The sequence below is a fragment of the Bos taurus genome, chromosome 3 (genome assembly GCF_002263795.3).
Source record: "Bos taurus isolate L1 Dominette 01449 registration number 42190680 breed Hereford chromosome 3, ARS-UCD2.0, whole genome shotgun sequence".
Lineage (NCBI taxonomy): Eukaryota > Metazoa > Chordata > Mammalia > Artiodactyla > Bovidae > Bos > Bos taurus.
Genome location: NC_037330.1, coordinates 71,270,548 through 71,342,636, shown reverse-complemented (window position 1 = coordinate 71,342,636; position 72,089 = coordinate 71,270,548).

Here is a 72,089-nt window from a genome sequence, read left to right as displayed (position 1 = left end):
CTTTCTTATCTCTCCTTGCTATTCTCAACATCAAATGGGAATATCTTTTTTTTTTTTCTCCTTTGCTTTTTGCTTCCCTTCTTTTCACAGCTATTTGTAAGGCCTCCCCAGACAGCATTTTGCTTTATTGCATTTCTTTTCCACAGGGATGGTTTTGATCCCTGTCTCCTGTACAATGTCATGAACCTCCGTCCATAGTTCATCAGGTACTCTATCTGATCTAGTCCCTTAAATCTGTTTCTCACTTCCACTCTATAATTATAACAGATTTCATTTAGGTCATACCTGAATGGTCTAGTGGTTTTCACTACTTTCTTCAATTTAATTCTGAATTTGACAATAAGGAGTTCATGATCTGAGCCACAGTCAGCCCCCGGTCTTGTTTTTGCTTTTGTATAGAGCTTCTCCATTTTTGGCTGCAAAGAATATAATCAATCTGATTTTGGTGTTGACCATCTGGTGATGTCCATGTGTAGAGTCTTTTCTTGTGTTGTTGAAGAGGGTGTTTGCTATGACCAGTGCGTTCTCTTGGCAAAACTCTATTATCCTTTGCCTGGTATTAGTTTATTGATTCCTAAAATGTTGATCTTTACTCTTTCCATCTTCTGTTGACCACTTCCAATTTCCCTTGATTCATGGACCTAACTTTCAGGTTCCTAATGCGAATACTAAGTAACATATGTGAAAATTTCACTATAGTGTGTGTACCATCCAAACATAAATCCTGTACTTTTAAAGACAGCCCCAGGAGCATGTACAGCTGATGTGAATATATTAAGATAATAATTTAAGTGTTACTTAGAAGTATAAAGAGAACACAAAAATTAAATTTAAATTATCAGAACCATAGCTAAGAATAATAACAGTATATAAAATATTTACCCTTTCATATTCAGACTAAATTGTCTAAATGAAAGTACTTTCCCTCTTATATGAGTGAATATCAATACATTTTAAAAGATACTGTGCTTTTGTTATTGGAAAGACAGACAGGAGGCAGCATGCTATAATAAAGATTCTGCTGTCATTTTGGAGAACATAAACATTCTAAAATCTCACTCTTTGTGTCAGTGGAAAGTGATAGTCCCTCAGTCATGTCCGTCTTTTTGTGACCACATGGACTATAGCCTACCAGGCTCCTCTGTTCATGGGGTTCTCCAGACAAAAATACTGGACTGGGTAACCATTTCTTTCTAGGGGATCTTATCAACCCAGGGATCAAACCTGGGTCTCCTGCATTGCAGGCAGATTCTTTACTGTCTGAGTCACCAGGAAAGCCCTAAGATCAATAAAAGGGCTATTGCAAATTCTCATGTGCCATGATGTTTCTATAGCATTTGACATCATTAACAGTTTCCATAAATAATCTTTTCACATTTTAATCCCTTTCTGAATTGCCCCTACAAAAACTGTAATCCTTTATCATACCAACTGCCTGTCTTCTTTCTTTCTTTATCTAGCATAAGGAACAGTGAGGGGGTGAAAAAAGCCAACTGAATGGATTGTCACTGCTGTGGGACTGTAGTTCCCAACTTCACTTGGGACCTTGACTATGACTATTAATCCAGGGATGCACCTCTGTTTGGGCTTCCTCTTTAATTCCTGCTGAAGTCATTCCAAACTCCTCCTGGTCTCATTAAGACACTCATATCTCACTTTCACTTTTAGCAAATACCTCTAACTTTTACTTCAGAAGAAAAGGTGACTTTTCTGTCATATAAGAGGACAATAATCTCATCAACTTTCTTACTCTGCCACCCACAAACATACACACACACACACACATCAAAAATCACACTAGTTTATTTTTTCTGTTTCAGTAAAGTGAGGTGAAGTCGCTCAGTCGTGTCCAACTCTTTGTGACTCCATGAATGGTAGCCTACCAGGCTCCACTGTCCATGGGATTTTCCAGGCAAGAATACTGGAGTGGGCTACCATTTCCTTCTCCAGGGGATCTTCTCAACCCAGGGACTGAACCCGGGTCTCCTGCACTGCAGAGAGACGCTTTACCATCTGAGCCACCAGGGAAATCCATTTCAGTAAAAGAGGGCTTAATTCTTTACTCTGGATGTACCTCTTCAGAGACCTGACTTCCTATTTCCTTACATTCTTCCCCTCTACTGATTCTTCAAGACATAAACACTTTTAAGTTATCTTTGATCTTAAAATTAACAATAATTTAAAAAGCAGCAAAAAGCCATTACCTAATTAATAGTGAAGCGAGATGACAAAGGTGTCTATAGTCTTTGTTACCCTTTTTATTACCACTCATTTAGTTTTCAATTCACAGCAATCTGGATGTTTTTTTTCCTACCCATCACTGAAACTGCTGTGGCAGGGGTTAAAGGTGACATGCTAATTATAAATTACAATTGAAACTTTTAGGTTTTTATCATATTTGATTCCTTTGAAGTACTGACATTGTTAACTGTTTTCTTTCTTAGTTTTTAAAGTATAATTGATCACAATGCTATGTTAGTTTCTGTTATACAGTACACTGATTTGATATTTCTGTATATTTTGAAATGATCACTACTATAAATCAAGTTATAATATGTCATCCTACAAAGAAACTACATAGTTGTTGCCTGCATTCCCCACACTGTACCTTTTATATTCATAGCTCATTTATTTTGCAACTGAAAGTTTGTAGCTCTTATCTCCTTTACCTATTTCTTTCTTTTTTCAACTCTGTCCCATCTGGAAACCACCTGTTTGTTCTCTGTGTGTATAACTGTTTCCTCTTATTTCTCCGATTAACCTTTATTCTGTAATAGAGTATTTAAAAACCTTTTATGATAGAGATTTGCAATTTTCTGGTTCTCTCTACTTATCACCTCATTCACAGTTTTGTGTATAGTAGCTTTATTGTTTCTAGTAGAAGAGCTCTTTTCAACATTTCTGTAATACAGGTCTAGTGTTGATTAACTCTCAGCTTTGGTTTTCTTGTCCTTACAACCTTTGCCTCACTTCATTACTGAACTCTAAATTTCCTATATAGTGTTATATTCCTCCACTTAACTATTGAAAATCGGTGTCCTGCAGGATTTCATTCATGGTCCTCTTCTTAAAGTCTGTGACTTTAAAGAAACCTAGATTTTGATGACATTAAAACCTTTATTGTTGAATCAAGTGATTCTCTTCAATGCCATTTTCTGAACATTTCCATTTAATTATCCCACAGTCACACTAAACGAGTAAGGAAAAGAGAGATGGGGGAAGTATCATAAGTGAGTGATGACTAAACTGAATTAGTGTAGTCTCCTAGCAGTTTCTCACAGGCTTTTCATATGCATAGCCATAGTCGTGGAGTTCTCTTGGCACAAGTGACTCCATATGAGGCTCACATATTTATAAGTATCCAAACCTCATTATAAATTTAGTGACCTTGATTATATTTTTTATATCACAGATACTCTCAGTCCTATCCCATGTCAGTATACTGAACCTGGAGCCCCTTCAGATCAGATCAGTTGCTCAGTCATGTCCGAATCTTTGCGACCCCATGAATCACAGCACAAAAGGCCTCCCTGTCCATCACCAACTCCTGGAGTTCACCCAGACTCATGTCCATGGAGTCAGTGATGCCATCCAGCCATCTCATCCTCTGTCATCCCCTTCTCCTCCTGCCCCCAATCCCTCCCAGCATCAGAGTCTTTTCCAATGAGTCAACTCTTCACATCAGGTGGCCAAGTACTGGAGTTTCAGCTTTAGCATCATTCCTTTCAAAGAAATCCCAGGGCTGATCTCCTTCAGAATGGACTGGTTGGATCTCCTTGCAGTCTAAGGGACTCTCAAGAGTCTTCTCCAATACCACAGTTGAAAAGCATCAATTCTTGGGCGCTCAGCCTTCTTCACAGTCCAACTCTCACATCCATACATGACCACAAGAAAAACCATAGCCTTGATTAGATGAACCTTTGTTGGCAAAGTAATGTCTCTGCTTTTGAATATGCTATCTAGGTTGGTAATAACCTTCCTTCCAAGGAGTAAACGTCTTTTAATTTCATGGCTGCAGTCACGATCTGTAGTCATTTTGGAGCCCACAAAAATAAAGTCTGACACTGTTTCCACTGTTTCCTCATCTATTTGCCCTGAAGTAATGGGATCAGATGCCATGATCTTTGTTTTCTGAATGTTGAGCTTTAAGCCAACTTTTTCACTCTCCACTTTCACTTTCATCAAGAGGCTTTTGAGTTCCTCTTCACTTTCTGCCATAAGGGTGGTGTCATCTGCATATCTGAGGTGATTGCTATTTCTCCCGGCAATCTTGATTCCAGCTTGTGCTTCTTCCAGCCCAGCGTTTCTCATGATGTACTCTGCATAGAAGTTAAATAAACAGGGTGACAGTATACAGCCTTGACGAGCTCCTTTTCCTATTTGGAACCAGTCTGTTGTTCCATGTCCAGTTCTAACTGTTGCTTCCTGACCTGCATACAAATTTCTCAGAGGCAGATCACGTGGTCTGGTATTCCCATCTCTTGAAGAATTTTCCACAGTTTATTGTGATCCACACAGTCAAAGGCTTTGGCATAGTCAATAAAGCAGAAATAGATGTTTTTCTGGAACTCTCTTGCTTTTTCTATGATCCAGCAGATGTTGGCAATTTGATCACTGGTTCCTCTGCCTTTTCTAAAACCACCTTGAACATCTGGAAGTTCACGGTTCACATATTGCTGAAGCCTGGCTTGGAGAATTTGAGCATTAATTTACTAGCGTGTGAGATGAGTGTAATTGTGTGGTAGTTCGAGCATTCTTTGGCATTGCCTTTCTTTGGGATTGGAATGAAAACTGACCTTTTCCAGTCCTGTGGCCACTGCTGAGTTTTACAAATTTGCTGGCATATTGAGTGCAGCACTTTCACAGCATCATCTTTCAGGATTTGGAATAGTTCAACTGGAATTCCATCACCTCCACTAGCTTTGTTCATAGTGATGCTTTCTAAGGCCCACTTGACTTCACATTCCAGGATGTCTGGTCTAGGTCAGTGATCACACCATTGTGATTATCTGGGTCTTGAAGATCTTTTTTGTACAGTTCTTCTGTGTATTCTTGCCATCTCTTCTTAATATCTTCTGCTTCTGTTAGGTCCATATCATTTCTGTCCTTTATTGAGCTCATCTTTGCATGAAATGTTCCTTTGGTATCTCTGATTTTCTTGAAGAGATCCCTAGTCTTTCCCATTCTGTTGTTTTCCTCTATTTCTTTGCATTGATCGCTGAAGAAGGCTTTCTTATCTCTTCTTACTATTCTTTGGAACCCTGCATTCAGATGTTTATATCTTTCCTTTTCTCCTTTTCTTTTCATTTCTCTTCTTTTCACAGCTATTTGTAAGGCCTCCCCAGACAGCCATTTTGCTTTTTTGCATTTCTTTTCTATGGGAATGGTCTTGATCCCTGTCTCCTGTACAATGTCATGAACCTCATTCCATAGTTCATCAGGCACTGTATCTATCATATCTAGGCTCTGAAATCTATTTCTCACTTCCACTGTATAATCATAAGGGATTCAATTTAGGTCATACCTGAATGGTCTAGTGGTTTTCCCCACTTTCTTCAATTTAAGTCTGAATTTGGCAATAAGGACTTCATGATCTGAGCCACAGTCAGCTCCTGGTCTTGTTTTTGCTGACTGTATAGAGCTTCTCCATCTTTGGCTGCAAAGAATATAATCAATCTGATTTCGGTGTTGACCATCTGGTGATGTCCATGTATAGAGTCTTCTCTTGTGTTGTTGGAAGACGGTGTTTGTTATGACCAGTGCATTTTCTTGCACTTGGAGCCCCTTGGGACTATCCAATTACCCTATTTACCCTTTGTCCCTTTAGTCTTATCCCAAGGCCCAACCATTTCCTCAATAAAGTATATGTGCATGCTCAGTCACTCAGTCATGTCTGACTCTGGGACCCTATGAACTGCAGCCTGCCAGGCTCCTCTGCCCACAGGATTCTCCTCTCCGGGGAAGAATACTGGAGTGGATTGCCATGCCCTCCTCCAGGGAACCTTTCTGACCTGGGTATCCAGCCCATGTCTCCCACGTCTCCTGCATTGGCAGGTGGATTCTCTACCACCGAGCCAAGTGGGAAGCCCCAGTAAAGGATATAAGGAGGCAAACATATAATACTACATATGTGTGCTAATACATAGTCTTCCATTGCCCAGAAAGCTTTCCAGACAATGCATTATCCTCCCATATAAATATGGTCTTAAATGTCTTCATGCTTATCTGTAACTTTAAGATATTAAGTATAGTCTTTACAAAGCATACAAATTGTTTTTGTTTATTTTTGCCTAAATTTCTAGCAAAATCTCTTGCTATTTTCTGAAACTCAGTAGGGAGATGGATATAATTCAGTTATTCTTCATTATATCTCCATCACATGAAATATTGATGGGCCATGCCTCATACCCAATAAATATTCTTAAATAAAGAAATTTCTTATTCTTAAATAAGAAGTTACTAAGATGTTTAAGATGTCTAATTACTAAGATGTCTGGAACAAATATGTTTGTAAAGATCGGCTTCCATATTCCTTTTTAGGAAACAATTATAAAACAAAATAAATTAAAAGCTAAGTTACAGCCTCCAGAATAGGGCCATCTTTTGGTTCTGGTCTGGGTGAATTAATAGACACCTAACTTATCGTCTCTCATAAGCAGCTAAACTCAGTACAAAATACATGAAACTATTTTGTTCAGGAAATTAACAAAAAACAGTGCACAGTTGCTATCTCATAAACTTTGAAAGAAGAAAACACATTAGTTTAGCCTCACAAGTGTAATAACTTTCTGCCTGGCAGCCCTTTCCAACCTATACATAGAGAAATGGAGCTCAAGGTTATAGATCTTGCTATTTAGAAAAAACAACATTTAGATCTCAGTGATATGGAGGTGGCAATGTTTTTTCAGGGCAGGGAACTAAAAAAAAGAGAGAGATGTAGAAAAGGAGACCCAGAAATATGTATAGCTTCAATTAACTGAACTTTCAGTTCAGTTCAGTTCAGTACCTCAATAGTGTTTGACTCTTTGTGACCCCATGAACTACAACATGCCAGGCTTCCCAGTCCATCACCAACTCCTGAAGCTTACTCAAACTCATGTCCATCAAGTCAGTGATGCCATCCCACCATCTCATCCTCTGTTGTCCCGTTCTCCTCCCACTGTCAATCTTTCCCAGCATCAGGGTCTTTTCCAATGAGTCAGTTCTTCGCATCAGGTGGCCAAAGTATTGGAGTTTCAGCTTCAGCATCAGTCCTTTTAATGAATATTCAGGGTTGATTTCCCTTGGGATTGACTGGTTGGATCTCCTTGCAGTCCAAGGGACTCTCAAGAGTCTTCTCCAACACCACAGTTCAAAAGCATCAATTCTTCAACACTCAGCTTTATTTATGATCTAACTCTCACAGCCATACATGACTAATGGAAAAGCTATAGCATTGACTAGATGGACCTTTGTTGGCAAAGTAATGTCCCTGTTTTTTAATATGCTGTCTAGGTTGGTCTGCACTTTCACTTTTCACTTTCATACATTGGAGAAGGAAATGGCAACCCACTCTGGTGTTCTTGCATGGAGAATCCCAGGGACGGGGGAGCCTGGTAGGCGGCCATCTATGGGGTCGCACAGAGTCAGACACGACTGAAGTGACTTAGCAGCAGTAGCAGCAGGTTGGTCATCACTTTTCTTCCAAGGAGGAAGTATATTTTAATTTCATGGCTACAGTCACCACCTGCTTTGATTTTGGAACTTTAGAAAATAAAGTCTGCCACTGTTTCTACTGTTTCCCCATCTATTTGCCATGAAGTGATGGGACCTGATGCCATGATCTTAGTTTTTTGAATTTTGAGTTTAACTTTTTCACTCTTCTCTTTCACTTCCATTGAGAGGCTCTTCAGTTCCTCTTCACTTTCTGCCGTGTCATCTGGATATCTGAGATTATTGATATTTCTTCTGGCAATCTTGATTCCAGCTTTTCCTTCATTCATCCCAACATTTCTCATGATGTACTCTGCATATAAGTTAAATAAGCAGGGTGACAATATACAACCTTCTTGTACTCTTTTCCTGATTTGGGACCAGTCTGTTGTTCCATGTCTGGTTCTAACTGTTGTTTCTTGACCTCCATACAGATATCTTAGGAAGAAGGTAAAGTGGTCTAGTATTCCCATCTCTTTAAGAATTTTCCAGTTTATTGTGACCTACACAGTCAAAGGTTTTAGAGCAATCAATAAAGCAGAAGTAGATGTCTTTCTGGAATTCTCTTGCTTTTTCTATGATCCAACAGATGTTGGCAATTTGATCTCTGGTTCCTCTGCCTTTTTGAACATCTGGAATTTCAAGGTTCATGTACTGTTGAAGCCTGGCTTGGAGAATTTTGAGCATTACTTTGCTAGCATTTGAGATGAGTGCAATTGTGCAGTAATTTGAACATTCTTTGGCATTGCGTTTCTTTGGGATTGAAATGAAACTGACCTTTTCCAGTCCTGTGGCCACTGCTGAGTTTTCCAAATTGGCTGACAATGGCGCGCTTTCACAGCATCATCTTTTAGAATTTGAAATAGCTCAACTGGAATTCCATCACCTCCACTAGCTTTGTTTGTAGTGATGCCTCTTAAGGCCAACTTGACTTCACATTCTGGGATGTCTGGCTCTAAGTGAATGGCTTTAACCATTGTAATCATCTGGGTTATGAAGATCTTTTTTGTATAGTTCTTCTGTGTATTCTTGCCACCTCTTAATATCTTCTGCTTCTCTTAGGTCCATAACATTTCTGTCCTTTATTGTACACATCTTTGAATGAAATATTCCTTTGGTATCTCTCATTTTGTTGAAGAGATCTCTAGTCTTTCCTGTTGTATTATTTTCCTGTATTTCTTTGCAATGATCACTGAGGAAGATGTTCTTATCTCTCCCTGCTGTTCTTTGGAACTTTGCATCCAAATGAGTATATCTTTCATTTTTTTCCTTTGCCTTGAGCTTCTCTTCTTTTCTCAGCTACTTGCAAGGCCTCATCAGACAATCATTTTGCCTTTTTGAATTTCTTTTTCTTGGGGATGGCCTTGAACACTGCTTCCTGTACAATGTCACGAACCTCTCTCCACAGATCTTCAGGTACTCTATCAGATATAATCCCTTGAATCTATTTCTCACTTCCACTGTATAATTGTAAGGAATTTGATCTAGGTGATACCAGAATGGTCTAGTGGTTTTCCCTACTTTCTTCAATTTCAGTCTGAATTTGGCAATAAGGAGTTCATGATCTGAGCCACAGTCAGCTCCTGGTTTTTGCTGACTGTATAGAGCTTCTTCATCTTTGGCTACAAAGAATGTAATCAATCTATTTTCGGTATTGACCATCTTCTGATGTCCTTGTGTAGATGTACATCTAAATTTATGACTAAATTGAGTCATAAATCTAAATATCCACATATCTGAATGAAATAGAACTGGATCAACACAAAGAACAGCACACATAAGTATATCATAGTCAATTACTAAAACCAAATTTAAAAAGAAAATTTTAAAAAGAGATGGAGAATAAAAAAGAAACAAATAATATTAAAGAGAGTAATAAGAATTTCCATTAACTTTTGATTAAAAACTATACAAATCTTAAAATAATGGAATGAGTCCTTCACATAAGTGATGAAAGAATAATAACAATATCCCTCTGTTGTTGTTGTTTAGTTGAAAAGTAATATCCAATTCTTTTGCAATCCCATTGATAGTAGCCCACCAGGTTTCTCTGTCCATTGGATTTCCCAGGCAAGAATACTAGAGTGGGTTGCCATTTCCTTCTCCAGGGGATCTTCCTGACTCAGTGATGGAACCCACATCTCTTGTACTGGCAAGTGGATTCTTTACCACTAAGCCAATAGGGAAGCTGCAAAATTCCTTATCTGATAACAATACTTTTCATGTATAAAGGCAAAATAAAGACATTTTCAGATTTAAAAAAAAAAATTGAGAGAATTTATCACTATCAAAACAGCACAACAAGAAAAGTATAACAAAGTTCCTTAGGGACATGTTACCAGACAGATGACTATACAACTCAGACATACACAAAAGTAATCTTTGTTTCAGAAATAATAAATATACATGGAGGTGGAACCAAGATGGCACTGTACTCATCTCCTCCCATAGAGCACAAAATTACAACTACGTAGAGACCAACTGTCTATGAGAATGACTTGAAAACTAGCAGACAAGATGTTATACAACTAAAGATTTAAAGAAGGAGCCATAATGAAAACAGTAGGAGGGGTGAAGACACAGTCTACTCAGGACACATACTCCCAAGTCTGCACCCCACAAATGTTAGGAATATCACAACAGTAGTGGCCCTCCCCAGGGAGCAAGGAGTCTGAGCTCCACATCAGGCTTCCCAGCCTTCAGGCCCTGTTCCAGGAAGTTGGGCCCCCAGAATGTCTAACTTTGAAAACAAGTTGAGCTTAAGTTCAGGAGAACAAGAGGGTTATAGGAAATAGAGCCTCTGCTGTAAAACATGCATGCAAAATCTTACACACCGTAACTCCAGTTCAGAGGCAGTTATATCATAAATAAGTCATGGGGGTGTAATATACAGCATACGGAATATATGGTCAATAATATTGTAATATCTTTGCATGGGGACAAATGGTAACAAGACTTATTATGGTGATTTCTGTAATGTATTTAAATGCTGAATCACTATGTTGTACACCTGAAATTAACATGATACTCTGTATCAAATATAGTTCAATAAAAAAAAATAAAATTAATTAGATTTCTTAATGATTTAAAAAATTGATGTTATATAAAGAAGATGTGGTAGGCATACTTTTCTTTATTCACTGAAAACAACTAAAATTTTGGATAAAATTTATAAAACAAACATAAGATGTCTCTGAAAGTTAAAGAGAAGGTAAATAAGCTATTATCTTGAGACCCAAGGAATGACATAATGGTGATTTTCTTGGGTTTTCCCTTTGCTTCAAAGATTTTAGAGCAGGAGTAGGCTTTCTTTTCAATTGTTTATATAGAAGTTATTAAAATTTTTCATTTACTAACTATCAAAGACAACCTTCCAAGGTAGAAACAACAACAAACACAATATTATCTAAACAAAATGGAATAAAACTAGAAAGTAATGGTTAAACCATAAAACAAAAGTATTTTCCAATTGGAAATGTAAAACTCTTTCTTAAATATCTCTTTTTTCAAAGAGTGAAACCAAACAAAGGTTACAGAGTATCTAGAAAATAATGTGAACAGACATACTACACATGAGCATGAGCATCGATGTAATGAAAGACAAATCTGGCTAGACAAATTCTGAAATTCAGAAAGACAAGTTCTGTCTGAAATATACCTCTTACTTCTGTTTGAGGGATAGCTTAGCAAAGAACTGACAACAGCTGAAATGAGTCCATCTGAAGAGAGGCATCAGCATCTTTCTGTGAAGTCATCATTTCTAACAAATAAGGCAGCTCTCAGGACCCTCTGTATGCTGTCTTTGGCCTTTAGTTTGAATTGTTTCTAATGATGTCCATGGATGCAGAATTATCTTGTTCAATTTTTTGCTATTCAGAGGATGATGATGAGGATGGGGTTCCCTAGACCCTGTAATAATCATCTGTAAATACAAATCAGCACAATGCAGGGCTTGTTCTTGGTCTTGAGGTGCTTCTGATTCTGTTCCTGCCTTCCAGAGAAGGCAAACACTGCTCTGTAGTTAAGCTGGCCATAATGAATGCAGAAAATTTATGTTGAGAAACAATGAGAGTTCAGGAGTATTTTGTGCTCTGCTAATTCTTTAGCCATATATATATATTTTTTTCTTTTCTCTTGAACAATACCTTTGTTATATCTGCATGAGAGTTGGTGGATAAAGTAGGGTTTTTTGTTTACAGAGTTTTAGACTAACTGGACCACCCTAGGGTTTGAAAGCAAGAGACACCTAGGAACAACAAACAAATGTTCACCAGTAAGCCAAATGACCCAAGAGTGCACAGTATGGCCACAGTGTCCATAGCCCAGAATCTTCTAGAGTGGCTACTGGGGTATCATTGGCTTAGATCTCAGAAGAAGATAGAGTGCCCATGGTTGTCCATTAATCCAGGATGCAGCAAGACTTTGGAGGTATATGATTCACAACCCAGAGGAGATGGAACCACAGCTGGAAACTTTAATGGGACTAAAACTCTCCCACAAGCAGTTTATCTAAAAGATATGAGGATATATACACCACAAGGGAAAACTCCCAGATGGTGATACTTTTGACAGGTAGAAAATAGGAGGCAAAGTTCTTTGAGGAGAGGCTAAAACATATATGAAATTATTTCTGAAAGCTGGAAAACTGATAAAATTACAAACACTAGTGAGTCTAGCTGAAATTCTCTTAGTAGCAATACAAAAGATGAAGTAAACAAAGTGAACGTGTTAGTCACCCAGTTTGTGTCTGACTCTTTGCAAACAACCCATGCGTGGACTGTAGGCTCCTCTGTTCATGAAATTCACCAGGCAAGAATACTGGAGTGGATAGCCATTCCCTTCTCCAGTGCATCTTCCCGACCCAGGGATTGAACCCTAGTCTTCTACATTGCAGGCGATTCTTTACTTTCTGAGCCACCAGGGGAGCCCATGTGAAATATATTTGTTAGCTTTTTGCCTACCATCCTGTTCTTCCATTTTGATAAGGATACTCTGAGAGCTTGAGTGCTATATTATTTTCTAATGTGCATAAAAATTGCTATAAACATAGAAGCTTGAATTGAAACTCACTTATAAGCTTCAAGTTCTACAAGTCAAAAGTCCAGGCACAAGCTTGGCTGGGCTCTCCTCTGAGTGTCTCACAAGACTGAAATCAAGGTGTCTGCAAGTTATGTTCTCATCTGGAGTTCTGAGCCTCTTCCAAGCTCTTTCAGTCTGTGGACAGAATTCAGTTCTTTACAGGTATAGGATCAAATCTGTTTCTCTCATCTACTGTCAGGAAAGGACTGCTCTCAGATCTTATAGAGTACTCAGTCTCTTTCCACGTGGTCCCTTCCAACTTCCAAGTGAGCAAAGAGAATTACCTTATTTAAAATTTTCTTTATACTTCAAATTTCTGATTTCTTCTTCTACCAGTAGATAGGAAAAAATTCCCTGCTTTTTAAAGGCTCACATGGTTAGCTCAGACCCACCCAGATAGTCTCTCTATCTTAATATCAACTGAATAGGCACCTTTATTACATGTTCAAAATCCCTCCAGAGAGGTACCAAGATTAGTGTTTGACTGAATAATTGAGAAAAGGTAGTAGTACACAAAAGTTTAGGAATCTTCGGGGCATCTTAGTGTTCTGTTTACCACATGCATGAACAAGCTGGTTATGGTTATTCCTTAGATTCACTGGAATGCGTGGCCAACAATGACATGTATCATGCCCAGGTTTTACAGCTGAAATAATAACTCAAACTAAAAGGAAAAAAACTACTTGCTTTTCTCAGAGGATAGCTAGCTCATGAAGTTGTGTTACTCAAAGTCATTTCTAAATTTAATATCCTGACTGACTAGTGGAAGACATTGTTATTGTGGGCCATACAGACTCAAATAAGAAAATTGTTTTTTTTGTTTTCTTTGACATCTTAACAGTGACTAGGGCTTCCCTTATGGCTTAGGCAGTAAAGCATCTGCCCGCAATGAGGGAGACCTGGGCTTGATCTCTAGGCTGGGAAGATTCCCCTGGAGAAGGAAATAGCAACACACTCCAGTACTCTTGCCTGGAAAAACCCATGGACAGAGGAGCCTGGTAGGCTACACACCATGGGGTTACAAAGAGTTGGACATGACTGAGCAATTTCACTTTAACAGTGACTAAATGTGCTACCACTTCAGGCATTTAGTATTGGTGCTCAGACTCAGTGAGAGGAAAAGGGACTTTCTCGGTGATTCAGTGGTAAACAATCTGCCTGTCAAGCAGGAGACATGGATTCTATCCTTGGGTTGGAAAGATCCCCTGGAGATGGAAATGGCAACCCTCTCTATTCTTGCCTGGAAATCCCATGGACAAAAGAGCCTGGTGGGCTACAGTCCATGAGGTTGCAAAAGAGTCCGACATGACTTAGTGACTAAATGACAACAATGATGGAGAGGAAAACAAAATCATTTTGCCTTTATCTCACTGAGTGAGATAAACTCTAGTACAAATGTAAACTGTTGGTGGATATACAACCCATATGAAAATGACTTTTTGACAATAGCCTCTGCTGAGAAAACTGCTTGCATTGCATTGAATGTTATCTAAACACAACTAAAAAAGACGAATGGGCTTTGATGAAGGACATAATCTAAGACACCACCACCCAAGTGCTCACTATAGGAGCTATCTAAAGTATAACCCAAGAACGTTAAAGGCAAGCTGTTAAAAACTACTCAGGAGGTCCAACACCTGATTAGTCACTCTGAGTACTAGAGACAGCACATCTACTCCCTGGAATTCTATAACAACCTTTATATCAAGTCAACAGACATATGGTCAAATTTAAGTGGAAGTCCTTATAGCAAGAAACTTTGAAAACAGCACAGAAAATAACAAAATAAGCTCAGTCCTGGATTCCTCTGTGTTGTGTTTTACCACTGTATCCAGAGCTAACTACAACTCTATTCCAAATTAGCTCTCACCCAGATTATTGCAGATACAGCTTCCTAAATGTCTCCCTGCTTTTTTTTTTTTTCTTTACAATCTATTCTCTCATAAGCAACCAGTGTAATCTTTTAAAATATAAGTCAGATCATCCCACTTATCTGTGCAACCCCCTCTCTGACTTCCCATCTCATTCAGTAAAATGTAAGATTCCTACATAGAACTCTCACAACCTGGTACCCAATCAAGGGTCAGACCTTATTTCCTGCTGTTCTCCCCTTGCTTATTCTGTTTCAGTCATGTAGATCTTCTAGTTTTAAAGAGAATGTACCAGGTGAGAGCCAGGTTCAGAGATTCATGCTGACTGTTTCTCCCTCCTAGATTTCTCTTAACCTTTATATTCAAAAAACCTCACTTCTTCACTCCTTGAAGCTTTTTTCTTTTCTCTTCTTTTTTTCCCCCTCAAATTCCACCTTTGCCAAAAATATTTCACCCTATTTAAAAATGACACCAGAACTTCTCCCTCAGAAATTTAACCTATTTACTTATTTTATTTTCTCCTTAGCATTTAAGTGGGCTTAGTGGGCTTCCCTGATATTGGTAAAAAATCTGCCCATAATGCAGGAGACCCCAGTTCAAGTCCTGGGTCTGGAAGATCCGCTGGAGAAGGGATAGGCTACCCACTCCAGTATTCTTGGGCTTCCCTTGTGGTTCAGCTGGTAAAGAATCTGCCTGCAATGCGGGAGACCTGGGCTCAACCCCTGGATTGGGAAGATCCCCTAGAGAAGAGAAAGGCTATCCACTCCAGTATTCTGGCCTAGAGAATTCCATGAACTGTATAGTCCATAGGGTCGCAAAGAGTTGGACAGGACTGTGGGACTTTCACTTTCACTTTACTTTAGCCTTTAAGAGTATTCATAATATATGTTACTTTCCAATTTGGTGTTCTGTCTCCTTCTTTAAAACATAAACTCTCTGAGGATAGATTTTTGCATATTTTATGCCCTGGTGAATTACCAGTTTCTAGAGCAATGTCTCTTGCCTGGAAAATCCCATGGACGGAGGAGCCTGGTAGGCTGCAGTCCATGGGGTCGCGAAGAGTCAGACATAACTGAGCAACTTCATTTTCACTTTTCACTTTCATGCATTGGAGAAAGAAATGGGAACCCACTCCAGAGTTCTTGCCTTGAGAATCCCAGGGACAGCGGAGCCTGGTGGGCTGCCATCTATGGGGTCACACAGAGTCAGACACGACTGAAGTGACTTAGCAGCAGCAGCAGCAGAGCAATGTCTGACATGCAGTCAGTTTGATAACCATTTGTTGAATGAACTGAGTTAATAAGCAAAAGATAGCATCTCAAATCACAGAGAAATCTAATTGTCTGCCAAATAAGTGATATTGAAACAGCACCATAGCCATTTCAGAAAAATAAAACTGGATCTATAATTTATATCTTTATAAATTGATTATCTTCAAAAGTCAAAGATATAAATTTGAAACAAAAAACACATAATACTAGAAGAAAATTTAGGGATATTATTTTGTATTTCAGAATCAAGAAGCTTTTTAAACTACAACACAACTCCTCCAAGAGATTCAAATAAAAGAGATTTATACAATTATATCACAAAATCTAAATTCAACCATACGGCAAAGACTGTGATTTAAAAAAAAAAAGAAACTCAAAAGGCAAGTTAAAAGTGTGGAAATATTAAAATTAACATAGTAGAAAAATTCTGTTTTTTCTAACATAGTAGAAAAATGATTAATCTCCCTGATAATATGTGCCTTTAAATGAATACAAAAATGACCACTAGAAATTATGGGCAAAGGATGTAAACAATCAATTCATTGTAAAGGAGATACAAAGGGGTTTTAAATGTGAAAAGATGCTCAATAATGGAATAACAAAATCCAAATATATAGTTGTGTATATAGTCAAGTTATGGATTTTCCAGTAGTCATGCACAGATATGACAGTTGAACAATAAAGAAGGATGAGCACCAAAGAACTGATACTTTCAAACTGTGTTGCTGGAGAAGACTCTTCAGAGTTCCGTGGACAGCACAGAAATCAAACCAGTCACTCCGAAGGGAAATCAACCCTGAATACTCATTGGAAGGACTGATGCTGAAGCTGAATCTCCAATACTTTCACCACCTTATGTGAAGAGTGGACTCATTGGAGAGGATCTTGATGCTGGGAAGGATTGAAGGCAAAAGGAGAAGAGAGTGACAGAAGATGAGATGATTAGATAGCATCACCAACTCAATGGACATGAGTTGGAGCAAACTCTGAAAGATAGTGAAGGACAGGAAAGCCTAGTGTGCTGCAGTCCATGGGGTTGCAAAGAGCTGGACACGATTTAGTGACTGAACAACAGCAATAAAGAAGACAGTGTGACAAAAACTTTATTGTCAAGAGTGTGTGGAAACAGTCCTATAAGGATGGTATAACATGCATAAATAAAATCCTTATGAAGGAAAGTTTAACAAGATCCATACAAAATGTAAATTTGTATGCCCTTTGCCTCAGCAAGTCCATTTCTAGGAATATATACTTCAGACACCTTTGTACTTGCACAAAACTTTGCATATTCAAGTGTAAAGTATATTCTTTAAAGCATTATCTCTAGTAGAAAAATATTGAAAACTTTTTAAATGGACATTGATAGGATATTGGGTTAAATAAGTTGCAAGATAGTAAATGAAGATTAAGAAAATCCTTTAATATGCAAAAATTGTCAAATAGAGAAGCCAATTATAAAACAGAGGTATACAATTGCTTGTGCTAAGAAAGTAAGGGGGGGAGGCATTTTGTATTTCCTTGTGTATGTTTTCAAGAAGCTGGAAGAATATTCAGGATACCAAAACCAAGAGCTACCTATATGATCAGGTGATGACATGGGTTGTTGGGGCAAGGGAGAAGGGGAAATGCTTCACTGCATAACTTAGTTTTTGTGATGTGTAAATATTAATTGTTCAATTGTGAATTCTCCTGTTTAAAAACAAAAATAAATATTGAAATTAGAAACAAGTTTTTAAAGAGTATAGAAAAAGTTGTTCTAACTATACTAAACCATGTGCCATTGGCCATTGCTGAACATTATTTCTCAGGTCTTCATGGTCTTGCAAATTGCCCAAGTAAGTCACAGAAGAATATTCCAACATCAGTGATGCAGTATGGTGTTATCTAGCAGCTTATTGAAGCACTACCAATTTCCCACTCACATACATAAAATCAAAACATCTAAAAAGAAATTATATAAACTAACAGAATGAAAATAAAATGCCAAAACCCTAGAAGAATGTCCATCAACCATAGTAAAAATATAGTTATATTAAAAGGCAGACCCAGATTCTAAATTATAACTCAAAAGAGCCTACTTGTAATCTTCAAAATCTATTTTAAACATTACAGAATTTGAAACACAATCCACCAGAGGAACAAACAGGGATTATAAAGTTTCATTCAAAACCAAAACAATAGGCTACTATATATTAAAAGAATTGAGATTGCTGTTAGCATGAAAAGGTGCTCAATCAATTTCTCTAACTTCCAAAGCATATATTCTGATGTATAACATTAATAAATGCCTTCCCAGTTAGACTATGATTATTAAAAATAAAATAGCTGGTATTTTAGCAATATCATTTACTAGATTGTTTAATTTTTATTATCACAAAATAGTAATAATAAAGTCCTATAACACCCTTCATTTGACTTTGCATTAGTAACATAGGTTTAAATGCTTGCATCATCTTGTACCTTCAGCTAAATATTCATAAGAAAAAAGAAATAGTTGGATGTATGATGACCAATTAGCATTGGGTAGAAACTTTTCAAAATAGAACAGCTAAATTCACCAAGTTTATTTAATTAAATTTGAAACCTTTGAAAGCTGTCTTCTTGAAAATGTCCCAAAAAGCAAACTTTTAATCAGATGACTAAAATAATCTGAAAGCATAGAAATACATTTTATGTCTACATTACTCAGATGTTTTAAAATTAAAGATAAAAGTGACTGACATTTTGTTGCATTGAATTTTAGGAAGATCTTTCATTTGAAAATATTTCCAGACATTTAACAAATCCGAAATGTGACAGGATTTATCCTTTCCCAATTTAGTTATCCAATTTGATTAATGAGGCAAAGCATTTAATTTGAAAACATTTTCATTTTGGATTTATTTTGGCTTAATCTTCCTTGAGATCAAGGCAATGACATGGAGTACTTATCTTGATATAACTGTCTCTTGTCTCCTATTCTGTACCTAGCATTCAATTGTTTGTTCATTCCATGGGAAACTATGGTCATTGAGAATAATCATCAGTTTTTGTACTGTTATATCATTTATGTAAAGCACCTGATTCTTGATGTTTAATCAGCATCAATAAGTGGAAGGCATAATCTTTGATTTCCTTTCCCCTAACCTAAAGACAAACTTTAGAAGAAATTATCTTGGGATAGTACCCAAGAGAATCCAGGAAAAATAAAATTACAATATCAAAGAGTAAGCATCTAATCTTCTTCAGTTTAGTTCAATTGTTCAGTCATGTCTGACTCTTTGCTACCCTATGGACTGCAACATGCCAGGCTTCCCTGCCGATCATTAACTCCTAGAGCTTACTCAAACTCATGTCCATCAAGTCAGTGAAGCCATCCAACCATCTCATCCTCTGTCATCCCCTTCTTCTCCAACCTTCAATCTTTCCCAGCATCAAGGCCTTTTCAAATGAGTCAGCTCTTTGCATCAGATGGCCAAAGTTTTGGAATTTCAGCTACAGCATCAACCCTTTCAATGAATATTTGAGACTGATTTCCTTTAGAATTGACTGCTAGATCTCCTTGCAGTCCAAGGGACTCTCAAGAGTCTTCTCCAACACCACAGTTTAAAAGCATCAATTCTTTGGTGCTTAGCTTCCTTTATAGTCCAACTCTCACATGCATACATGACCACTCGAAAAACCATAGCTTTGACTAGATGGACTTTTGCTGTCAAAGTAATGTCTCTGCATTTTAATATGCTGTCTAGGTTAGACATAACTTTTCTTCCAAGGAACAAGTATCTTTTAATTTCATGGCTGCAGTCACCATCTGCAGTGATTTTGGAGCCCAAAAAAGTAAAGTCTCTCACTGTTTCCATTATTTCTCCATCTATTTGCCATGAAGTGATGGGACCAGATGTCATGATCTTAGTTTTCTGAATGTTGAGTTTTAGACCACTCTCCTCTTTCACTTTCATCAAGAGGCTCTTTAGTTCTTTACTTTCTGCCATAAGGGTGGTGTCGTCTGCATATCTGAGGTAATTACTCCTGACAATCTTGATTCCAGCTTGTGCTTCATCCAGCCGAGCGTTTCACATGATGTACTCTACATGTAATTCAAATAAGCAGGGTGACAACATACAACCTTGAGTACTACTTTCCCAATTTGGGACCAGTCTGTTATTCCATGTCCAGTTCTAACTGGTGTTTCTTGATGTGCATACAGATTTTTCAGAAGTCAGGTCAGGTGGTCTGGTATTCCCATCTTTTTCAGAATTTTAAATAATTTGTTGTGATTTACACAATCAAAGGTTTTGGTGTAGTCAATAAAGCAGAAGTAGATGTTTTTCTGGAACTCTCATGCTTTTTTAATGATCCAGTGGATGTTGGCAATTTCATCTCTGGTTCCTCTGACTTTTCTAAATCCAGCTTGTACATCTGGAAGTTCACGGTTCACGTAATATTGAAGCCTGGCTCAGAGAATTTTGAGCATTACTTTGCTAGCATGTGCTGCTGCTTCTGCTGCTAAGTCGCTTCAGTCGTGTCCGACTCTGTGCAACCCCATAGACGGCAGCCCACCAGGCTCCCCGGTCCCCGGGATTCTCCAGGCAAGAGCACTGGAATGGGTTGCCATTTCCTTCTCCAATGCTTGAAAGTGAAAAGTGAAAGTGAAGTCACTCCGTCATGTCCGACTCTTAGCGACCCCCATGGACTGCAGCACACCAGGCTCCTCGGTCCATGGGATTTTCCAGGCAAGAGTACTGGAGTGGGGTGCCATTGCCTTCTCCTGCTAGCATGTGAGATGAGTGCAATTGTGTGGTCATTGGAATGTTCTTTGGAATTGCCTTTCTTTGGGATTGGAATGAAAACTGACCTTTTCCAGTCCTGTAGCCCCTGCTGAGTTTTCCAAATTTGCTGGCATATTGAGTATAGTACTTTTATAGATCAGCTTATAGGATTTGAAGTAGCTCAACTGGAATTCCATCACCTCCACTAGCTTTGTTCATAATGATGCTTCCTAAGGCCAATTTGACTTCACACTCTGGGATGCTTGACTCTAGGAGAGTGATCACATCATCATGGTTATCTGGGTCATGAAGATCTTTTTTGTACAGTTCTTCTGTGTATTCCTGCCACCTCTTCTTAATATCTTCTGCTTCTGTTAGGTCAATACCATTTCTGTCCTTTATTGTGCTCATCTTTCCATGAAATGTTCCCTTGCTATCTCTAATTTTCTTGAAGAGATCTCTAGTCTTTCTCATTCTATTGTTTTCCTCTATTTCTTTTCAATGATCATTGAGGAAGGCTTTCTTATCTCTCCTTGCTATTCTTTGGAACTCTGCATTCAAACAGGTATTTCTTTCCTTTTCTCCTTTGCCTTGAGCTTCTCTTCTTTTCTCAGCCATTTGTAAGCCTCCTTAGACAACCATTTTGCCTTTTTGCATTTCTTTTTCTTGGGGATGATCTTGATCCCTGTCTCCTGTACAATGTCATGAACCTCCATCCATAGTTCTTCAGGCAAGATCTAATCCCTTGAATCTACTCCTCATTTCCACTGTATAATCATAAGGTATTTGATTTAAGTCATACCTGAATAGTCTAGTGGTTTTCCCCACTTTCTTCAATTTAAGTCTGAATTTGGCAAAAAGGAGTTCATGATCTGAGCCACAGTCAGCTCCTGGTCTTGTTTTTGCTGACTGTATAGAGCTTCTCCATCTTTAACTGCAAAGATTATAATCAATGTAATATCAGCATTGACCATCTGGTGAAGTCCATGTGTAGAGTCTCCTCTTATGTTGTTGGAAAAGGGTATTTTCTATGATCAGTGTGTTCTCTTGGCAAAACTCTATTAGCCTTTGACCTGCTTTATTTTGTACTCCAAGGCCAAATTTGCCTGTTATTCCAGGTATCTCTTGACTTCCTGCATTTGCATTCTGGACCTCTATCATGAAATGTATAATTTTTTTGGATGTTAGTTCTAGAAGGTCTTGTAGGTCTTCATAGAACCTTTCAGGTTCAGCTTCTTCAGCATTACTGGTCAGGGCATAGTCTTGGATTACTGCAATATTTAATGGTTTGCTTTGGAACCAAACAAAGATCATTCTGTTGTTTTTGAGATCGCATCCAAGTACTGCATTTTGGACTGTTTTGTTGACTATGATGGCTACTCCACTTCTTCTAAGGCCTTCTTGCCCATAGTAGTAGATATAATGGTCATCTGAGTTAAATTCACCCATTCTAGTCCATTTTAGCTTACTGATTCCTAAAATGTCAATGTTTACTCTTGCCATCTCCTGTTTGACGGCTTCCAGTTTGCCTTGATTCATGGACTTAACATTCCAGATTCCTATGTCCTACTGTTCTTTATAGCATCGGACTTTACTTCCATCACAAATTGCATCCATAACTGAGTATTGTTTTTGCTTAAGCTCCATCTCCTTATTCTTTCTGGAGTTATTTCTCCAGTGATCTCTAGGAGCATATTGGGCACCTACTGGCCTAGGGAGTTCATCTTTCAGTGTCCTATCTTTTGGCCTTTTTATACTGTTCATGGAATCCTCAAGGCAAGAATGCTGAAGTGGTTTTCCATTCCCTTCCCCAGTGGACCACATTTTGTCAGAACTTCCACCGTGACCCGTCCATCTTTGGTGGCTCTAAATTGCATGGCTCATAGTTTCTTTGAGTTAGACGAGGCTGTTGCCCATGTAATCAGTTTGATTAGTTTTCTGTGTTTGTGGTTTTCATTCTGTTGGCCCTCTGATGGATAAGGATAAGAAGCTTATGAAAGTTGCCTGATGCGAAGGACTGACTGAGGGAGAAACTGTGTTTTGTTCTGATGGGCAGGGCCATGCTCAGTAAATCTTTAATCCAATCTTCTATTGGTGGGCCAGGCTGTGTTCACTCCCTGTTGTTTGACCTGAGGCCAAACTATGGTGTAGATAATGAAGATAATGGTGACCTCCTTCAAAATGTCCCATGCATGCACTGCTGCACTGAGTGTCCCTGACCCTGCAGCAGGCCACCTCAGACCCACATCTATGTCAGAGTCTCCTGGACACTCATGGAAGAGTTTGGGTCAGTCTCTTGTGGGGTCACTGCTCCTTTCTCCTGGGTCCTGGTGCTTACAAGGTTTTATTTGTGACCTCCAAGAGTCTGTTTCCACAGTCCTATGTAAGTTCTGGTGGCTCTACGGTGGGGTTAATAGTGACCTCCTCCAACAGGGCTTATGCCATACCCAGGTCTGCTGCACCCAGAGCCCCTGCCCCTGTGGCAGGCCACTGCTGACTCATACCTCCACAGGAAACACTCAAAGATGGTTCTTGCTCAGTCTCTATGGGTTCTCTGGGTCCTAGTGCACACAAGATTTGTTTGAGAGTATCTCTGATGGGTATGCGGTTTGATTCTAAATGAGATTTTGCCTCCATACCATCTTGTTGGGGCTTCTCCTTTGTTTGCCCTTGGACATGGAGTATCTTTTTATGGTGGGAATCCAACATTCTCCTGTCTACGGTTGTTCAGCAATGAGTTGTAATTTTGGAGTTCTTGCAGGAGAAAATGAGCGCAAGTCCTTCTACTCTGCCGTTTTTCTCTGCCATCTTCCCTCTAACCTTTGTATGTGATTTACATTGTATATCCCTTGGGAAAACCATCTTTCACCTTTCTGGTGTATATTTTTTAACCTTCATGTAAGTGACCAGTAAATCATAATGCTAGTATAGTCTGTAGATAAAACTACCATTCTGATAATCTTACCAAATTGACAGCCCACCTGGAGTTGTGTTACTTCAACCAAAGTAATTTTTGCATAATACTATCCCATATACAATTAGATGATTAGAAATGACTGTTATTTTTAAAAGGAGAATAGGATAGGGGCAAAAGAAGGAAGCAATAGAAAAATGCTCTCAGTAGGACAAAGAGGGTCAGTGATGAAGGCTGCATCCATCATTTCATAAGTCACAGAGTGATTTCTACAAAATAAGAAGGAAAAGTGCTTAAATGTAACTCTTCAGAAAGGAAGAAGAAAATGTGAAGGTGAGCCACTTTAAGCAAGCATATTCATAAAAGAAATTGTAGGTTTTGTTGTAAGCTGCTTGTAGCACACAAATCTAAGTGACCTTAGCCAAAATTCTGTTCCTGATGCTTTTGCATTTCCTCTAGCATGTCTCTTAGAGAGTAAGCTGATAGAAACATCTGATTCCAAGTTCATTGACAGACCTGCAGTAAAAGGGACATGGAAAACAGCCATCTATAAGACAAATTCTTCCATAATGTAGGGTAATGATAATAATGGAATGGAAACATTTATGTTAGCATTCAAAAGGCAAGGTTACAAATAGAACATGCAAAAGATTCACTATTGAGTTACAAAGGGTATTACAAAATCAAGATATTCCAATATCTACCATTAAATATGATACTTGAATTTTAATAACTCTATATCTGTGAAAACCAATGAAAAAAGCTTATGCCTTTCTCTTTTTTTGGCCTAAAATGCATATCTAATTCATTGTTTAAAAAGTATCTATGATTATTATCTTTTTAATGGAATGCATATAATCTAGAGATGAGTCTGTACTCCTTATCTCACTAGAAATATTTAGCAGTAAGAATAAAGAAAGGTGAATTTTAGCTTTAAGTCTTCTGGTCTTTATTTGTTTTTTTGTTATTTACTCATTGGGTTTCTTTATGTAGAATGTGGAAAAGCATGGCATCCTTTGCTTTAAGATACTTTCTAGCTTCCTACTTTGTAACTGCTCATTTGGTTATCATATAGCCTGCTGAGGCAGCATGACCAACCGTTCTTAAAAAATATACTTTTTTATGATAAACTGAGACACCAACCATATTTTATAGCATTAATAAAATCAGATCTTTTTCAAACTTTGAATTTTCTCCTCTAGAATACTACTTTGATGGCGTGGTAAAAGATCACTAGACTTGGACATCTGTGCTCAAACTGGCTGTATCATAGCAAGAGCTTTGTGTCTTGGTATAAATTTCATCTTCAATTTCTCCATCTGGAAAGTTAAAGTACCCTTGGGTTCCCTTCCAATTATAGCATCCTGTAATGCTATGTAGCAAATCTGCATATAAATCATGTGAGCTGTTTTATGAAGAGAATGGTTATGTGAAAAAGGCTAAAGTCACATATGAAAAGAAATGTGTGATTATGATGGCAAGTGACTTTGTTTCTAATTGTAACTTATTATTGTCATAACCATAAAACTGGAAATGGGTATTTTAAACTCTGTAGTCACTGGTTTCCTTAACTATAAAATATGACAGTGCTCTAGAAAAGAGGTTTACAACACCTTAGCTCACATTTCATTTGCCTACTACAAGCTGTTGATGAAGGATATATAACTATCACATCAATGTTTTGCAGCATATCTAAAGGATGATAAGACACACAGCACAATAACCCTATGATATTAAGTTATTTTGAAATGTGTATGATCTTAAAATTCCTATAAGGCTAGAAAACCATTAGAAACATAGAATTTTAAAACTAGAAAGGAGTATATACCATATAGTTTAAATACATTACATAACATTCTTTGCATATTTCTAATAAATCATCACAGTCTCTAATTTGAAAAACATCTATTATACATATTTATGGTTTACATATACTCTCTTGGTTTCAGCTGTAGTCCATGACCACATGACAAGTTCATGGACGCCAAAGATAGAGGTGTCTGAAATTCCCTCCTCAAAGTTCTGGCCACTGCCTTTAAGTACTCCATCACAAATTGAATGAGCTCTTTTTTATCTAGTAAAGTGAAAATGACCACATAAGCATGGGTTAGTCAAGATTCTTGGACCTTTCATAAGTGCTTCTGAATGGATAGAGGAAGAACCCTTGGCGTTCTTAGTTGAGATCATGAAGGTGATTCCTCCAGGGAAGCAGTTGTGAGTTGTTTCCAAATTTCCTGGGCAGATTTTGTTTATTAAAATATTTCATTGAAATATTTATTGATTACTTTTAATATACCAGAAATTATTGGGTTGGGAAAGTAGGAGGTCAAGACATTGGATGAAGAGGATGTGATAAACAATAAATGCTGTACTACCAGACAGCAAAGACATTAAATTAAAGGACTCAGCAATAAGATGGAAGGGTCTTGGAGTCAGTGAAAGCTAAATTTATAAATCCATACACTAATCCAAAATAGAGCATGGAAGGCAGATAGCTAGCAGGCAGGAGATGGCACAGAAACATTATAAGTCTTGTCTATAGTGTGTGGAATCTTTGCTATAAACCTTTGTTGTTGAGTTGTTAAGTCACATCCAACTCTTTTGCGACCCTATGGAATATAGTCCTCCAGGCTCCTCTGTCCATGGGATTTCCCAGGCAAGAAAACTGGAGTGGGTTACCATTTCCTTCTGCAGGGCATCTCCTGCATTGCTGGTGGATTCTTTTCCGCTGAGCCACCAGCAAAGCCCACTATGAACCCTAGTGGTAGGTTAAACCCTACATTATCAATGTACCTGACTCTCTACAACCTGCTTGTAAATACCTTAAGAGACAGAAGTGAGGTCAATGCTTAAAGATGTAAAAGGTAGTCATGCATCTAGAGGCTTTCCTATTAATGTGGACATGAAGAGACAGCACAGTGGGGAACTATAAGTTTCTTCTAATGGAGTCTTAGGGAAAGTAAATAAGGACAAATATTATTTAAATTTCCATGTTCATTCTCAGGAGGCAATCCACCTCAATAGTTAACTGCACACATGTCACATTTAAATTATGTTTCTATCAATAAATAGCTATGTATTTTAGATCCAGTTACTTAACTTTTCTGAACTATAATATCCCACATGTAAAATGGAACAAACAGAGTATCTATCTGATAGAATAGTTACTGGAACTATATGAGATAATCTACGTAAGACAGTTAGAACTGTTCTTGCAAAGCTGCAAGAGTTGAATAAATGCATGCTAGCAATAGGCGATGGCACCCCACTCCAGTACTCTTGCCTGGAAAATCCCATGGACGGAGGAGCCTGGTAGGCTGCAGTCCATGGGGTCGCAAAGAGTCAGACACAACTGAGCAGCTTCACTTTCACTTTCATGCATTGGAGAAGGAAATGGTAACCCACTCCAGTGTTCTTGCCTGGAGAATCCCAGGGACGGGGGAGCCTGGTGGGCTGCCGTCTATGGGGTTGCACAGAGTCGGACACGACTGAAGCGACTTAGCAGCAGCAGCAGCAATAATTTTGGAGAAGGAAATGGCAACCGACTCCAGTATTCTTGCCTAGAGAATCCCAAGGATGGGGGAGCCTGGTGGGCTGCCATCTATGGGGTCGCACAGAGTCGGACACAACTGAAGCGACTTAGCAGCAGGAGCAGCAGCAATCATTTACATAGAAATTGTGTACCATCCTCTACACAATTTTAATTTGATGAAAGCATTCTGATCTTAAGTTACCTGGCTCTAGGTACATGTGAAAGTGAAAGTGGTAGTTACTCAGTCGTGTCCAACTCTGTGCAACCCCATGGACTATAGCCTGCCAGACTCCTCTGTCCATGGGATTCTTCAGGTGAGAATACTGGAGTTGGTTGCCATACGCATCTTCCTGGACCCAGGAATATAACCCGGGTCTTCTGTATTGCAGGCAGATTCTTTACCATCTGAGCCACCTAAGAAGGTCCATGTAACCAGTGTCTTCTGAAATTATAGTTGATGTAGAATTTTAGTATTATAGTAGTTGCTTTATAAGGTACTATTCTTTAAGAAACCAAAAGTGAATTCATTCTAAAGGCATAGCAACCATGGCTGTGTGGCAACTGCTGAATTAGACATGCATTGTTCTCAAACACTAAAATCAAATTAAGTGGCTGTACTATTAATAAAACTACTTATTCAGCTTCTTTCCTCTTTAAAGCACTTTATAAACATTAACTAATTAATCCTCACGTTCTTATGAGGTAGGTAAATAATTGTTAGCTCCCAGTTTGAGGAAACCAAGGTTGAGGTTAAGTGGTTTGTGTGCTCAGGGTAATAGAGTAAGGCAATATTTAAGTCCCAAATTAGGGCATTTTAATTTATATTAATTTATTTTGGACACTGTATTGAATTTTTAGTTATAATTTATTATACTGTATTACCCTACATTATTTCTATCCTATAATAGATGGAAAAAATGCGATTCATTGTTAGCTGAATGAAAATAAGTAGAAAATACTCCAGAACTACTGCTCCCCATAGCTCATTGTGCCATTAAGAATGTATAGACCATGAAGCTACTGCTGCTGCTAAGTCCCTTCAGTTGTGTCCAACTCTGTGTGACCCCATAGATGGCAGCCCACTAGGCTCCCCCATCCCTGGGATTCTCCAGGCAAGAACACTGGACTGGGTTGCCATTTCCTTCTCCAATGCATGAAAGTGAAGAGTGAAAGTGAAGTCTCTCAGTCGTGTTCAACTCTTAGTGACCCCATGGACTGCAGCCTACCAGGCTCCTCCATCCATGGGATTTTCCAGGCAAGAGTACAGGAGTGGGGTGCCATGGCCTTCTCTGACCATGAAGCTAAGTAGCCAACAATTGCCAGTCATTTCATTTGGCATCAATTTCCTTTACAGGAGCAATACACACACACACACACACACACACACACACACACACACACACATATGTGTGCACACTTCTTACTTTCCATAATAGAATACAGGTTCCTTCATGTTAGGAACCATGCCTTGTACCTTGATATCTCCAACATCATATGTTAATACGATACTACCTTGGGGTATGTTAGATGTTTAAGAAATCTATGCCATAACTTCCCAAATGTTCTTTTTAATTTTTATTTCCCTCTCAACCCCCCCCTTGCCCATCCTCTATATTGCTTTCCAAATTATAAACAGTAAAATGTAAACATGATCATCTTGCTTCATTGCTCAAAGTCACAAATGCCTCCATGTTTCTATGCCCACCTTTAAGTCTTTCTTTGTCTGTTCACAGTAATTTTGTAGTGTGAAAATCACTGAAACATACTTTTACCATAGACACTTTTTTTTTAATTTAATTTAATTTTATTTTTAAACTTTACATAATTGTATTAGTTTTGCCAAATATCAACATGAATCCGCCACAGGTATACATGTGTTCCCCATCCTGAAACCTCCTCCCTCCTCCCTCCCCATACCATCCCTCTCACTTAAAACATGTATAGACTATGACTTCACATGTTTTATGATTGTTCTGTGAAGGTAGGAAACGTATATTCTAAGGTAAATGTTATATCTCAGTGCATGACAAAAAATAAATGCTCAGTAACTATTTGGCAAATAAAGAAATAAATAATGGTAGAAATAAAAATGTTGTTCTGACTTCTTCCAGGGAAAATTTTGCTAATAGCTTATTCCTTGTGAATTTATTCACATTTAACTTTGATGTTCATCAAAGGAAAATCTTTGCTGTTTGTCTACACTTGGCCTTTTTAATATTCTTATTTATTTTCTGTAACCTACATGTCCTCAGAATCTCTGTGACCTCTTTTAATCTCACTTCTGGCAAACTACTTCAGAGTGGGTATCTATTGGGTCAAGAGTTTGGAAAGTAAGATTATGAATGTTAAGCAGTTCTTCCAACATAAATTTATGACAAAATCCATATGACTGGAATTTCCCTGGTAGCCCAGCAGTAAAGAATCCACCTGCCAATGCAGGAGATGTGAGTTTGATCCCTGGTTTAGAAAGATCCCCTAGAGAAGGAAATGGCAACCCACTCCAGTATTCTTGCCTAGGAAATTCCATCAACAGAGGAGCCTGTGAGCTATAGACTATGGGGTTGCAAAGAGTTGAACATGACTTAGAAACTAAATAACAACAAATCCATATGATTAAAACTTTACACTATCTCTGCATAGAGCCAAATAAGGTCTTATTTTATCTGCTAGATTAATCATAGAAATAATACAAAGTAATTTTTAAACCCTTGAAAGTGCCATGTCACTTTTTCTGCTGTTCCACAAAAGGTTATCTGAACTTAAATCCGGGGATAAAGTTGTTTCAAGTATTGTGAAGCTACGTTACCCCAACCATCATCCCAGGCCATAACTAACCCCTAGGCTATATCAGTGCTCAAGGAACAGAGATCAGGGGAATTTTTCAGTCCATGGGAAAGTACCAAACGGAGTGAGGGGAGCTCCAAGAGAATTCCATATAAAGACTTGTTGACAATAAGGTGGAAAGACTGGTATCTCAGACCCTCAGTAAAGATGTGCTTATGTAGCATCTTCGCTGATCTACATTTTGTGTTTATATACACAGTGATAGATAAAAATGAAGATAATATGGAGGTAGATGGATACAGTTCTCAGTGCAGAAGCTTGAACCTACACAGTTTGATGTGGACATGTGATTTCACAGGAGCCAAGTAGATACTATGCGCAGTAGTAGACTAAAGTAGACTTCAACCATCTCGCCAATATCCCAGCTCTGAAAGACCCTGGCAGCTAGAGAAAGTGGGGTGGATTGACAGGGGTGGGATCTCAAAGAGACTGAGACATTGTACATGGACCTGCCCCATGAAGAGACACCCAAAGTTTTAAAGAGCTCACACGTGTGCCCCAGAGGATTTGGATGCTTGCTATAGAGAGGTTAGGTGGGGGCAGGATGGGGGGGATGTTATCCAGAGCAGCAGCAGCAAAACAACTGCAGATAAAAACAGCTCTGGTTAAGCAAATCCCAAAGCACTGGCAAGTAAACAAACCCAGAGGAAAGGGAGAAAACCTAAAATCACAGCTCACTTCTCATGATAACTGAAGAGAAGTGAAGCAACTCCGGCTAGTCTCAAGTGTTTTGCATGACAATGCAAATTCACCTTTGCTGGGAGCCCAGAAAATTTTCTTCACTGAGAATTTCTTACCAGCTTACTGCATGCAGTCCCTCAAGCTGAAAAGTGGGCTGGTCTGGGAAATAGAATGAAGTAACCAATAAACTGAATATAAGATTTTTAGTTCACTGCAACCAGAGTAAAGTAAACATGATTGAAAATGACTGGGAAGCTATGAGATCTGCCTGAGGTATCATTAATGCCCTAGAAAGAAAGGTTTGGCAAGTGTATGGCTGAAAGCAGTGGTTGGCAAAACATAAAACCATTTTACACATATCTTCACTGAATTCAGTCTGTTCTGTACATTGGTTAGAATGGCATTTAGTAATTACTCAACAAAAATTTTAATTAACTGTTTTTAAGCAGTTAATTCTTCTAATGTTAACCCACCTTGGATGTTGCTTCTGAAAAATAACTGTGTTTCAGATTCTTGATTACTTTGGCATGGAACTTTTCCTTACAGTGATTGATTTCCTTATAGTGATTGATTGAATTTCTGCTGTCTTTCTTATGTATTCTGCAAGTAGTGAACATTTATGAATGAATGAACTGATAGTCAAGAAATATAGGATTGCAATGAAATATTCATGGTTATTTAGTAAGTTGTAAACCACCTTTTTTCAGGTGCCAATGAAAAGGTGCTCTCATGCTACTCACACCCAACAAGATTGTTTTAAACCCCTTCATGCTCTTCTTATCAATCTTCTGTCCTAAAAGTGTTAAAGACACAAGAAATATGATATAACTGTCATATCAAGTTCTTGAAGCCAATTAGCCCGCAAGGTAGTGTGTCATTGTTCCCCTTATTATAATGCAGATGCTTTATCTAATGCCTCTGACTTCATGGTAGCTCTATCATCACTTCTATAACTTTTCCCTGTCTTAAATCACAATTTTTCTTCATCTGCATAAATTTGCTTATTTTTTGTGAATTTTGAAATCACCACTCCATTTTTTGGACATTTCTATTTGCAACTTGCTCCATACTAAAAACAGAGAAATCCAGACAATATGGCCAGGTCCAGGGAACACAGAACAGTCTTTCCACAGCCACTGTGCTGACCTTCCAGTGTCTGGAATACCAAAGGAAGACAAAAAGTGATGAAAATAACAATGATGATTCTTGAATAAATTTTAAAACTTTGAGATACGGACAAGAACAAGCCTTTCCAGTAATCAAGCACATGCTTTATTATTTCTTAACCCCAGAGTGATTCAAGTTCAATGCATTCAATTTTAGAAATCTAATTGCAGAAAATTCAAGAAGATTCATTTTTTTTCTAAGCAATAAATAAAGCCATTTCTTTTCCTTCTCAGAAGTATAAAAGAACCGGTGCTAGAAAACAGCTGCAACTCCAAAAAGATAGGCTCAGTATCTCAGAATACATGGTTTGGGTTTTTTTCTAAGTGGACTAAATGAATAGTCAGTTCCATTTCTCTGCCCCTAAGAAAAGGATGCATATAAAGAGCCCTTTCAAACAGCTGCAAATATGAATGATTAAAGTGATTCAGACAATGGAAGAAGGAAACCTGCATTTGCAGATGTCACCTTCAACATAGTGTCGAGTTGACAGCTTTGTTTTTATCTGCTCCCATCACCTAAGAAAAAGGAAACTGATTTTAAGCTGAGGAACCAATATATTTATTTTCAAGAAAAATACCAATCAAGTCTGGATTTTCTATTTTTGTTGTTTATCCAGAGGCCAGTGCACTGCAACAGTATTATACTTGATGACCATAGAGTTGATTTTATCTTTAGCAGACAATTGAATGCAAAAATATGTAGACAGAGTTCTCAGCAATTTTGATTCTCATGTAATTTCACAAGGGTTTAGTGTCTCTTCAAAATTGTAACTTTTAGTACATTTTACTGATCTTTGATTTGGAAAGTTCTGTTTTTGTTTTTTTTTTTCCTTCACTTGCGTTAGTATTTATTTTAATTTTTATTGGAGTATAGCTGATTTACAAATTTGTACTAGATTCTCCCTTGTGGCTCAGCTGGTAAAAAATCTGCCTGCAATGCGGGAGACCTGGGTTCGTTCCCTGGGTTGGGAAGATCCCCTAGAGAAGGAAAAGGCTACCCCCTCCAATATTCTGGCCTGGAGAATTCCATGGACTATATAGTCCATCAAGTCGCAAAGAGTCAGAGACGACTGACCGAATTTCACTTCAGGTATGCAACAAAATTAATCAGCTAACATTTACATATATCCACTTTTTTTTTTTAAGCTTTTCTTTTTTTTTTTTTGATTTTATTTTATTTTTAATCTTTACATAATTGTATTAGTTTTGCCAAATATCAAAATGAATCCGCCACAGGTATACATGTGTTCCCCATCCTGAACCCTCCTCCCTCCTCCCTCCCTATACCATCCCTCTGGGTCATCCCAGATTCTCTTTAGAATATAGCCCATTATATTCTCTGTGCTATACAGCAGGCTCTTATGAGTTATCAATTTTATATATCAGATCATATCAGATCAGTCGCTCAGTCGTGTCTGACTCTTTGCGACCCCATGAATCGCAGCACGCCAGGCCTCCCTGTCCCTCACCAACTCCCGGAGTTCACTGAGACTCACGTCCATTGAGTCAGTGATGCCATCCAGCCATCTCATCCTCTGTCGTCCCCTTCTCCTCTTGCCCCCAATCCCTCCCAGCATCAGAGGTTTTTCCAATGAGTCAACTCTTCGCATGAGGTGTGGGTATATTGTCAGTCCCAATCTCTAAATTTTTTCCTACCCTTTTTATCCTCTGGTAACTGTATGTTTTCTACATCCTTGACTCTACTCCTGTTCTGTAAATAAGTTCATTTGTACCTTCATTTTTTTGTTGTTGTTTTAGTCCATGTATAAATAATATCAGATAATATTTACCTTTCTCTTTCTGACTTACTTCACTCAGTATAACAAACTCTATGTCCGTGCATGTTGCTGACATTTAGGCTTCTACTATGTCCTAGCTGTTGTAAATAGTGTAGCAATGAACATAAGGGTGTATATATTTTTCTGAGTTTTGGTTTTCTCTGGATATAAGCCCAGGAGTGGGATTGATGGGTCATATACTAGTTCTATTTTTAGTTTTTTAAGAAACTTCCATGCTGTTCTCCACAGTGGGATGCATCAATTTACATTCCCATGAATAGCATAGGAGAGTTCCCGTTTCTCCACACCCTCTCCAGCATTTATTCTTTGTAGATTTTTTGAGGATGGCTATTCTGACCAGTGTGAGGACAGAGCTGAATTCAGGGTAGTACATTTTTCTGATCTTCAGTTTGATTAGGAAAGCTTGCTTTGTTTGTTTGTTTGAAGACTGCCCCCCTGTTAACTATGATAACAGAAATTCATCATCAATGATTGGCCAGTAGTGATACATCATTGGTGTTGGCAGGGCCCGATTTTACTAATTTGAATCTTCATTGATTCTGGGACAAAATAAAGAATGTTGTGGAGATGTAGGCTGAGATTGTGTAATAGCAGAGACTCTTTCCTCCCTGCTTCTTATGGTATGTGCTAGATTGTCTGGAACTAAGCTTTCTGTGAATGCTGTTTCCTTACTCTACACTTCTTTCAGCTCTGGCTTTTGTGGAATTCTTATTCTCAATTTCAAATCCTACAGTGATTTTTCTTATTTCCATGCCACACCCAATTCAACACAGGCAGATGTATGCAATAGAATTTTAATGGAAGCTGAGAGGTAAGGGTTCAGTTCAGTTCAGTTTAGTCGCTCAGTCATGCCCACTCTTTGAAACCCCATGAATCGCAGCATGCCAGGCCTCCCTGTGCATCACCAACTCCCAGAGTTCACTCAGACTCAGTCTATCAAGTCAGTGATGCCATCCAGACATCTCATCCTCTGTCGTTCCCTTCTTCTCTTGCGCCCAATCCCTCCCATCATCAGAGCTTTTCCAATGAGTCAACTCTTCACATGAGGTGGCCGAAGTACTGGAGTTTCAGCTTTAGCATCATTCCTTCCAAAGAAATCCCAGGACTGATCTCCTTCAGAATGGACTGGTTAGATCTCCTTGCAGTCCCAGGCACTCTCAAGAGTCATCTCAAACACCACAGTTCAAAAGCATCAATTCTTCGGTGCTCAGCCTTCTTCACAGTCCAACTCTCACATCCATACATGACCACAGGAAAAACCATAGCCTTGACTAGACGGACCTTTGTTGGCAAAGTAGTGTCTCTGCTTTTGAATATGCTATCTAGGTTGGTCATAACTTTCCTTCCAAGGAGTAAGCATCTTTTAATTTCATGGCTGCAGTCACCATCTGCAGTGATTTTGGAGCCCAAAAAAATAAAGTCTGACACTGTTTCCACTGTTTCCCCATCTATTTCCCATGAAGTGATGGGACCGGATGCCATGATCTTAGTTTTCTGAATGTTGAGCTTTAAGCCAACTTTTTCACTCTCCACTTTCACTTTCATCAAGAGGCTTTTGAGTTCCTCTTCACTTTCTGCCATAAGGGTGGTGTCATCTGCATATCTGAGGTTATTGATGTTTCTCCTGGCAATCTTGATTCCAGCTTGTGCTTCTTCCAGCCCAGCGTTTCTCGTGATGTACTCTGCATAGAAGTTAACTAAGCAGGGTGACAATATACAGCCTTGACGTACTCCTTTCCCTATTTGGAACCAGTCTGTTGTTCCATGTCCAGTTCTAACTGTTGCTTCCTGACCTGCATACAGATTTCTCAAGAGGCAGGTCAGGTGGTCTGGAATTCCCATCTCTTTCAGGATTTTCCACAGTTTATTGTGATCCACACAGTCAAAGGCTTTGACATAGTCAATAAAGCAAAAATAGATGTTTTTCTGGAATTCTTTTGCTTTTTCCATGATCCAGTGGATGTTGGCAATTTGGTCTCTGGTTCCTCTGCCTTTTCTAAAACCAGCTTGAACATCAGGACGTTCATGGTTCATGTATTGCCAAAGCCTGGCTTGGAGAATTTTGAGCATTACTTTACTAGTGTGTGAGATGAGTGCAATTGTGCGGTAGTTTGAACATTCTTTGGCATTGCCTTTCTCTGGGATTGGAATGAAAACTGACCTTTTCCAGTCCTGTGGCCACTGCTGAGTTTTCCAAGTTTTCTGGTATATTGAGTGCAGCACTTTCACAGCATCATCTTTCAGGATTTGAAAGAGCTCAACTGGAATTCTATCACCTCCACTAGCTTTCTTCATAGTTATGCTTTCTAATGCCCACTTGACTTCATATTCCAGGATGTCTGGCTCTAAGTGAGTGATCACACCATCGTGATTATCTGGGTCGTGAAGATCTTTTTTGTACAGTTCTTCTGTGTATTCTTGCCACCTCTTCTTAATATCTTTTGCTTCTGTTAGGTCCATATCATTTCTTTCTTTTATTGAGCTCATCTTTGCATGAAATATTCCCTTGGTATTTCTAATTTTCTTGAAGAGATCTCTAGTCTTTCCCATTCTGTTGTTTTCCTCTATTTCTTTGCATTGATCGCTGAGGAAGGCTTTCTTATCTCTTCTTGCTATTCTTTGGAACTCTGCATTCAGATGCTTATATCTTTCCTTTTCTCCTTTGCTTTTCACTTCTCTTCTTTTCACAGCTATTTGTAAGGCCTCCCCAGACAGCCATTTAGCTTTTTTGCATTTCTTTTCCATGGGGAGGGTCTTGATCCCTGTCTCCTGTAAAATGTCAAGAACCTCAGTCCATAGTTCATCAGGCACTCTATCTATCAGATCTAGACCCTTAAATCTATTTCTCACTTCCACTGTATAATCATAAGGGATTTTATTTAGGTCATACCTGAATGGTCTAGTGGTTTTCCCTACTTTCTTCAATTTAAGTCTGAATTTGGCAATAAAGAGTTCATGATCTTAGCCACAGTCAGCTCCCGGTCTTGTTTTTGCTGACTGTATAGAGCTTTAATTTTGTGGCTACAGTCAAAAATTAATCATTAAAAATATCAGTTTTTCAATGGACCTTCGATTTTTTTCCATCAAGTTGAGGTCAGAATTCCAAAGTGTGTCTTTGTTCTGTCTTCCTCCTCTGTTCTCTGTTCCTGTTCCCTTTCTTTGCAGATTATGTTTATTCCTCATGCTGAGATTTATGGCTATTTTTTCTTTGCCTTACTCCAAAATATAATCTCAACTTCTAACCTAATGTTTCCAAGAAGATTAATGGTTATTTTACTAGATACAGAGAATTTTCTTTAGGAACAATTTTGATGACACTTATTAATACAATAATTTTCTTTCTACTACAAAGCAAGTAAACCTTATTTCATGCTATTCAACTTCACCCTTACTATACACTGGTCTTTTTTTCTTCTCTAGATCACACCAACCTCATTTCCTTCCTAGACTCTTTGCACGTGACCTATTTTCCATTTTATTCACCTGACCCCAAATTCTTCTCATGGCTTGTATCATCTTGTCATGCAAATATCACCTCAAAAGGCACCTCTCAGAGACGTATTCTCTGACCACTCTTTAAATCACACTCCCATCATACTCCTATTGTCTTTTTAACATTTAATTCTGTTTATAGCAGTTACTATTACATAAAATTATTCTGCTTATTTGCTTTTATTCTAATTTATTTTCTAGAGGTAATGCAGGAGGAACAAAAAAGCCAAGGTTCTAATGTCACCATCAGCTGTTACTGACACTATAATCTGCTTTATAGCATGTGATATTCAGCACAGGACCACCATGACACACATGGATGCTGACCCCTCCTTCACACTCATATCTGTCACCCCAAACAAAAACTGCTGTACTGGATTTAAGATTGTCCTGAGCCTATGTCATGGACACTTTTTTTTTTGGCTGTCAGTGCAGTGAATGAACAAATACTGATAAAGGAAATAGCATGTTTCAATAAGAAAGTAGAACATTGTGACCCAAAGGCAAATAATTAGCATGGTAGGTTGGTGTTCTGGTATTTTCCTCTTGAATTAGAGAAATTAACAGAGAAGTAAATTTCCTTTAGCTTTTATTCTCTAAGTTGAGTCACCTGACAGACTCCATTACATAACTGGGGTTGAGGTAAAGGAAGTATTTAGAACATATTGTCCATATTTTGCTAAAAGTATATTTGTGACATATCATAGCAATACTACCTTTGGACACAAAATTAGTTTTCTATATATAACATTTAAAAACACAGGGTTATCATGTGCAAAATAGATAACTAGTGGGAAACTGCTATATAGCACAGGAAGCCCATCCTGGCGCTCTGTGATGACCTCGAAGGATGGAATGAGGGGGATAGAGAGGCTCAAGAGGGAGAGGATCTATATGTATGTAATCATATAGATTATATATAGATTCAAATATATTTGATTCACACTGATTCATAGCAGAGACAACCATACATTGTAAAGCAATAATCCTCTAATAAAAAAAATATGCATTTGCCATCATTTGAAAGTATTAATATTCATCTGTTCTGTAGCAGCCAAAGGGCAAAAACAATGAAACATTCACTTTTAAGGTGTCAGAGCAGTTTAGATGAACTTAGGGGAAAACTCTTTCAAACTTTAAATTATAAAATCTACCAGTTTATAATATACATTATGCACTTAAGGAATTTGCTATTTGTAGCTATGTAAAAAAAGTCAAGTTCATGATAAGACAGCTGCAGTCACCTATTATGTAAATTCCACCTGAACACTTCATTTGTATTCACAGAAGTTATGGAAGGGAAGATCTACACAATTACTAGGTCCCCAGAGTAAGAGAAGGCTATTACCCACACTGTGTTTTCTAGAGGTTTGTGATCAGTATGTGACCAGGCCTAAATTTTGCCATTTTTCCCTCAGATCTCTAGTTAGCTCTCAATCTTAAGCTTTGGAAAGGTGAAAAAATGCTTATGCAAGCACAAAGCAAATGATCTTCATTTGAGTCTCCTTGGTTTGTGATTTATTATGTCTGTGTTATCAAAAATTACTAGATTATATGTATTTGAACAGACTTCTGATGTTTTATTATCACATCTAGTTGAAGTTACCATTCTCTGCACTTTGTAATGATGAAGAACCAGTTTAGTTATTAAGAGAAGTCCTTTTTTACACATAACATTAAAACAGCTAACATATTATTCTATACAAGGTAAATTGTGATTTATTAATATTCCTAATATATTTAATTCTCACAAAAAATCCAAAAGATTGGTATTTGTCTTCCGATTTTACAACTAAAAAAAACAATAAATAGTTTTGCAAACACCATTTGCCAGCAATCTGCAGCTATTCTTTCTAGCCATGATTTCAGGAATTTAGATGCTGCAAAGAAGTGTCTGAATAGATAAACTTAGATTTTAAGTAGAGATATAAAAATCAATATATCCCAAAGCTCCTGATTACTCACCCCCTCAAATTGCCCTATCTGTATCTTTCTCCATTTTAGCTGATGGCCATTCCATCTGTCCAGTTGCTTTGAGCAAAACCAGGGGTTCATCCAGGATGACTCTGTTTCCCCCATGCTTTATAATCAGTTTATTAGGAGGAAGGAATTACGTCCTGATTAGTAATTGTAAAATAAACCTGAGAAATGTCCAAGGATGTATGATAAAAAACAAATATACTATATTTATAATCATCAGTTACCTAAAATAATATTTCAAATATCATAGTTCTGTATGTTGTCAGACCTCAGTTGTGTCTGACTCTGTTGTAATCCTATGGACTGTAGTCCACCAGGCTCCTCTGTCCATGGGATTTTTCAGGCAAGAATATTAGAGTGGGTTGCCATCTCCTTCTCCCCAGGATATTCCAAACCCAGGGGTCAAAAGTACATCTCTTATATCTCCTGTTTGGTAAGCAGTTTTTTACCACCTGTGCCACCTGGGAAGCTCCCTCCCCAAATATCATAAAACAGATGTATATATTTCATTAACATGGTTTTTTAGATGGGGTGCTTTATTATATTTTGTGATGAAAGTACAGAATATAAAATACAATATTACCAAATATTTGATCCCAAAATATCTGTCAGGCTATTACAAAGTTTAAGTAAAGATTCAACTTATTCTATCTTCACTTCTTCTAAAGCTTAGAAACTCATTGGGTAGCTTGATTTGTTTAGAAGAAGTTTAACACTGGTGAAATCTTTCCATTCAGTGACTTTTTATTTTTTAATTTTAAACAGCACTTTAAACCATCCAAACTTTCCCCATGAACCACTCATTTAGTTCTTCACGTGACAGATATAATCAACTGCATGTTTAAGGTATTTAGAGTGACATGTAGGAGCACGTGCTCAGTCGCGTCCAACTCTTTGCAACCCTTTGGACTGAAGTTCACCAGGCTCCTCTGTCAATGGGATTTTCCAGGCAACAATACTTGAGGGGGTTGCCAATTATTCCTCCAGGGGATCTTTCCAACCCAGGGATTGAATGCATGTCTCCTGTGTCTCCTGCATTGCAGGCAGATTCTTTATCCACTGAGCCCTTAGAGTAGAAGGATGATCGAAAGTACCACTGTCCTCATGGAAGTAATACTGGAAAAGAGAGGAGCAAAACAAACATATGATGCATAAATACATCATTAAATATAGAATGTTACAATGAGATAATTGCTTTGACACAAAGAAAACACAGAGAAGGGTGAAAAGGATGGCAGTGGTGTACAATGATGAGGTTAGATAGACACGCTGAAGGAGGCTAGGGAGATGGCTATGGTGATGATACAGGCTAAGCTCTCCTGGTGCCTGATTTCCTAAAGGAAATCAACCCTGAATATTCATTGGAAGGACTGGTGCTGACACTGAAGCTCCAATACTTTGGCCACCTGATGCAAAGAGCTGACTCATTAGAAAAGACACTGGTGCTGGGAAAGAATGAGGGCAGGATGAGAAGGGGACTCCAGAGGATGAGATGGTTGGATGACATCACCGGCACAATGGACACGAGTTTGAGCAAACTCCAGGAGATGGTGAAGGACAGGGAAGTCTGGCATGCTTCAGTCCATGGCGTATCAAAGAGTTGGACACAACTGAGCAACTGAACAACAACAATAAAACTTTCCTCATACAAGCAGCAGTCTGTAAGTTAGGAACTTGATGAAGTCAAGGAACAGAAAAGTCAATGTGACTGAAATAAGGTAAGGAAAGAAAAGAGGAATATGTAAGTATGACAAAAGAAAGAGTGTAGTAAAAACTGATTTTTCACTTTGAATCAAAAGGGGAACAATTATAGAGTTCTCAACAGAAAGTTATGTTTTAAAAATATTACTATGACTACTTCATTGAAGATAAATTCAGCAGTGGCCACAGGACTGGAAAGGTTAGTTTTCATTCCAATCCCAAAGAAAGGCAATGCCAAAGAATGTTCAAACTACAATACAATTGCACTCATTTCACTTTCTAGCAAAGTAGTGCTCAAAATTCTCCAAGCTGGACTTCAACAGTATGTAAACTGAAAACTTCCAGATATTCAGGCTGGATTTAGAAAAGGCAGAGGAAACAGATCAAGTTGCCAACATCCACTGAATTATATAAAAAGCAAGAGAATTCCAGGGAAAAAAAATCTACTTCTGCTTCACTGACTACACTAAAGTTTTTGACTGTGTGGATCACAGCAAACTGGAAAATTTTTAAGACATAGGAATGTCAGAGCACCCTACCTGCCTCCTGAGAAACTTATGCACCAGTCAAGAAGCAACAGTTAGAACCACACATGGAGCAACAGACTGGTTCCAAATTGAGAAAGGGGTACCTCAAGGATATATATTGTCACCCTGTTTATTTAACTTCTATGCAGAGTACATCATGGGAAATGCTGGCCTGGATGAAGCACAAGCTGGAATCAAGATTGCTGAGAGAAATATCAGTAACCTCAGATAGGCAGATGACACCACCCTTATGGCAGAAAGCAAAGAGAAACTAAAGAGTCTCTTGATGAAGAAGAGTGAAAGGAGAGTGAAAAAGCTGGCTTAAAACTCAACATTCAAAAAACAAAGATCATGGCATCCCGTCCTATCACTTCATGGCCAATAGATGGGGAAACAATGGAAACAGTGACAGATTTGATTTTTGGGGGGGCTCCAAAATCACTGCTGATGGTGACTGAGGCCACAAAATTAAAATGTGCTTACTTATTGGAAGAAAGGCTGTGACCAACCTAGACAGCGTATTAAAAAGCAGAGGCATTACTTTGTTGACAAAGTTGCATGTAGTCAAACGTATGGTTTTTCCAGTAGTCATGTATGGATGTGAGAGTTGGACTATAAAGAAAGCTGAGTGCCAAAGAACTGATGTTTTTGAGCTGTGGTGTTGGAAAAGACTCTTGAGAGTCCCTTGGACTACAAGATCAAACCAGTCAATTCTAGAAGAAATCAATCCTGACTCTTCATTAGAAGGACTAATGGTGAAGCTGAAGCTCTAATTCTTTGGCCACCTGATGCAAAGAACCAACTCATTAGAAAAGACGCTGATGCTGGGAAAGATTGAAGACAGGAGGAGAAGGGGACGCCAGAAGACAAGATAATTGGATGGCATCACTTACTCAATGGACATGAGTTTGTGCAAGCTCCTGTCGATGGAGAAGGACAGGGAAGCCTGGCGTGCTGCAGTTCATGGGGTTGCCAAGAGTCAGATACGGCTGAGCGACTGAACAACAGCAATATTGGAATTATTCTAAGGCTGGATGCAGCAGGATTCCAAGTTGACCTCTTTCTGTACATGTCTGGTTCCACACGAGGTTCTGTCACAGGTAAAGTAGCCTGCAGTGCTTCCATAGTGTCCAAATCTCCCATAGGCAGGTAGCAAAACCCAGCAAGGGTCTTTGAGGCTAGACTTGAAACTAGCACAGCATTCACAAGCCAGGGAAGATTCAAGGGACTGGAGCAAGACTCCATTTTTCACTGAGGGAGTTTCATGCATGCACTGGCAGGCACATAAATGTCAGCCATTTTAATAAGAGTGCCTAAACTCTAGAATGGCAGAAGGCAATGGCACCCCACTCCAGTACTGTTGCCTGGAAAATCCCATGGATGGAGGAGCCTGGTAGGCTAGACACGACTGAGCGACTTCACTTTCACGCATTGGAGAAGGAAATGGCAACCCACTCCAGTGTTCTTGCCTGGAGAATCCCATGGACGGAGAAGCCTGGTGGGATGCAGTCCATGGGGTCGCACAGAGTCGGACATGACTGAAGCGACTTAGCAGCAGCAGCAAACTCTAGAATGGCTTTGAGGACTAACAGGGTTCAAAGCAAGTTGCCCGCAAATATGCCACTTTGGCCTATTGACTATTTTGAATTAAAGTTATTTGAGAAACAACTGGTGCAAGAATGATGCTCTGACACTCCTTTGTCCCCACTGAAAGCAGAAAACAATCTCATATATGAAAGGTACTCTGTCTGCATGAAGAGGGAGAGAGACAACCTTACCCTAGAGACAAGGAATTCAGGATAAAGAAAACAATGTAAAGCAACTCTGCTGAATTTCTTCACTAGTTAGTATCCAAGCCTAAGTTTATTTGTCTTGTCAGTTCTTCACAAATGTACTAAATCTTTATCTAAAAAGCATGTTAGTATTAGTTGCTAAGTCATGTCCAATCCTTCGTGACCCCATGGACGGTAGCCTACCAGCCTTCTCTCTCCATGGAATTCTCCAGGCCAGAATACTGGAGTGGGTGGCCATTCCCTTCTCTAGGGACCTTCCCAACCCAGGGATAGAACCCAGGTCTCCCATATTACAGGCAGATTCTTTACAGTCTGAGCCACCAGGGAAGTCAGATGTAAATGCTGCCTGTTTTGCTCTTTTCTTTGAGTTTCATATTTCTATGAACTCTTGTACATACAAAATTAAAATTTGATTTTCTCTTTAAACCTGTCAATTTAATTATTAGACTAACCAGAAAGGGAATTTTATTTTCCTTCCCAAGAGGACCAAATTAAATAATGCATATAAAGTCCCCAGCATTTTCCTTGGCACATATGCACTAAACAAATTATAATGAACATTACCTTTATTTCCTATTAATCTGAAAACTTTAGGACATCAATATATCTCAGCATAATACAGTATCTGATCAATTGAAAGCCATTAATAATTACTATTTAATTAATATAGAATAAATGAATATTCTCATAAATATTTCTGTACTTATAGAGCCTGCCCATTGGCATGAAGTGTACAACACTTCAGCAACCTCAGTCTAAAATTATATGGAATGAATTGTCTTTCCTAAATTAACCAATATTTGAAAGAATCAATTTACTGTTTCCTTGCTTCAAACAGACACAGCCTCTGGGTAAAAGGTTAAAGTATCTTCCTTGTTCAGTGAGAAATATCTAAAGCTAGAAAACAAATGACACACCCTAAACTTACTTAACTAAATAAAGATGTTTATTCTTTTCAGCAATCGAAGCAAGGAACAACACACGGGTGTAAAATTCCTTCAGGTAATTAGAATACAGGTTTTGTAAATGGCGAGAACAGAAGAGCCAAAATGACATGAGCAGAAGGCAAGAATGTGTTCAAGTTTTTTTTTAATATTTATGAAGTATGGGTAGTAGGCCAAATATGGTGAGCAACAAGTAAATAGACATAGACTATCTTTTAAAAATCAGTTTAGAAATGAGAGAAGCACACGAAGAGTAGCTTCCAACACTACCTCCTCTGCCCACAAACTCTTCTGTTGCTCTTAAGGCTCACGTTTCCCCTGCAATATTGCTATATCCTTGCTTTACTCTGGTTTCCGGCATCTACACTTCCTAGATAACCATCTCCTTTCCATCTCAATCTCTCTTATTCACTGTACAGTAAATGTCTCAAAATTTAGGATTTCACTGTTTGCAAACCAGTAACAGATCTTCCACCTTCCCATTCCTGGAAGAAGTATCATTGTATGATTTGGGCTTCTTAAAGACCAAATAAATTGGTGATAGAATTATAGTAACCATTACACATGTGTTCATTCTCATTAAAAACATATGAGCATATACATTTGTTAAAGTTCATCTTTCAAACTTCTTTCATCCTTCTCTTTCAAACATGAATATTTTCCATACAATAGATTTTATCTTCTTAAACAATAGAATATAAAGTATGAAAAAGTATGAAATCAGATTGGTTGCATCTGATAGCTGTCCCCTGTCACTTATTAGCTGACTTTGAACAAGTTATGTAAACTTTACAGGCTTCTGTTTCTTTATCTGCAAAATATAGATAATGTTTTACCATTTTTTATAGAGTTGTTAGGAGAATTTATTGAGCTAATACATTTAAAACACTCAGAAATGTGTCTGAAATTAGATTAAATGATAGATGTTTTGTGCATGCTAAGTCACTTCAGTTGTGTCCAATTCTGTGTGACCCTATGGAATGTAGCTTACCAGGTTCCTCTGTCCATGGGTTTCTCCATGTAAGAATACTGGAGTGGGTTGCTATGCCCTCCTCCAGGGCATCTTTCTAACCCAGGGATCGAACCTGTGTCTCTTACGTCTCCTGCATTGCATAATTGCTAGTTTATAAATATTCAGGAAATCCACTAGTTTTGGAAAGCTTATGACTTGGTTTTTAAAATTTTTCTTAAAAAATGCATTATGTTCTTTAAGTTTTGAGACCCTGGATCTTATGGAAATTCTCAGTCCTGGATTGTGCATACTTATTTTAGTGTAAATTCACACTAATAGGTGAGGTGTGTGAAAGGACAAGTACCTGGGAGAAGTATTACTTACGAACTCAAACCATTTGACTCACCGATGGATGAAACAATAGTATGTTGAGTATATTGACAATCTGTACTTATTACAGATTGGGGTTTTTTTAACCCCATTTAATTTTTGCTGTTCTGAATGTTATGCTTTTCTGCAACAAAATGGGCTGCCTTGGAAGCCTTTGCATCTCCTGTCTGAAAGAGCAACTCTTCTCATTTATACTTGTCATTAAGGGTAAGGAAATCTTCTCAACAGAGACTAACCCACCAGGACACTTAATTAGAGCCACAACACGGTTTGTGTCAAAATTAATCAAACTTTGTGTTTAAAACAATCCCTTCTGAAGTATAATATCTGTTTATTTTGTGATAATTTTGATGGGATTGACAGATACTAATAACTTTCTCCTCAGGGACAAGTCTAAAGCCAGTTCTACCTGGCCAGGAAAGAGTTGATCTGTGTCATTATGTCATCAATAGAATAGACCTGAACCTAAACAATGCTGAATGGAGAATTCACTTATTACTTCAGTCAAGTGTCCGATTTGAAGTCATTTTTTTCCTCTTAAGTATAGATTTTACCTATTAAAAGAAAAAAATTAGAAATAGTGTGAGTAGGTTCAGAGTATTATGCATAAAATTGAAAATGTCTTTCTTTTCTAGACAAACTACATTGCTGATCCCAGCATAATTCTAAGCAATTATAATAGTAATTTATTAAAATAAAAGTGGCTAAAAAATAAACCAGTTATTTGGAAACACACAGATATACATGTTTGCCTTCAAAATATTGAGATTTTTCTCATAGTATTGAAAGAGTCATTGGTTCTAGATTTGGCTTCTGATGGGGCTCAAGGGAGTGCCCCCAAACATGCCACTTTGGCATATTATTTTGAATTAAAGTTACTTAAGAAATAGCTGATGCAAGAAAAGTACTCTGACCCCCTTGAAAGGAGAAAAGAAATCTCCCATATGAATGATCCTCTCTCTATACTAGGAAGTAGAGAGGCATCCTTATCACCTGAAATGGAGAATTTAGAAGCTAAGAAGGCTGTATACACAAAACTTGCTACTTCTTCACTAATTTGCTATCCCAAGCCCAAACTTCTCTATGTTTTCAATCTTCACAAATGTATTGTTTCTTTATTTAAAAGGTAGAAAAGCTACCTGTTCTGGTCACTTTTTAGGTCTTATGTCTAAGGGACCTTCACATGTACCAAATTATTATTTTTTTTTCCTGTTAATGTGTCTTGTATTAAGTTAATTATTTACTGGCCCAAAGAACCAAGAAGGAGAGAAAGAAATTTTCCCCTCCCTGACACTTCCAATGTTGCCAAAAATCACTGTCATTTCACTGCTTATAAAATGGGATAAAGGCAGAGTTCAGAGTAATCATTTTTTATTGGAGTATAATTGCTTTACAATGCTGTATTAGTTTTTATTGTACAACGGAGTGAACCAGCTGTATGTATACATACATGTACACATTTCTGCTCCCTCTTGGATCTTCTGAAACTATTCCCCATCTTCCCCATCTAGATCATCACAGAGCACTGAGCTATAACTACACAGCAGATTCTATACAACACTATGCTATACAGTAGGTTCCCACTAGCTATCTATCTTACACACACTAGTGTATTTATGTCAAACCTAATCTCCCAGTTCACCTTATCTTCCCCTCCCTCTGCCCTTCTCTACATCCTCATCTTTATTCACTCATCTGTACCATTTTTCTAGATTCCACATACATACATTAATATATAATATTTGTTTTTTTCTGATTTACTTCACTCTATATGACAGACTCTTGGTCCAACCACATCTCTACAACCATTTTTAAAGAGATCATTCAGAAGTGTCAAACACAACCTCTGCTCTTATCCGCTTGGCTCAAACTTGGATGTTGGAGCTATTGGCTCATGTAGTTTCAAGACAGACTAGGAGATATTGCCTATACTCAGGGAAGTATATGTATGGCTGACATTCAGATGTTCTAGAATCTGAATAAAGGAAGAGATATTGGGTACTGGAACTTAGTGAGCAGTTGATATCTCCAGGACATTTGAAGTTTTTTAGCTGCCATGCGTCTATCCTTTATTCAGCATCATGAATTTTTTGCATAGAATCATGTATTTTTCACTGTATCTAACTTTCAATTTGGTTTCTATTCTTTAACTCCAGAAGTGGGACATTTTACCCAGGTCATATTAATTAGAATAACGTTTTATTGTTGGCCCAGTGACTGATTCCGAGATGGGTGTTAATTCTACTGAGGAACAAACAAATAATCCTTGGGCCTGAGCAGGAACTCCATTCTCTTTTCCATTTGAAGTGAACATGAGGCACAATTGTCTTGCAGCTATTGGCAGTCATTTAAGTACCACATGGAGCCTAAGAATGAAGCCAATAGAGAGTAAAGCCAAATCAAAGAATAGTGATAGACATGATTTTAATTACCTTCCATGAGTCTTATATTCAATCCTATTTAAACTCATGTTTATCTGTAGACTTCTTAGCTATGTAAGCCAATGTATTGGCTTAAGATTTAACTGATGTAAAACAATACAAGAAAACATACAAGTGAGAAAATAATTCATTTTCTGGTAATTCTTTATAAATCTAAAATATGGTAGAGTAATACTAAATGTTTACCTTTCAGCATTTATTCCAAACGTGATATTTTGGAATTTTTGTCATGGGTTATAAAAGATATTTTCAGCAATTACACTCCTACTCTACCTTATACAAACTTGAAATGTTGAAAGATTATTTTTGCTAAGGTGATAAATGAAAATGATTTCCCATTTTTTTCTCGTATTAGTGAAAATCCTATACTATGTATTATATCACACAATTCTAAAGCTTTTAGCTCAAGTGTTTAGTTGCTCAATCATGCCCAACTCTATGACCCCATGGGCCTGTCAGGCTCCTCTGTCCATAGGATTTTCCAGGTAAGAATACTGGAGTGGGTTGCCATTCCCTTCTCCAGGGGATCTTCCCTACCCAGGGATCGAAGCCAGGTCTCCTGCATTGCAGACAAATTCTTTATCATCTGAGCCATCATCACACAATTCTAAAACTTTAGCTCAAGCAGAAAGAAAATTCTTCTCCAAGATTTCTCTGACTTTTTCTTTTGCCTTATTATCTTCCCTTTTCTGGGCTTTATGTATATCACTATCTTATCACTCAAACAATTATGTTGAAATTATCTGTTTAATTATCTACTTCCACTGGGTGCTTAAAACATCTTTATACCCCAAAGCCAACAACAATGTCTGACATGTAGCAGGAGCTCAATGTACACTTTTTGATTAAGTAGGTTTTCTTTTTTTAAAGCAGCTTTAGTTTCACAACAAAATTGAGAAGGAAGCACAAGAGTTCCCATATGCCCCTTGCTCCCACACTCACACGTATTACTCAGTTATAAACTTCATGGACCAAATTGGTACATTTATTACAGTCAATGAACTTACATTGATACATATTATCAGTCAAAGTCCATAGTTCACTCTTGGTCAGGTACATTCTATGAGTTTTGACAAATGTATAATGACACATATGTATCATTCTGGTATCACACATAGTATTCTCATTGCCTCTAAAATCCTCCATGCTCTGCCTATTTATACCTCATTCATCTCCCAACCTCTGGAAATCACTGATTTTTTTTTTTCCCACTGTCTCCATAGTTTTGTCTTTTCCAGAATGTCATATAGTTAGAATCATACAGTATATAGCATTTTTCAGAGATTTCTTTTACCTATTAATATATTTTTAGGTTTCTTCCTTATCTTTTCATGACTTTGTAGCTCATTTCTTTTTAGCACGAAATAATATTTCATTATGAAATTAAAAGACACTTGGAAGAAAAGCTATGACCAAACTAGACAGCATATTAAAAAGCAGAGACATTACTTTGCCAACAAAAGTCCATCTAGTCAAAGCTTTGGTTTTTCCAGTAGTCATGTATGGATGTGAGAGTTGGACTGTGAAGAAAGCTGAGCACCAAAGAATTGATGCTTTTGAACTGTGGTGTTGGAGAAAACTCTTGAGAGTCCCTTGGACTACAAGGAGATCCTTCCTAAAGGAAATCTGTTGATCCTAAAGGAAATCAGTCTATCCTAAAGGAAATCAGTCCTGAATATTCATTGAAAGGACTGATGCCAAAGCTGAAACTCCAATACTTTGGCCACCTGATGCAAAGAACAGACTCATTGGAAAAGACCCTGATGCTGGGAAAGATTGAAGGCAGGAGGAGAAGGGGACGACAGAGGATCAGATGGTTGGATGGCATCACCAACTCTGTGGACATGAGTTTGAGTAAGCTCTGGGAGTTGGTGACGAACAGGGAAGCCTGGTGTATTGCAGTCCATGGGGTTGCAAAGAGTTGGACACAATTGAGCAACTGAACTGAACTGAATATTTCATTGTCTGGATTGTCACAGTTTATTTATCCATTCACCTACTGAAGGATATCTTGTTACTTTCAAGTTTTGGCAATTATGAATAAAGCTCCTATAAACAATCATGTGCAGGTTCTTGTGTGGATATAATTTTTAAGTAATTTGAGGAAATACTAAGTAGCATAATTCCTAGAACATATGGTTAAAGCATGTTTTGTTTTGCAAGAACTAATCAAACTTTCTTTAAAAGTGACTGTTATAATTTTTCATTCCCACCAGTAATAAATAAGAATTCCTTTTGCTCTACATCATGGTCAGCATTTGATGTTGTGTTTTGGATTTTCGTCATTCTAGTAAATACATAGCTATCTGGTTTTAATTTACATTTCCCTGATGACACATGATGCAAAGGATTTTTTTCATATACTTGTTTTCCCTCTGTATATCTTCTTTGGTGACATGTTTTATAAGGTCTTTGGCCCTTTTCTTTTTGGTTTGTTTGTTTACTTATTGCTGAGTTTTAACAGTTTTTGTATATATCTTGGATGAGCCCTTTATGTCTTTTGCAAAGATTTTCTCCAGGTCTGTGGCTTCTCTTTCTCTTCCACAGAACACAAGTGTTTAATTTTAATGAAATCTAGCTTATCAATTATTTCTTCTTTGGTGCTGTATCTGATAAGTTATCACCATATCCAAAGTCATTTGGATTTTCTCCTGTTATCTTCTCGAAGTTTTATACTTTTGCATTTTACATTTAAGCCTATGATCCATTTTGGATTAAATTTTGTGAAGGGTGTAAGGTCTGTGTTTAGATTTTTTTTTCCTTTTTTGCATACAGATGTTCATATTTTTCAGCACCATTTGTTGAAAAGAACAACTTTCCACTATCGTGTTGTCTTTTCTGCTTTGTCAAATACCACTGGACTATAATTATGTGGTCTGTTTCTTGGCTTCCTATTCCATTCCATTGATCTATTTGTCTTTTCTTTCACCAATATCATACTGTACTGATCACTGTGAAAATGAATGTGTTAGTCACTCAGTCGTGTCCAACTCCCTGTGACCCCAGGCTCTTCCGTCCATGGGATTTTCCAGGCAAGAATACTGGAGTGGGTTACTATTCTCTTCTTCAGGGGATCTTGCCAACCCAGGGATCAAACCTGGGTCTCCCCATTGCAGACAGATTCTTTACCGTTTGAGCCACCAGGGAGGCCCTTTGACTACTGTAGCTTTATAGCAAGACTTGAGACAGGGTAGTGTCCTTGTCCTTCTCCTTCATTATTGTGTTGGCTATTCTGGATCATTTGCCTCATTATATAAACTGAGTCCAATACATGTCACTTAATTGGAATAAAGCACTTTTCAATACTTCTGTCACCTAAATAGTTTTTGCAATAACAATGGGCTTTTCTTCATAGAAAAAAAGACTATACTCCAGGCTCATCAATGGGGTATGTGAATTAAAATTTTTTCACCACTTTTTTCAATATTAGTAAAACAGGCATCTTGTTTTCTCTCAGCTAACAAACTTGCACAAAAGTTTTGAGGTAGTTAGCTAGGCTTAGAGATTAATAAGTGCCCAATCAGTGTGAAAAAAAAAAAAATGTGAATCTGGACTGTAGCCTTTTATGTAAAATTACACTTACACTTTAGTTCTTTTTGCTTGAAGATAGCTATGGTAAATAAACTGGTGTTTAGAAGATCTATGTCCAGTCCTGTTGTTCTCTTCTTTAATTAGGTATTTGTTCCTGGAAAACCCACTCACCTATTCTTACTCATCTCACAGCCTCCCAAGAAAATACCCTATCACCTCATGGTCTGGAACAATGTTCTTTTTTTCCCTGTAAATATCCTGTCTTTTTTCCTGGCACTGTAATAGATACTGAATACAAAATTGCACCCCTTGGAAAGTACACATGAGCAAGTAATTTTTATTTGATTCTTAGTATTGATAGTATTCCTAATTCTTTATTCTCTCCTAAGATAATATGACTTCTTAATCAATAATAAACTCTATTCCTAAAGTCTCAAACTCTACCAAATATTTGAGGAGTGGAAAGAGTTGGCATCTTAATGTAGAACAGTGGGTTTCTGCATCTCCTATCATTTTGAAAATTTAGTTTCTAAAATGGTAAACTGTATGTAGTAGGTTTGGGCAATATTTTTAAATAGACTTCTCTTCTGGAGAATTTAACTCTAAAACTATTATCTGTATTGAAAGGAAGTGTTTTAATGGAAAAGTGGTATAAATGCATGTCTTTTTATGGAGTTTTTACAGTTTCTTTTTTGATATATGATTTAATAAGAAGTGTATGCATGAAAAAGATGGCTTTGGTATTCTTTCCATTATATTCTTTTATTATTCATACATTTGATAATATTAAGCCATGAGTGGTTTACACTAGGTGTGTTATTTTATTCAGTGACTTAAACATTGTGAAAAGGGGATTTTTTTAAAAAAAAGAGTAAGCGAAGTTAACTGTTCCATGCTTGAGATTTGGCAATGCAAGCTTTTTCATAAATAAATATAAAATAATGTGTTTTCTAATTTGTTTTTCATGGAAAGATAAATAATAGATTTAAATTGTTTCCTCAGAATGTCAGAGAGAAATAATTCCTCTATCTTAGTCTTATGCTATATGTTCAATGTTAAATAAAATACATTGTACATAAATATTTCTAAATAAAATTATTTTTAATTAAGAAAATTCCCCTTTTCCTTTTAACCAAAATGATGCAGAACAAAAAACAATGCAACATAGGGCTCAGGAGGCTGAATTTGATCTTAGATGAGACAGAGGAACTCTGCAGGTTTTGGTGAACACACATACTCATACACATAAATTTGTATTTGTGATGATAATTTGTTTTACTGCAACAATCTAACTATATAGCCTGCACTAAGGCACAGTCAAAAAAATTGAAAGGAGAAGATATATTATTTAATAATTTCAAAGCAGAAGTGAAAATTGTTATATAATGGATATAGATATTATTGGGGGTAAGAGATGACCCTGGACATCCTAATTTGCCTGACTATTATTTTTTTTTTCCTTTTTGATAGGTAAGAACTGCATTTACTTAGAAACACACTCCACAGACAAGACTATCGGCTGTTGCAGAGGGCAAGTACGGCCTAGTATTTTTTTGTAATTAAAAATATTAAAATCAAGCATATTAATCACACAATACATAATATTTAAGAAGTCTTAAACCTCTTAAATGTTAGTTTTTATGTAGACTAGATGAAAGTCAACAGTAATAACCAATGTCATAAAAGCATAAATGCTTTCTCTGACTTGTCTTCTTGAATGGTGATATAATATTCTCAGAATATAACTTTATTCCTAAACTACAGAATGATTATGAGAGAATTTTGTAGGGCATTTGTCAAGATTTATAAGCGAAGCTTTTATACACCCAATGTCTAAATCATGCCCAGATTCTACTGTACCCTCAGAGGTAAGTGTGGGATAGGAGAAACAGTAAGTGGTAATATTTATATATATATGTATATATTTCTCCTTCTCGTTCCTATTGAGAATCACCATGTTAGAGCCACAGATAAAAACATACAATTTTGTATTAATCATGCCAACAAATTTGAACATGTGTCAGTGATTTAGTCAACTTCTGAATTAAAAATGTGTGGTAAAGGTAGAAAAGATCTGATTTAATTTGCTGATTAATATGTACTCAATATATTGATCAACACATCATATTAGGTGCTTGAGAAATGTTTATTTAAAAATTAAATTGAAAATTTCTTATTCTTAAGTGTTCCCTTATCACAGTCATACTATTTTCAACATAGATCATATAGCATACCTATTAAAATTAAAACTGTGAATAACAAATTTAATCCTGAAATGAAACTGTATTGAAAACCCATTGACTTTAAGCTAGATAGCTTTGAATCCTAGTGTTGACTCATTTACTAAAATTTCATGACCCTGAAAAAATATGTACTGAAAGTCATTTTCTTCATTTAAAATATTGAGACAATAGCACATAAATCACTGTGTTATTAGAAAGATTAAATTAAATTTAAATTAAATTGTGTTATTAGATAACACAAGGGAAAGTACCAGCAAAAATCTGGATCTATTAAGTGATCACTAAAAAACCTACTTCATTTCTCTTTTAAATTAAAGCAAAACATTACAAAATGTGGGAATTAGAACTTGATAATGTATTCATTAATACTGAATATTTACAGTTATAATAATCAGAATTAATCATCCATATGATCATGTTAAAGACAAACACGAAGACATAAAGAAAAGTAGACAAAGAAAACCATAGCAACCCTCCAAAAAACAACCATATAATAACTTTAATAGCCTCAAAAATATATTTCAAGCTTATCTAATAAGAATATCATTAGGATTTATTATGAAATACATTCCAAAGTCAATCATAATTATTTTTGAACGTTTATTTTGAAATAATAGTGAACTTATTGAAAGTTTTTAAAATAGTAAAAGAAAATCCCATATATACACAGATTAACCAATTTTTATTTTGCCACATTTGTATCTGAATGTGATACCTCAAATGGGTCACAAAAAATGCTTTTGTAGTATATCTATTGGAGAAGCATAACTTGAATCTAATCATGAAAAAACATTGAACTGCTCAACTTTTGAAAGAACTTTGTAGTAATGTCAATTAACTCTTATCATCCTATTTTCCAGTCTTATCACCAGAGAAACTTCCCAGAGGAAGCAGAGAAGAGAATCTGGATTTTCTCTTATCTTTTACAGACAAGCATTTGACATCACACTGGATGCAGATTATAACTGGATTTTGGAAGAATTACTCAATTCAGGGTGGCAGTTGCTTATAATACTCAAGCTATGTGACTTATTATAGGCCTTCTGACCTTGAAAAAAACTAAACCAGGAAATAAGAATATAGTTGTCCTGAAAAACTGGTGTATACTCATAACCGTTTTCTCATTCATAGTTGCTTCGGAGACAAAAATTTCAGTCAACATTTGTTCAAGTGACAAGTTGGGTAAGTGGAGAAGGGTATATGATGGGTATACAATTCAGTCTACCTGTCAATTCATGGATAAAACAACCATCATGTGACTTTAAAAAAAATATACACACATACACATACACAGAGTGGTCAACTGTCTTCTCTTAAAGTACATCATTGTTCAACCCACTTAAAAAGATAATATTACTAAAATTAATTTTAAAATATAACTCTGTGTGTGTGTGTGTGTGTGTGTGTGTGTGCGTGTGCTGTTGTTTCAGTCATGCCTGACTCTTTACAACCCTGTGGGCTGTAGCCTGCCAGACTCCTGTGCCCATAGGCTTCCCCAGGCAAGCCTACTAGAGTGGATTGTCATACCATCCTCCAGATCTTCCTGACCCAGGGATGGAATCCATATCTCTTACGTCTCCTGCATTAGCAGTCGGGTTCTTTACCACTAGCATCACCTAGGAAACCCTATAGAAAATATAACTACATCTTTCCAAATTAACATTCTTAGGCATCTACCTATCAGAGGACAACAAACTTCAGAGGATATCAAAATTTAACCAATTATAGGAATTATGAATGCAAGCAGAGAAACACCTCTCACAAAAATGCTCTGAGATATTCAAACCAGCTCATATTCTCTGAGATCGCCAGATTATTATCTGCCTGCAAACATCTTATTCTTATCTTCCTGGGAACAAGTTTAGTTCCTTGTTCCTCCTAACCTCTCTGTACCTATTACTCATCTCTTGGTAGAAATAATGTAAGGTTCTGGGTGTTCCTGCCTTTCTGTATCTGTCCAACTTATTCATCGTGGCCTAGTAGAGCTTACGAGTGGAACAGAGTGCAGTTAGCCTCTGACTAATGCTTACAGTAGCAACTGCCACATTATGGTTCTAGAAAAGAACTGCTCAATTGTATGACATCCCCTCTGACTTAATTTTGGAAATCTAAATGCTGACAATGATCTACTTAATAGGACTTTGAATGCTGCAATTTATTTTGTTTCTTCTGCTTTGCTTCCTTGGGGCCTATCATAACATGCTTATTCTCTGTCTGTCCTCTTTTTATCGCCTAAGACTGAAATGGCACAGTTTATGCTAAACTGACAACATCAATGTGTGCACCTTTCCCGAAATTTACATATAAACCTCCTGGCTGTAATCTCTTTTCTAATAGATAAAAACTATTCAACTGCTCTAACCAATAAGTGACATTTTAATACAGGCTACTCATCTTATTCTCACAGCAGTTACCTGCTGTATATGACTAAAACAAGAGCATCTTTGCAAAACCAAAATGATGATTTATACATATTTGATGCATAAGTTCCTTGCTTTCAGGTTAGTAACTATGGGAAGACTGTATCCTTATCTGTTTAATTAATGATGTAGGCTTTTATATTTGGTTTTCATAAGAAATCAGTTGTTGCCTGGTAACCAACTTGCCTGTGGGCTCCCAGAAGAAGCTGGGTTTTCTAAGCAAAGCACCCTGTTGTCTTATAAATAGGGCAGTAAAGCTTGCTCAGACATGCCTTAGGCATTCAGCAGCTCTTTTACTTTACAAGCATCTGATTCTGACTGAGAAGTTCTCTTCACTAGAGACACACTCAAGTGGACAAAGAGGAAGCAGAAGCAAGGCCCCAACTTCCATTTTAGCTTGATAGTATGAAGAAGACCAGAGAAATATTTGTTCTCATTTCCCAAACAGGGAAAATAAGCTAAATTAGAGAAATATTAATTAGCTGAAACTAAAAATCAATTTTGATTCTTAGACAGTTTAGCTTCAGGACAAACTAAAGCACAGCAGGACAATGGCAAATAGTGGCACCAAAATGGAGGTACTGAAAAAAATCCAACTTATAAAAATGGATTCTATAAAAGTATGTATCTTTGATCATGAAGAAAGGTTTTTCTCAGTCAGAGTAACAAGGTTACTTTTTTTACATTCAATTGCTGTGCTATGCTTAGTCACTCGGTCTTGTCCAACTCTTTGCAACCCCATACACTGCTGCCCATGAGGCTCCTCTGGCCATGGAATTCTCCAGACAAGAATACTGGAGTGGTTTGCCATGCCCTCCTCTAGAGGATCTTTCCAACCCAGGTATTGAACCAGGTCTCTCGTATTGCAAGTGGATTCTTTACTGTCTGAGCCACCAGGGAAGCCCAAGAATACTGGAGTGGGTAGCCTATCCCTTCTCCAGGGGATCTTCCTGTCCCAGGAATCAAACCGGGGTCTCCTGCATTGCAGGTGGATTCCTTACCATCTGAGCTACCAGGGAAGCTCCTTTATACTCTATTAGTGCTTATATAATATTATATTCTATTTATTCCGTACATCTGTTTTTATTTTTCTTTGACAGCATAAGTTCCAAGAGAGAAAGAAGAGTACTTTTTTTCTTCCTCACCTATGTTCTCAACTCCTAGAAAAGAGCATGACACAACATTCATACCCAATCAGTGTTTGCTGAATAAAAGTCAAAAGTAGTCTAAGCTACGAGGGCAGGACACTGTTAATATTTTTTTATTGCAGATAACCGTTTCTCCGTAAAGATTTATTAAGTGAACATAGTATGAGTGAATGGGTGAATAAATGAGATGAATGAATGAAAGAATGAGTGAATAATAAAAAGCAGAAAGGAAGAACAGAACCTCTTAACTACCCAAAAGACTGAGTTAAAAGCCTCTAAGACACAAATCATTTAGTAGTGACTAAATACTCATAGATAAAACAGCTCAAAGAGTACTGAGGATGTACTTGGGAAAGCAATCGGGCACAATTAACTAAATAATGATGGGTATCCAGATATCCAGTAGGATAAAAATTATTGCCATATTCATCTTAAAAATTCATTATGATAAGTACATATACATGAGGTTGTTTTGTTTTACTCCCTGAGTCTTGTCTGACTCTTTTGGGACCCCATTGACTGCAGCCCACCAGGCTCCTCTGTTCATGGGATTTCCCAGGCAAGAATAATGGAGCTGATTGCCATTTCCTTCATATATACATGCTGTTGCTGCTGCTGCTGCTAAGTCACTTCAGTCGTGTCCGACTCTGTGTGACCCCAGAGATGGCAACTCACCGGGCTCCCCCGCCACTGGGATTCTCCAGGCAAGAACACTGGAGTGGGTTGCCATTTCCTTCTCCAAAGCATGAAAGTGAAAAGTGAAAGTGAAGTTGCTCAGTCGTGTCCGACTCCTAGCGACCCCATGGACTGCAGCCTACTAGGCTCCTCCATCCATGGGATTTTCCAGGCAAGAGTACCAGAGTGGGGTGCCATTGCCTTCTCTGGCATATATACATATTTATATATATATATATACACACATATATATATATATATATATATATATATACACCCATACATATAATTGGATTTCCCTGATGGCTTAGCAGGTAAAGAATCCACATCCAATACAGGAGACACAGAAAATATGGGTTTGATCCCTGGGTCGGGAAGATCCCCTGGGTCAAGAGGAGGGCAAGACAACCCACTCTAGTATTCTTGCCAGGAAAATCCCATGGACAGTGGAGCCTGGTGGGCTAAGTTCCATGGGTTCCCACAAAGAGTTAGACACAATTTATTCACAAAAATCTGTCTCAATTTTTGGCATTTTAAATTTAGCTACCATTTATTGAGTGCCTACTATATTCCAGGCACTTTCTTCAAACTATTTCTAATTGTAAATATATACAAAGTTAGGCATTATCTTTCTTCTTTCAAACTAAGCAAACCAAGATAGAAAGAGGCTATTAGACTTGTAAAAGCTCCATATAAATTACATAAAATATGCTTATGTTATTGTCCCTATGTTATTATAGGGGATAAAATTTGCCACTTCAAAAATGTCTCTTTGACATATGGATTATTTCAAACTGAAAACAATCAAGGTCCAAAAGACTCAGGAAGAAACTTTGGCCTTCCCCCTAACTGCCTAAGGAATGAAGATAGAGGACCTGTTCCAAGAAGGGAGATATCGCCACCGATAACTCTTGTACCAGTTAGGTGTTAGTGGCTCAGTTGTGTCCCACTCTCTGTAACCCCATGGACTGTAGCCTTCCAGAGTCATCTGTCCATGGAATTCTCCAAGCAAGAATACTAGAGTGGGTTGCCATGCCCTCCCCCAGGGGATCTTCCCAAAATTACATGTGGAACCTAGTAAAGTCTGTTAAAATCCCTCTGTGTCCGACTGTCTCTGCAAGGCCCAGAAAACATTTGTTTACAAAGCATTTACTTTTTTATTTCCATGACAATTGCCTTTCTTCCTTCTGAGGTCTCAAACCACTACTCCCAACATCTTTTTGCCTTTAGCTGAAGATGATATTTAAGGTGAGAGTTTCAGCCATTTTGACAAGTTACTCAGTTTTCTGAGATCTCTCCCATGTTTACATGGTTTTAAACTTTTATTTGATTTTCCTTTGCTAATCTTTCTCATGTCAGTTTAATTCTTAGACCAGGCAGAAGAACCTAGAAGCGTAGAGGAAAATTTCTTCCTTCCTGACACAATGCAAAATAAATTGAAGAAGAATATTCTATATTTATTAAAATAATACCAAAAGTCAAAATAAATATTTGTCTGGAGTCAACTTAATATTTAGAGCTTATCTAGGACAGAGGAGCATGGTAAGCTCCTACAGACCATGGGGTTGCAAAGAGTTGGACACGACTGAGCGACTTCACTCACACACTCACTCACACACACAGAAAATAAAATATTGACTATAAAATGACAAATCTTCCCTTACCTAGTACCCTGGAATATTTAGTCAAGAAGGGAGAAATAATTTTGGAAGAATTATACACTAGTTGAACATGTTTGGTTTTTGTTGTTTATTTTTATTTTTTGCTATAATTAGTAAATATTCCAGAAAATTTATTGCATTGATATTCTACTTGATAGAAACAAACAAAAAAGTGTTTGGTTAAATACATGGCAAAAATAGAATATTTATTAGGGAGGGTAAAATATCAATTTCAGAATAACAAAAAAATTTTTGTATATCCAGTAATATTTTATTACTATCTTCAATTCCATTCTGAAGGAGATCAGCCCTGGGATTTCTTTGGAAAGAATGATGCTAAAGCTGAAACTCCAGTACTTTGGCCACCTCATGCGAAGAGTTGACTCATTGGAAAAGACCCTGATGCTGGGAGGGATTGGGGGCAGGAGGAGAAGGGAACGACAGAGGATGAGATGGCTGGATGGCATCACTGACTCGATGGACGTGAGTCTGGGTGAACTCCGGGAGTTGGTGATGGACAGGGAGGCCTGGCGTGCTGCGATTCATGGGGTCGCAAAGAGTCGGACACGACTGAACGACTGATCTGATCTGATCTGATCTGATCTTCAATTCCTTTCGTTACAGCTTAGAGTTCCATAAGTAGTTATTGAAAACATGAAAGAGAGGGAAGAAACAATATGAAAATAAGTGTAAATCAGACTTTAATGTTTTCCATGCTGGCAATAGAATATTGATTTATATATTGTTATTTTGAGTCTCACAATAATACATTTCTTAAAGAGTTGTTTCCTGAAGTCTATTTGTTTTCTAAAATATACATTTTTTGTTGTTGTTGTTAAAACAATGGAATTGAAAGAAAGTAAAAAAAATGAAACCCATTAGGTAGAGAATATTTTCTCTGTCCTTGAAAATAACCAATCATATCATAAACACTAGTGTTATAACCTATAGGAAGTAGCAAATAAAATACAAAATGAATTGCTCTTCTTTTTATGTATTTATAATAGTTTTCTCCTAAAATAGTTAGTCATTTTGCTGCATCTGTCATATTGGAAGCATATCAACTTCTAGGAATTTTAGAGGGAGAGTAAAAAAATGATGGCACAGCAATGGTTTTGAAAATATAATGTTACATTTGGAGCTAAGTGGAACAGAGCAACCCAACATATCTAATGTAGTATAACTAAAACTATTTTATGTGAGTTTATTTCTTGAAATTCATACTCAACTTTGAAGCAAAGCCCTTGAGGCCTGAAACTCTGTACTCTGTAAAAGAGCACTTTTATATTTCTATAGATGGCTCTTTAAAAACTGGAATCTTTATTATTACTTAATTTCAAAAATCTTTATCATTATCAATAAGTGAGTACTACACATCTACCAGATAAGATTAAAAATCTCCAGGTGGCTTTCATTAGGCCCCGTAGTGAGGTATCTCTGTACTGATGAAAGCCACTACTGTAGTAGCAGTGTATCATGGGGCTTAAGCGTGTAGACTCTAGAGCAGACTGCCTGTGTTGCAGCACTTGGTTACTCTGTGATTTCATCATAACCCTACTTCACTTCAATAGACTCAAAATCAAGATAATAATAGTGCCTATCTTATAGAATTGCTAAAAATAATTAAGATCAATGATATTAGATATCACTATTAGTTAATTTAATAGAATAAATTAAATTTTCACAAGGTTGAGAACCATACATATTTTTGCTTATAACTGACTCCTATGCCTAGTAAAATTTCTGGAAAACAGTAGATACTCAACAAAGTTTATTGAATAACTGGAAGAATGTATGAATAAAAAAGATGAAAGGTAGGGTAGAGGATAAAAAACCATCACTTCACAAGCTATTATTTTTTCAAGATGCAAAACTGAATATTCAACTATTATTTTTCTTACCAGTAAGTTGTTCTATTGTTGAGATAAATAAACAAAATATTCTATCTGATCTCTGAGCATGATTATTTCACTGTTGCAAGGTACAGGCAATCTTCTCTGAAGTTAAACTACACTGTTCCTTTACATTATTAAGCATTTGGGTTGATGTATGAACGTAATGGAAATGTTTTTAGCAATTTAGGAAGGCTACTTCCTTATAATTCATATTGTGAAGCATGAAAGCTTCATGTTCTTATCTTCCAGATGACCTACTGTTATTACTGGGTGAATACAGTTATATTTTCCTATATTTTAAGAGGTAGAGATTCTGTTCATAATCTAGTGTCTAACATCAAGTCTTTAAACCTTTCTTATTTAATTTGAAAAAAAATTAAAAGCTGAAGTGAAAATAAATTAACATTTATTAAAGAACTGCTGTACATTTGGGTTCTGCACAATTATTTCTCACATGTTCTTTAACTGTAACAACAATTTTATTTTATGGTTTGAGAACATGATGTTTAGAGAGATTATGAAATATGCTTTATATTAGATAGATATAACATGGCAAAGGAAGAATTCAAACTAAGTTGCATCACATTCTGAAACCCATTCTTATCCTGCTAAAAGGATAAGATTAATTCAATTGTATCTGTTGTATTATATATAAATATAATATTTCCTAAACTGTGTCATGAGTAATACAACAAGGCTGTATATTGTCTCCCTGCTTATTTAACATATATGCAGAGTACATTTTGTGAAATGCCAGACTGGATGAAGCACAAACTGGAATCAAGATTGCTGGGAAAAATATTAATAACCTCAGATAAGCAGATGACAGCACCTCTATGGCAGAAAGCAAAGAGGAACTGAAGAGCCTCTTTTTGAAAGTGAAAGAAGAGAGTGAAAAAGTTGGCTTAAAACTCAACATTTGAAAAAAAAAAAATATCGTGGCATCTGGTCCTATTGCTTCATGGCAAATAGATGGGGAAACAATGGAAACCATGACAGACTTTATTTTCTTCAGCTCCAAAATCACAGCAGATGGTGACTGCAGCCATGAAATTAAAAAGCACTTGCTCCTTGGAGGAAAAACTATGACCAACCTAGACAGCATATTAAAAAGCAGAGACATTACTTTGCCAAAAAATGTCTGTCTAGTCAAGGCTATGGTTTTACAGTGGTCATGTATGGATATGAGAGTTGGACTATAAAGAAAGCTGAGCACTGAAGAATTGATGTTTTTGAACTGTGGTATTGGAGAAGTCTCTTGAGAGTCCCGTGGACTGCAAGGAGATCAAACCAGTCAATCCTAAAGAGAAGTCAGTCCTGAATATTCATTGGAAGGACTGAGGCTGAAGCTGAAGCTCCAATACTTTGACTACCTAATGCAAAGAACTGACTCCTTAGAAAAGACCCTGATGCTGGGAAAGATTGAAGGCAGGAGGAGAAGGGGACGAGAGAGGATGAGATGGTTGGATGGCATCACCAACTAGATGAACATGAGCTTGAGCAAGCTCCGGGAGTTGGTTATGGACAGGGAAGCCTGCAGTCTATGGGGCCGCAGTCAGACACGACTGAGTAACTGAACTGAACTGAAAGTTCCTTGGAGTGTTGGTAAGTTAAAACATGTTTTGTTTTGTTTTGTTTTTTAATAAGAGACTGTGTCAATTAATTTTGAGAAACACTGCATACTGGAAGTTAACAAAAAGTTTTGTTAATCTTTGTATTCTTCATACCCAGTACTAAGATTAGCACAAGAAACAAATACACAATCAACATCTGTCAACATATAAAATGATTACCATATATTCAGGTTGCACTGGTAGGCAGATACAGTGGTAGTAAGAAAAATTAATAGTAGCATACAAAAGGGGATTTTGTATATCCTACAGAAAATAATCTCATATACTTTCATCTAATGGAGATTTGCAAAGGTCTAGTGCCTTGTAATTTTGTGACATATAGACAACAATCAATAAACATTTTGGCAAAAATAGTAATATCGGCTATCAACTCTAGTTTGCCATGTATCTGCAAGTTTGGATTCAAAACCAAAATACTCAAACTCACGTTTTATTATAACTGAGACAGAATTGTGAGCCCATTTGTCACAGAAGAACAGAAATCACACATGAGGAGCAACTGCACATGAAATCAGCTTTCCACAGAGACTTAGATCACTTGGATTAAGGGCAAGACAAAATTCCAACGAAAAGTGAGTATTAGTTGCTCAGTCATGTCTACTCTTTGGGAGGCCATGGACTGCAGCCCACCAAGCTCCACTGTCTGTGGAATTCTACAAGCAAGAATACTGGAGAGGGTAGCCAGTCCTTCCTCTAGGGGATCTTGCCAACCCAGGGATCGAACTCGGGTCTCTTACATTGCAGGTGAATTCTTTAGCATCTGAGGCACCAGGGAAGCCAAAAATTCCAATTCCTTGTATCAATTTTCTGAACTTTAAATAAAACCTACATGTTTTATGCTGGATCATGACCTAAAATAAATTTCCTTTAAAACAACAATAAAATTCAGGGAACCAGTCACTGTTGTGTATTTTCTTGGTCTATTAAATTATTTATTATAAAATTTAAGGTCCTATCCAAATTAAAGAGAACATTTTCAAAATAGTTTATTCAATCCATAGTTAATTATGCCTCTTCTTTAGTCATCTACAGATGCATATTCTAGTGGGTTCAAATTCTCATCTATCATCAAATCCTAACTTCAGCCTAATAATTACTATTTACATTTATTTAAGCCAGTTCACTTGTGAAACACAGAAGGCTAATGGACCACTGATATCCATAATCTCTATAGTATAAGTTGCACCTGGGAATATCTCCCAATCCTTTGTATCTAGATATGGTCAAGAAACTAATTTATGAGCAGAATTGATAGGTGACAGTTTCTGGCTGAGATATTAGCTAGAAGGAAAATGGAAGAGGAGCTCTTCTTCCGTTGTCAACACATTTAGAAACCATATTTTACAGATGGCAAATTCATAAGCTGCATGAAGCCTGGGTTTGTGAGAGACACCACATGGAATAGGGCCACCTTGTAAAACTACTTAATAGGAACACCAGAATAGGAATTTATATGAACAAAAAGTAAAATTTATTGTGTTAAGTACTCTAATTTGAGGCTTGCTCCTGAGAGAAGTTAGCTTACCTGACTAATAAAGATGTCTAGATAAGTGAAAGACCTTAAAGGTAATTTTCATTACACTTAAAAATTTATCAATTATTAACAGGAAAGTTGCATCTAAGAAACATCACAGGAATAAAATAAAACCTTTCCTTTGATGTGAATTTCTCTAGTATCTTCCCTCTTTTGTGTGTCAATCTTTATTTTATAAAAAAAAACTTTTGATCACTTATTATGTGCCAACTACTAAGTATATATATTCAGACTCTGCCTTCTAGGAGCTTAGAGACATGTTAAAGAGATGGCATTTTAAATTACTATAATGTATGATGTCAGGTACACACAAAGGGCATGGGAGAACAGAAGAGTCGATTTTTACAACCTCTTCGCCATATCAGGGAAATTTTCATCTGATAGTTAATTTTTAAGATAGAATGTATGAACAGGAGTTTGACAGATGGCCAAGGAGGGTGGTAGATATTTCAGACAGATGGAACCATATGAAAAACAGCACAGAAATACAAAAGCCATGGCAAGTTTAAAGAATGGAGAGAAATTCGATGAGGATAAAGTCTGGAGTTCTGCTGGGTGGTAAGCAGAGAAATTCAGAGATTAGTAAACGAAGATATGGAAATCAGATTAATGGGCTAGACTGGAGTCAAGGTTATAAAATGGCATATGTCTTACTTTAGTAAGTAAGAATTATTTAGATTTTCTATCCACAGGCTTTCAAACAAAATTGTCTTATATTTAATGAAAGATTGTACCATAACTCTTTGGCTCACTTGTTTGTCTCACAATATGAGCTCCTGAAGCTGGAGGCTCTGAAATAATCAGATCTGTATTTCTAATGATTTACACAATGTTCAGTACATAAATATTACATATTGGTTTAAAAATGGGTTTTATAACTCACATCATTGGATTTAAAAACAGTCCAATATGACAACACGAATGGGGTAGAGGGAGCTTTTGAAATAAGTGCCGAAGTCCTCATCAAAGGAAAGTGAGTACCTTGGACACCTGCATGCATGAGCTAAGATGATGGAAAGTGGGAAGGGGGAGGTAGTCTTATGTAATGCATTATTAGAGGACTAGCTGTTTTAGAAAAAAAAAAAAATTTAAAGTGACCTTGAAGTATCAGCATCATGTCAGAAAAAAAACTGACTTTTTGGTCAACTTCTACTTGAGAAAGTTAAAAGTAATTATATGGAGTTCTTTAGGATGACAGATTTGAAGTGTTTAGGAAAAAAATGAAAGGTAAGATAAACTCTTGTAAATAGGACAGAAATTTCAGAAGGAAAATGTTAGAAGCCAAGAAAAGTACAGGGTGAGATAAGGTATGATCCAATGTCAATTAGTCTATTCTATTAAATAGCAACAAATTGACTTTTAAAGAATCTATCATTTTGAAACCAACTGCATAGCATATCAACTATTGCTCTCAATCAATATAGGAACTTAAACAAACTTAAAGATTAATTGAGCCCATGATCTTCTGTTATGTGTTTTGTGTCATTTAGGGATATGTTTCACTTTAGCCCCATGGTTTACTTCCACACTATCATACTGTAACTACTTTGTCTTTCCTTTTATTATTAAACATTTTTATTTGGTATTGAAGTATAGCTGATTAGCAATGTTGTGACAGTTTCAGGTGGACAGCAAAGGGACTCAGCCATACCTATACACGTATCCATTCTTCCCCAAACTCCCTCCAATCCAGGTTGCCTTATAACATTGAGCAGAGTTCCCTGTGCTACATACAGTAGGTCATTGTTGATTATCCATTTAAAATATAGCAGTGTCCAACCCCATCAAATTGGAAGGGCTTTGAAGGGAAGGCACGTACTTTGCACATTGCTGCCTTCTTTTCAGGTGAATTATAAAAGTTGGTACTTTAGAATTACAGACTAATAAATATTGCGAATGAAAGAAAGTAATTCATTTGCACTCATTTCAAGTCACCATATCAGTGGGAAAAAGCAAAAATATTTTGATTAATTCTGTTGAAGAGCAAAAGGATTTGCTACAGGTTCTTTCAAAGATATCTTGTTTATCCATTTACAAATGTATTGTCATTTTCTTCACAGAGAATGAAAATTTAGTCATATTTATGCAATGATGGCCATGAAATGGAACACCTGCTGCATTCTTTCTAAAGTGCAGATGCATGATAAGTTAACCAGATAACGAAATTTACCAATATTTTTAACACAAGAAATGATGAATCTATTCTTTACAGATGTTAGAAAAATGCCAAGGATGCATATTTCTTTACAAAAAAAAAGACATGGAATTTTTATTATCAACTAATAACATGAAGACTATATTTTCTTAAATTTTATAAGCCTTTATATTTAACAACCTAAATAAAATGATTAATAAGAGGATAAAGTATGAATTTAGCCATATTTTTCACAAAGTTGGTGACTTTGTCTCATTCAATCACACTTCCCTTGGTTTTACTGCCCTGCTTATCAAACAAAAACAAACAAAAGATAAATGAAAAAGACAGCATTTAGTTTCTAAATTATTGATTTACAAGACATGGTTAAAAGTTTTATATGAAAATTTGAAACAAAACCAAAATTCAAAATAGATTACAAATAATTGATGACTGCAGATTTCAATGAAGTTGTGTAATAACAACTGACAACCTTATGGAATTGGTCTTATTTTGTTATAAATGGAAACACTCAGTCATACATTTTCTCTCTATCTCCTATTAGGGATCTAATGATACCATTTTGAACTAAGGCATGATGTGGCAAACTTGATCCATATGATTATAATTCAGACTACATATAATAAGTACTAAAATGTAATTATTAAGCCAATAAACTAATTTCCCTCTCATATATAAGATTATGTTAATACCTAATATCAATAAGTGCACATGATTAAAAGAGAAATGATTAAAGAATTTTTTTCATTACTCTGTTTTTACACCAACTTCTATATTTAAACAATTATGTAGGAAAAAGTGGTTCTAGGTCCTTAGAAATGGGAAATTATAATTTAACTTCCTAAATAAATGTTAGCTCATCAAAATTCAGATTTTAGAATTTATTGTTACTATTGGTAGAATATAATTAATAACTTTTGAAAGTCAAGGTTACCATTAACTCTTGGTAGATAAATAACAATATTATTTCATCTACGTGATATAAATATATATGATAATATGAATTTTTATCTGCAAAAATATTAAAATATGATTGTGGTAACTACATCTGATTATCTTTTATGAATCAAGTTTTAAAAGATAGTATAGGACGTTTCTAGTAGTCATGTATGGATGTGAGAGCTGGACTATAAAGAAAGCTGAGCACCGAAGAATTGATGCTTTTGAACTGTGGTGTTGGAGAAGACTCTTGAGAGTCCTTTGGATTGCAATCGATCCTAAAGGACATCAGTCCTGAGTGTTAATTGGAAGGATTGATGTTGAAGCTGAAACTCCAGTACTTTGGCCACCTGATGCAAAGAACTGACTCATTTGAAAAGACCCTGATGCTCGGAAAGACTGAGGGCAGGAGGAGAAGGGGACGACAGAGGATGAGATGATTGGATGGCATCACCGACTCAATGACATGGGTTTGGGTGGACTCCGGGAGTTGGTGATGGACAGGGAGGCCTTGCGTGCTGCCGTTCATGGGGTTGCAAAGAGTCGGACACGACTGAGCGACTGAACTGAACTGAGTACATCAAAATGTTTCCTGGTATCCCTTGGTATCCAATTTATTACTTGTCTACCTGCAAAGGAAGGTACTATACTGACTTCTTTTACAATAGATTAGTTTTGCTTATTCTAGAACTTCATACAAATGAAATTAGATGATACGCACTCTTTTATATGTGGTCTCATTTGTTCAATACAATGTCTATGAAACCCACCTTGTTGTTACATGTGATTGAAATTTATCCATTCTATTGTTCTGTAGTGTTCCTTTTTATTAATATACTACATTTTTAAATTTTTTCTGGCATTGGACATTGTTATTTACAATTTATATATAACTACTAAGAAAAAAGTGGTCATGAATGTTCTTATACATGTTTTTAGTGGACAAATGCATTTCTCTCTCTTGGAAATAAAACTGGCTGTGTAATTTCTGGGCAATAAGATAAACATATGATTCATTGTTTTATGTATTTCAAGCAATTTTCTCAAGTAGTTATGCCAGTTTATGTTTCGACCGCCAACGTATAAAAGTTTCACTTACACCACCTAGGGTTATAATATACAACCTTTTACAGTCTGCTTAAGAGTTGGTATTGTACAGTTCACCAACAGTTCCGCTTACCACCCCCTAGGTGGCGCTAGAGGTAAAAAACCAGTCTGCCAGCGTAGAAGTGAAGTCGCTCAGTCGTGTCCGACTCTGCTACCCCATGGACTATATAGCCTATCAGGCTCCTCCGTCCATGGGATTTTCCAGGCAAGAGTGCTGGAGTGGATTCCCATTTCCTTCTCCAGGGGATTTTCCCAACCCAGGAATAGAACCCGGGTCTGCCGCATTGCGGGCAGACGCTTTACCGTCTGAGCCACCAGGGAAGCCCCTTTGCCAGCGTAGGAGATGTAAAAGCCCAGGGTTCAGTCCCTGGGCTGGGAAGATCCGCTGAAGGAAATGGTGCTGCTGCTGCTGAGTCACGTCAGTCGTGTCCGACTCTGTGCGACCCCACAGACGGCAGCCCATCGGGCTCCCCAGTCCCTGGGATTCTCCAGGCAAGAACACTGGAGTGGGTTGCCATTTCCTTCTCCAATGCATGAAAGCGAAAAGTGAAAGTGAAGTCGCTCAGTCGTGCCCGACTCCTAGCGACCCCATGGACTGCAGCCTATCAGGCTCCTCCGTCCATGGGATTTTCCAGGCAAGAGTACTGGAGTGGGGTGCCATTGCCTTCTCCGGAAGGAAATGGTAACCCACGCCAATATTCCTGCCTGGAGAATCCCATGGACGGAGGAGCCTAGGGGAGTACAGTCCATAGCGTCTCAAAGAGTCGGACACGGACACGGACATGACTGAAGCGACTTAGCACGCATGCAGGCAAGAATTTCACTCCGTTTACCACTCTCCACATAATTTATGTTATAGTTTCATTTTATAAGGATATATATTTTAATCTGCTTAATACAAGTTGTATATTTTATTTTAAACACTCATATGTACGTCAAATAAATTACGAAAAATATTTTATAAGTATAAATAGAATTTTAAATTCACAAATATAGTGTTATATTGCTAATCATAATTACTGGTGCACCTCATTCCTTTCTGAATATATGTGTCCATTTAGAACGTATTCCTTTAATGCAGATCTTCTGGCAATTAATTTTATAAAGTTTGTTCATTTAAATATACCTTATTATGCTTTTACAGTTGAAGGATATTATTAACGTCCCCAAATATAGACATTACATTTTTTTAGCCCTCAGGATATTCCACTGTCATGATTAGTTCCACTGTCTTGACCCTCATTGTTTCTGACAGGAAATACGTGGCTTTGAAATTGTTGTCCCTTGTTCTAATGTATGTTTTTTCTCTGCTTTCAGATTTTGTCTTTTTCTTTGATTATCTTATTTTGACTAAAATGTAATTTACTTTGTATTTATACTGTTTTAGGACCAGTGACCTTCTGAATCTGTACATTTATGACTTTTACTAAATTTGGGAAATTTTCAGGAGTTGCTTTTTCAATATTTTTTCTGTTCCTTTTTTCTGTCTTTTCATTCTGGGACTTGAAATGCTTATGTATTGGAAATTTTTATTTTACCAGGTACTTTATGCTCCATTCATTTATGGGGTCAATACTTTTTTTTCTATTTCTGCAAATTAGATAATATAATTTATATTTCTTCTTTTAAGCTTATCTAGGCATTTTTATTTCATTTACTTTTCAATTGTACAATTTTAAATTGATTCTTTTTTATAGTTTCTATTCCTCTGTTGAGATTTCATATTTGTTCATTGATCTTAAGCATGTTTTGCTGTATATCATTGAATACAGTGATAACAGCTGCTTTAAAGTTCTTTTCTCTTAAATTTTCCATCTAGGGGTTAGTCTTTATTTATTACCTTTGTTTGGAAGATTGGTTGTATTTTATTATTTTTTAATGAATCTAGTAATTTGTGATTATGTCCTGGGCATGGTGAGTATTGTGTTGAAGAAGCTCTGGATTCTTTTCTGTTCCCAGTATTGATTTTTGTTTTGTTTGGTTTTAGCATACAATTAACTTAGACTATAAACTTGATTTCTAATTAGTTATTTTAACCTTTGCTGGGCTGCTTGGAGTCTTTTTTATGCACACATAGAAGAGAGCTCCAGCTTCCCTGGTGGCTCAGATAGTAAAGAATCTGCCTGTAGTAGAGGGAAATTGGGGTTTGATTTCTGGGTTGGGAAGATCCCCTGGAGAAGGGAATGGCAACCCACTCCAGTATTCTTGCCTGGAGAATTCCATGAACAGAGGAGCCTGGCGGGCTATAGTCCATGGGGTCACAGAACCGGACATGACTGAGCGACTAACACACACAGATCAGAGCTCAACCTGAATGTGAGAGCTGCTGCACTCAAAGTGTTTCTTTCCTGGCAAATGTAAACATCCCTCCAGTTTCTTTGATTTTGCTGTGTGAGGAATGGTCTAAACAGAGCTACTTGGTAAAATCGGGACATTTCTAGGCCAATAAGATTTTTAGTTATTTGCCTCTTAATTGTATTCAATTTAGAGTCATAGATCATGAAACTTTTAAAGAAAGCATTCCACATGAAAGGCATGAAACAAATGGATAAACGAATGAATTAACTGGCTAATAATGAAATAAAGTGTAAACAGCTTAGAAAAAAATGAAGCAAATTGATAATGAATATCCTTATTAAAGGAGGTAATGTATCCAATTATTATAACAAATGTTAATTAAAAGATAATGAAAACTACTGTCCTAAATCAGTGAACAAAATAGACCTGTATTCTTCCCTCATGGAGCTTACATATTGGTGGGCAATGCAGGCCATAAATAAGGTAACTAATATTGTGTATTAAAAGATGCTAATTACTGACCTTTGAGATTATCAAAAAGTTGGTCACTGACAACAACAGCAGTGGTAACAAGTGCAAAAAGTGACTTATTAGCAACAAAGGCAAAATTTGCATGGGTTTAAGAAAGAAGGAGATAAGGGAAAATGGAGCAATGAGTGTAGACAATTTTCCAAGATTTGTTTTTTTTCTTCCTGTAAAGGCAGAGAAAATGAGTGGTCAGTGGGAGTGGATAGTAGGATCAAGCCATTTTAAGATGAGGTAAATTGTAGTGTGATAATACACTGATAATAATAATCTGTGGAAAATTAAAAAATGATACAGGCAAAATATTGGAGAATTGACAGAGAATTTACTGGCATCTTTAAGTATGTGAAAGGATATGGAGTCTTTGATAGAAGTATGGGTAATTCATCCATAGCACAGACGACAGGCAATACAGATGGGACCAGATGGTAGTATCTGAGTAAACTGGTGTTAAGTATGAGTTTGTAAAAATCTTTAAATTTTTAAAAAATTATCCTCAGTGAAAAA